This window comes from Triticum dicoccoides, chromosome 3B (genome assembly GCF_002162155.2).
Source record: "Triticum dicoccoides isolate Atlit2015 ecotype Zavitan chromosome 3B, WEW_v2.0, whole genome shotgun sequence".
In the NCBI taxonomy this organism is placed as follows: domain Eukaryota; kingdom Viridiplantae; phylum Streptophyta; class Magnoliopsida; order Poales; family Poaceae; genus Triticum; species Triticum dicoccoides.
Genome location: NC_041385.1, coordinates 254,873,242 through 254,945,330, shown reverse-complemented (window position 1 = coordinate 254,945,330; position 72,089 = coordinate 254,873,242). Strand labels below are relative to the sequence as shown.

General features: G+C 46.4%; 1 protein-coding gene across 2 annotated transcripts; it reads left to right on the top strand.

The window, feature by feature from the left end:
- Positions 1–48,056: 48,056 nt before the first annotated feature.
- Positions 48,057–53,564, top strand: LOC119275791 (phosphatidylinositol transfer protein 3-like). 2 transcript variants are annotated; one of them, XM_037556709.1, is made up of 6 exons: positions 48,057–48,173; positions 49,203–49,326; positions 49,418–49,597; positions 49,930–50,028; positions 52,184–52,426; positions 52,957–53,564. In XM_037556709.1, exons 2-6 carry the CDS (start codon positions 49,252–49,254, stop codon positions 53,266–53,268), a joined length of 909 nt encoding a protein of 302 aa, XP_037412606.1. In that variant the 5' UTR covers positions 48,057–48,173; positions 49,203–49,251; the 3' UTR covers positions 53,269–53,564. The 2 variants fall into 2 exon arrangements, with proteins under 2 accessions (XP_037412606.1, XP_037412605.1); XM_037556708.1 differs by having other exon boundaries at positions 48,071–48,387.
- The last annotated feature ends 18,525 nt before the right edge of the window (positions 53,565–72,089 follow it).

Below are 72,089 nucleotides of genomic sequence, written 5' to 3'. Positions count from 1 at the left end.
CCGTGTAATTGCTACCATCATCTTTCAACTTTGCTTTCTCAAGGAACGCATTAAAGTTCAACGGAACAACAGCACGAGCCATCTATCTACAAACAAACATAGACAAGAAAGATACTATCATGTACTAAGTTCATGATAAATTTAAGTTCAATTAATCATATTACTTAAGAACTCCCACTTAGACAGACATCTCTCTAGTCATCTAAGTGATCACGTGATCCAAATCAACTAAACCATAACCAATCATCACGTGAGATGGAGTAGTTTTCAATGGTGAACATCATTATGTTGATCATATCTACTATATGATTCATGCTCGACCTTTCGGTCTCCGTGTTCCGAGGCCATATCTGCATATGCTAGGCTCGTCAAGTTTAACCTGAGTATTCTGCGTGTGCAAAACTGGCTTGCACCCATTGTAGATGGACGTAGAGCTTATCACACCCGATCATCACGTGGTGTCTCGACACGATGAACTTTGGCAACGGTGCATACTCAGGGAGAACACTTCTTGATAATTTTAGTGAGAGATCATCTTAAAATGCTACCGTCAATCAAAGCAAGATAAGATGCATAAAGGATAAACATCACATGCAATCAATATAAGTGATATGATATGGCCATCATCATCTTGTGCTTGTGATCTCCATCTTCGAAGCACCGTCATGACCACCATCATCACCGGCGTGACACCTTGATCTCCATCGTAGCATCGTTGTCGTTTACGCCATCTATTGCTTCTACGACTATTGCTACCGCTTAGTGATAAAGTAAAGCAATTACAGGGCGTTTGCATTTCATACAATAAAGCGATAACCATATGGCTCCAGCCAGTTGCCGATAACTTCGGTTACAAAACATGATCATCTCATACAATAAAATATAGCATCACGTCTTGACCATATCACATCACAACATGCCCTGCAAAAACAAGTTAGACGTCCTCTACTTTGTTGTTGCAAATTTTACGTGGCTGCTACGGGCTTAGCAAGAACCGTTCTTACCTACGCATCAAAACCACAACGATAGTTTGTCAAATAGACTCCGTTTTAACCTTCACAAGGACCGGGCGTAGCCATACTCGGTTCAACTAAAGTGAGAGAGACAGACACCCGCCAGCCACCTTTAAGCACGAGTGCTCATAACGGTGAAACCAGTCTCGCGTAAGCGTACGCGTAATGTCGGTACGGGCCGCTTCATCTCACAATACCGCTGAACCAAAGTATGACCTGCTGGTAGGCAGTATGACTTATATCGTCCACAACTCACTTGTGTTCTACTCGTGCATATAACATCAACGCATAAAACCTAGGCTCGGATGCCACTGTTCGGGAACGTAGTAATTTCTAAAAATTTCCTACGCACACGCAAGATCATGGTGATGTATAGCAACGAGAGGGGAGAGTGTTGTCTACGTACCCTCGTAGACCGAAGCGGAAGCGTTGACGCAACGTAGAGGAAGTAGTCGTACGTCCTCCCGGTCCAACCGATCCAAGCACCGTTACTCCGGCACCTCCGAGTTCTGGACACACGTACAGCTCGATGACGCACCCCCGATCTCCGATCCAGCAGAGGCGCGGGGGGAGTTCCGTCAGCACGACGGCGTGGTGACGATCTTGATGTTCTCCTGTTGCTGGGCTTCGCCTAAGCACCGCTACAATATGACCGAGGTGTAATATCGTGGAGGGGGGCACCGCACACGGCTAAGGAACGATCTCAATGATCAACTTGTGTGTCTAGGGTGCCCCCCTACCCCCGTATATAAAGGAGGGAGGGAGGAGGTGGCCGGCCCAAGGGGGAGGCGCGCCATAGGGGGGCAAACCTACTCCAAGTAGGTTTCGCCCCCCCTTTCCTATTCGGAGTAGGAGAAGGAAGGAAGAGGGGGGAGGAGAGAAGGAAAGGGGGGGCCGGCCCCCCTCCCAATTCGGATTGGGCTTGGGGGGGCGCGCCCCCTCCCTTGCTCCTTCTCCCTCCCTTCCACTAGGGCCCAATAAGGCCCATATACTTACCGGGGGGTTCCGGTAACCTCCCGGAGCTCCGGTATATTCCCAAACTCTCCCGGAACCTTTCCGGTGTCCAAATATATCCGTCCAATATATCAATCTTTATGTCTCGACCATTTCGAGACTCCTCGTCATGTCCGTGATCATATCCGGGACTCCGAACAACCTTCGGTACATCAAAATACATAAACTCATAATATAATTGTCATCGAAACCTTAAGCGTGCGGACCCTACGGTTCGAGAACAATGTAGACATGACCGAAACACGTCTTCGGTCAATAACCAATAGCGGGACCCGGATGCCCATATTGGTTCCTACATATTCTACGAAGATCTTTATCGGTCAAACCGCACAACAACATACGTTGTTCCCTTTGTCATCGGTATGTTACTTGTCCGAGATTCGATCGTCGGTATCCAATACCTAGTTCAATCTCGTTACCGGCAAGTCTCTTTACTCGTTCCGTAATATGTCATCTCAAAACTAGCTCATTAGTCACATGCTTGCAAGGCTTAGGTGATGAGTATTACCGAGAGGGCCCAGAGATACCTCTCCGACAATCGGAGTGACAAATCCTAATCTCGAATTATGCCAACCCAACATGTACCTTCGGAAACACCTGTAGAGCACCTTTATAATCACCCAGTTAAGTTGTGACGTTTGGTAGAACACAAAGTGTTCTTCCGGTAAACGGGAGTTGCACAATCTCATAGTTGCAGGAACTTTGTATAAGTCATGAAGAAAGCAATAGCAGTATACTAAACGATCAAGTGCTAGGCTAACAGAATGGGTCATGTCAATCACATCATTCTCCTAATGATGTGATCCCACTAATCAAATGACAACACATGTCTATGGTCAAGAAACATAACCATCTTTGATTAATGAGCTAGTCAAGTAGAGGCATACTAGTGACTATAGTTTTGTCTATGTATCCACACATGTATCATGTTTTCGGATAATACAATTCTAGCATGAATAATAAACATTTATCATTATATGAGGAAATAATATATAACTTTATTATTGCCTCTAGGGCATATTTCCTTCACTCATATAGTTCTATGTTGCCTCTATAAAGAAAATCAGGGGGAGGCATCGTATATCGTTTCGCACACAAAGGTGACACGTTCCCTCTCGGAACCACGAGGCTTGTTGAGAGAATCTCCGGTTTTGCAAGAAGCTTATACCAAAACTTGTCCCAATTCAGCCAAAAATTATACATATGAAGACTGGGTTTAGATTATCCCGAACATCTCTCTACCTAGACCAATAATGTACTATGATCTGAATTCAACATAAAATGGATACACGTATTTGAATTGGAGATCATATGGTACATGTAGTTCATAGTGAAATATGATTACTGCTATATGCATGTTTTTTGTTATCAAGATAAAATTTTATTATTGTATAACTTGACAACAGTTGTATTCAAATAAGGAAAATTGATTCAAATTTAGTCCATATGGTAGACGACAATATATATGTTCACATGGTGGAGTAAAATGTTCAAATATGATGGAAGATCAAAATGTACGACTACATCAATTATAAACCGCAAGATCACCTAACGATATATTCGAATTCAACATAACATGGATTCAAAAATTGAAATTCAAGATCCTAGCATTTGTAATCATATAAAAAGGGACATTACTCTTTCTTTTGGTGGGAATTGATTTGTTTTTGTTGTTGTTGAGGGAAGTGCGAATTGATTTGGTACTGTACAGGGTAATCTTGTTGTCCCGATTTTTTTTACATTTTTCTTGTAGTTTTCTCAATGGCATCTATAGCAATATAGTAAAAGGGGACATGACTCTCTTGTGTCTTGTATGAATTGTTTTTTTACACGTTAAGTTTGTTCTGCCGAACAAGGAATCCACACCTTGTTATCCCGAAATTTTCAAGCTCGAGTATCTTTTGTCTCACCTGCTTTGAAACTCCCGCATCTTCAACCCGCGCCGCCCCTTGTTATCCTGAAATTTCGACGCGCGCGAAAACTCCCTCCTCATCCGAAATCGGTCCTGCAACCTAGACACGTGAAATTCCCCTTCTACCCCTCAGCCAGAAATGAAGCACCACGTCGCGGTGTCAAAACCGGTGGGGGTACGCTGGTAACTTACCCTACATTTCGGACAAGCACATCCCTAAGCCATGGCTCCCCCCTCCCTTCCCCTTCGTCCCCCCCATTCGTACATCGAGGCCGCCAAAACCTGCGAAACCCCACTGTCGGTGTCAAAACCGGCGGATCTCGGGTAGGGGGTCCCGAACTGTGCGTCTAGGCGGATGCTAACAGGAGACAAGGGACACGATGTTTTACCCAGGTTCGGGACCTCTTGATGGAGGTAAAACCCTACGTCCTGCTTGATTAATATTGATGATATGGGTAGTACAAGAGTGGATCTACCACGAGATCAAGGAGGCTAAACCCTAAAGCTAGCCTATGGTATGATTGTTATGATGTATGTTGTGTCCTACGGACTAAAGCCCTCCGGTTTATATAGACACCGGAGGAGGCTAGGGTTACATAGAGTCGGTTACAATGGTAGGAGATCTACATATCCGTATTGCCAAACTTGCCTTCCACGCCAAGGAAAGTCCCATCCGGACACGGGACAGAGTCTTCAATCTTGTATCTTCGTAGTCTTGGAGTCCGGCGGACGATGATAGTCCGGCTGTCCGGACACCCCCTAGTCCAGGACTCCCTCAGTAGCCCCTGAACCAGGCTTCAATGACGATAAGTCCGGCGCGCATAATGTTCGGCATTGCAAGGCGGGTTCCTCCCTTGAATAATCCAGAGAAGATCATGAACCCCAGGATAGTGTCCGGCTCTGCAAAATAAATTCCACATTCCACCTTAGAGAGAATAATGCACATAAATCCAATCTGCTGACGTATTTTGCGGCATGACATCACACCGCTACCAGGCCTTTACTTGAATCGTTTTTTATTATACCACCTCAGCACGTTTAGCAAAGCGATTTCCTTGGCATGTCTTGTCGAAGCAGAGATCGTGTTCCCCTTATTCCGGGATTCTCATTAATACGGACGTGGGTAACCCAACCGCGCCATTGATGGTGGCGCTTGGGAGATAAGCGAGTTTTACCAGGCCGGTGGGGGACGCATAGTCTTCGTCCGCCTATATATAAGGGATAAGGATTTACCTTATCACCTACGCCTTCTTCCTCCTTTGCTTATCCGTCTCCACGCACTCAAGCTCCAACGCCCAAGCTAGCGCATCTCGCCTCGACCTTCTCCGATCATGTCCGGAGCAGGAGGCAAATGGTTGGCCTCCACCGTCAAGGAGGAGCACATCACCAAGCTGCGCAGCACCACATACCTTTCCGGCGATATCGCGCATCGGCTGCCCGACGAGGGGCAGCTCATCCCTACCCCTGGGCCCCATGAGAGGGTCGTCTTCCTTCCCCACTTCCTCCGCAGACTGGGCTTTCCACTGCACCCTTTCGTCCGGGGGCTCATGTTCTATTACGGCCTGGATTTCCACGATCTGGCGCCGAACTTCATCCTCAACATCTCGGCGTTTATCGTCGTGTGCGAGGCCTTCCTCTGCATCCGATCCCACTTCGGCCTATGGCTCAAGACTTTCAACGTCAAGCCGAAGGTTGTAAAGGGCACGCAAGCGGAATGCGGAGGCGCCATGTTGGGCAAGTTGCCCAACGTCCTTTGGCTCGAAGGGGCCTTCGTGGACTCCGTTAAGGGGTGGCAATCGAGGTGGTTCTACATCATCGAGCCACGCGAACCCACGTGGGCGGCGGCCCCCGAGTTCAGATCTGGCATCCCCACGCAGCTCACCTCCTGGAAAGAGAAGGGCTTGTTGTGGGGCAATCCGAAGGAGCTGACGGGACTCCGAGCCTGTATCCAGAAGCTGGTGAGCAATAAGCTCAGGCTCGTCGACGTGGTCCAAGTCATGCTCATCCGCCGGATTCTCCCATGCCAAGAACGGGCATTCAATCTGTGGGAGTTCAATCCGGAACAGCACCAGGCGCTAAGCGGGCTCTTCGACACGGCGTACGAAGGCGCCTGGAGGGTGCTATTTAAGGGCGCCGAAGCCCCCGCGTCCGCGACAGAAGATCGCAGATTTCGCTCGCAGCATCCAGCTGACGAGGTAAGTGATTCAACCCCTTTACGGGACACTTGTGGTAAACAGATTGATTCTAAGAGGGTTACAATCTTTCTTTTCCTTTGGCAGGAATGGACGGAGAAGGCCGAGCAGCTCATTTGTCCGGCTCCCATGCCAGAAGACCTAGTGAACGCCCGTCTAGCAGGGCTACTGGTTCCGGCACCGCACGTGGTGCCGGAGAAGAAGGCCAAGAAGGTGGCCAGATCAAGCGTCCGACGATGAGGCGGACTCCTCCCCCGAAGACGAGGAGGAGGAAGAAGACTCTCTCCCAGAGGAGGGAGAGAGGAAGAGGAAGGCTTCCCCATCAGGGGAGGCCGAAGGGCCCAAGAGGGGGAGAACTATCCCCCCGGACAGCTCCGCCAACGCCAACGTTGGCGAGGAGGAGTGGCCCTCAAGGGCAAGGCCTCCAGCGAGATCGTAAGTATCCGGATCCCTGATATGCAATTTCTTTCGTGTACATAGTGTCCTACTAATACCGCATACTATCCGCAGTCCGGCCGATGATGATCTCCCCGCTTAATCGAGCGGGTCGTTGGCCCCGTCGGATGTGGATTCACTTCCGACTGCCTCTACCCCCCGTGCCGATGAGGACGCCGAGGTGGGATCCCAGAGAGGGACCCATCAGGAGGAGGCTCCGGAGGCGCCGCCAGGTAGCCTCCCGGACTTCACGCTGGACTCTACATCGGAACCTGCAGCGGTTCCAGAGTCCGGCAGGCGGCCCCTTTGAAAGAAGGGCAAGACTGTGACACCGGCGGCCTCCGTACAACCGGAGGCGCCGGACAACTTGTTGGAGGCGCTTAAAGGCGCTTCCATCGAGGAAGAACACCGCACTATCATGAGTGCGGTGATTCAGAAGGTTCAGCTCGCCAAGAGCGGGCTGACCGAAGCCTGCAGCAGCCTTCTAACAGGCTTTGAGGTAAGAAGTTATGATTATGTAATGTAATACCGCCTAGACAGTAGCCCCTGATGCTTAGTTCGGTGTTCGGAAAGAAAAGTTGGACTGAGGATCTAAGAAGATATACGCAGGGTTGCTTAAAATATGTCAATATGGGTTTGCAGGCTGCGCTGCTGACCTCTGCCGCACTGCCTGCGGAGGTCGGTGCGTTGAAGCAGGATCTTGAGCGGTCCGAGCAAGAGCTCGGCCATGCCAAGAAGCAGCTCGAGGACAAAGAAGGTGAGTAACACCACTTTGAATAGTTACCTTACAGAAAAGGATTTTGGTTGCAATAAAATTAACAAGGATAATATGGGTATTGCAGGGGCCACGAACGAGGTGGCAGCCCTGAAGGAGGCTGTGTCCATGGCCGAACGCAGTGCGGCCGCAGAACGGGCAGAGCGAGAAAAGCAGGAGGCACAAGTGGCGGAAGTACGGCAAGAGCTCCAGGCTCTCATGGAGAAGCATGAGAGCTTGGAGTGTGACTCCAAGACTCGAGAGTCCGAGCTTGCCTTGGCTCTCGAAAGTGCCAAGTCCGCCAAGGCCGAGGCCCGTAAGGCCCTTCAGGAGGTTGAAGATGTAAAGAAGATAGCGGCGGGTAAGGCATTTTTCATGCAAAGCAAGCATGTTAATGTAAACTACCTGACACTTACCCGCATTCGGAGCTCTCCAGGGGCGTTTGCAGATCTGCCTCATAGTGTGTCCGATGCCGCCGCATTCTACGTGCGGCAGCTGGTGGATGCGTGCCCCTGGGTGGAGGTCATCAAGCGCTCTGCCTGTATTGAAGGTGCTCGTCAGGCCCTTGCCCGCACAAAGGTGCACTGGGGCAGGCTGGATGCGGAGAAGCTTCTCACTGACCCGCCGCCACCGGGCAAGGAGTATCGTACGCCCGAAATGTATTATAAAACTGTCCTGAAGGGAGCCCGCAATATTGCGGATGAATGCCCCAGAGATGTAATTTTTGAGTAAACTCGCTATGTATTATCCTGTGCGCTGAAAACTTTGTTCATATGCGCATTAAGCAACGCTTGTTTAATTTAAAATATTACCTTCTGTGCGGCCGTTTATAAAATCTGAGAGATGGCAAGTCGTTGGCTTCAGCCCCCGAGCCGCGAGTGCTGGGGTGTTCGGGATAAACTTGAGCACTCTTGTTCCCATTTTTGGGTCCATCTAGGGAGGCGCTCAACACAACGAACAAGGCAACCGGACTTATAATGCTTGAACACTCTCACTTAGCCATAGAATTCTATAATTTTAAATTTCGGCGAAGCCCCTGGTATTCGGAAGACCGAATCCAGGGCGCTATCCACGCCTTCGTCGGACGTGTATCCGGAACTTCGCTCGAAGCGGCGTGAGTCTTTAAGGACTCGAAAAGACCTCTCGAACAGCGACCAGTCTCTCGCCTTATCATGCCGGTCAGTTTTAGCTTTCTCCACTGAGGCGCTCGCCCAGCTCAACTGGGGCACAATCGCAGTGGTTCTCCCAGTGCCACCTTAGCCGACAGAACGGAATGTAAGGCACCAAAACGTGGGAGCCGGGCAAACCCAACTATTGACCCAAGACATGATTCGGAGCCGATTCATATAATGCTATAAGTTCGGGGTGCCGCACTTATGAAAGTGTTCGGACTTATCACACCATAATGTGGGGAACATAAGCCCCTGGTGTATTAGACCGTACCAAAATATACGGGTGCAAGATGTCTTGTAATGAACATATATATATAAAGAGTAATGTAATTGCAGTCGAAAAGTGATGCATTATTTATTAAAGGAAGTCTGCTATGAGTGCGGACTGATACAAATAGTGCGGTAAGCAAGGGATTTGGACTGATACAAATATGTCGTATGACGAGGTGGTCTTCCAGTGCCCTGTAGGCGCTGGTTCCTGTTCGTCTCCGGCATCGTCGTCCATAGCGTCGATGTCTTCGGAGTCGTAGTCTAGCATGTCGGTAAGATCGTCGACAGTGGCTACAAAGTGGGTGGTGGGTGGGCTCTGAATTTCTTCGTCGTCCGTATCCCAACCATCCTGGCCATAGTCCGGCCAGGACTCTCCCGATAGCGAGAGATGCTTTAGCGAATTTAGGATGTCGCCAAAGGGCGAGTATTGGAAGATGTCCGCGGTGGTGAATTCCATAACCGGCGCCCAATCCGATTCGATTGGCAGGGGCGCGGGAGGTCCGGAGTCCGGCAAGGAGTCCGGTACCTCGGAATCACGAGTTTCGCGAGGGACAAGTTTAGTGTTTGGCTCCATCGCCGTGGAAGTTGAAGCCCCCGAGGTGGTGTCCATCCACCGGTCCTCGACCTGGGCGATCGGCTCCGGACTAAGGGCCGAAGCGGATCCGTGTGCGGCCACCAAGGCACTGTTCGGCGGCAGAGCTAGATCATGCCCATCACAACAGTGCGGCGCGCTTGCCTTTGGCTCGAGCCCGTCGAAGATCAAGTCCCCGCGGATGTCGGATGTGAAGTTTAGGCTTCTGAATCTGACCTGATGGCCAGGGGCGTAGCTTTCGATCTGCTCCAGATGGCCAAGTGAATTAGCCCGCAGTGCGAAGCCGCCGAATACGAAGATCTTTCCGGGGAGAAAAGTCTCACCCTGGACAGCGTTGTTGATTGAAGATGCCATCGAGCCTATCGGTGACGACACAGAGGAACTCTCAATGAAAGCACCAATGTCGGTGTCAAAATCGGCGGATCTCGGGTAGGGGGTCCCAAACTGTGCGTCTAGGCGGATGGTAACAGGAGACAAGGGACACGATGTTTTACCCAGGTTCGGGCCCTCTTGATGGAGGTAAAACCCTACGTCCTGCTTGATTAATATTGATGATACGGGTAGTACAAGAGTGGATCTACCACGAGATCAAGGAGGCTAAACCCTAAAGCTAGCCTATGGTATGATTGTTATGATGTATGTTGTGTCCTACGGACTAAAGCCCTCCGGTTTATATAGACACCGGAGGAGGCTAGGGTTACATAGAGTCGGTTACAATGGTAGGATATCTACATATCCGTATTGCCAAACTTGCCTTCCACGCCAAGGAAAGTCCCATCCGGACACGGGCGGAGTCTTCAATCTTGTATCTTCGTAGTCTTGGAGTCCGGCGGACGATGATAGTCCGGCTGTCCGGACACCCCCTAGTCCAGGACTCCCTCACCCACGCTCCTCCGTCGGCCTCCCGACCGCCGCCCAGCCGGAGACTCTTCCCCGACTACGTCGTCCACCGCAACAGCTCACCGTTCCTCATCCACCGCACCGGATGAGGATCCATCATCGGTCTTGTCGTCCACCGGGTCAGCCGCGCCATCCTCCACCTCCAAGGAGCTGCCCCGATGTTCGCCTCGTCTATCGCGCCACTTAAATCCCCACATTGTCGTCTTGACCTGCCCCACCGGAACCGCAGCACCCTCACCAATTCCTCCGATGAAGCCAAGGCCAACTCGGCGCCACCAAGGAGGTTCTGCACTCACCGCTGCATTTTATCTTTTATTCGATCTCACGGGGCTGCCGGTGCTCGATACCGAGCAGCCATGGTGGGTCTCCATCGAAAACACCGTCGCCGGCCACATCATCCACGGCGTCTCTCCCCCATGTCGTTGCTTCCTCGACGGCGACTTCCACACCGGCACTAGCTGCAACTGCTCCGGCTCTCGCTCGCGCTGCGGCTCTGTTCTTGCTGTCAGTCGCGCTGCTGCACTGCTCTTCCTTTCTCTCGTGCTGCTGCTCTGCTCTGCTATTGCTGTCGGTCGCGCTGCTGCTCCGCTCTTGCTCTAGTTCGTGTTGCTGCTCTGCTCTTGCTCTCACTCACGCTATTGCTGTTGCTGCACTACCTTCGGCAACTAGAGGAGTTGCTACTTTAGACTGCTTCTCTGCTACTGGTGCTCGAACGCCCTAAACATCTATTGCAATGCTCTGCTGCCAGTTCAATCAGTTTTGACAGTAAAATTCAGTTTTGACTGTAAAGTTCAGTTTCTTCAGTTAAGTCCAGAGTGAACAGTACTTACGGCATCTGTCGGAGCGGCCGTGGCGCGGCTGATGCGTTTTACATCTAGCACTTTTTTGGTGATGTATTTTACATCATCTATTGCAGATGATATTAGAGTCCCACTTCAGATTAACGTTGTATGTCTTGTCCTGCTTCAGCCTTGCCGCCGTACACCTCACCGGAGCTACTCCGACGACGGAACCGTCCATCACAGTGGAGCAGTACCCTCGGCGCCGTTTCCAGAGGCCTCAGATCTTCTTCCCCGCCTCCGACAGTCACACCAGCATCACCATCCTCCACGTCCATCCCAATGATGCTGAGGTCAACAAGGCTATGTCAAAGCGGTTGTACACTCGTCGCATCACTTTGTTACTCTGCATTCATATCGATCCCTCGGGGATCCTTTGCTATGGTACTACTATTCATGCATTTGGTTAGAAGGAGTGGAGCAAAGCAAAACTGGAGGATTTTTTTCCTTTGGTGTCTCTTTCGAAGAAAAAATGTAGGAATTTTAATATTCACTTGGAAGTCCTTTTCAAATTAATATGCATGAAGAATAGAACTAATTGCATTACTGGCATAATAGGATTCTTATTTTTTTCATTTTCACGTGGTTTGACTTTAATTTGACCATGTTTCTCCATTCTTGTGTTCTTCCAATTCATGTGAACCAAACACCCAGGTTGACTGAAATCCTATGCTTCCAAATGTTCTGTTTTGCACGTGCATTCCTATCCTATTCCTATGTTTTTCCTGTCCCTGCGTTTATAGAACCTCCAATTCTAAGGAGCCCTCAAAGATTTACTTCATTTTCAGATAGGCGTCAAAGAAAACTCTGTGTGTTATGTCCTCCTCCTCCTGCCGTGCTGTCATCCACCCCACCTGAGGTGCACCATCGACAGAAGCATTCACTGCAACAGAGATCCCCCCCTGCAAACTTTCTTTCGCCGCCTCAGATCATCTTCCCCGTTGCCGGCAGCCATGCCAACTGCATTACCATCATCGACTGAGCAGATGAACCTGATGACTACACAGTTCCGGAAGAGAGGTCACGGTCTTTCGTGTTTTCTTACGTTATACATCGGTTATTATTACCTGCTACTTTATCATTCAAACTTGAGTTTTAAAATGCCCGTGGGTCTCATATCGAGGCAGCAACAAATAGTATATGTCTACTATCTGGTTCATCTGGGGTCTTCTATGTGGTTCATGTTGGGTGGGCAACAAACAATAGATGATCCATTGTCTATCTTTTTAAACTGAAGCTATAATCTACCTGCTATCATTAGTTTTGGATCCATCCACTCGTTTGCTACCATCAGTCTTGATTTTCGCATGCACCCCTTAGGCCTTATGAAATCTAACTATTTTTTTATTATGCATGTCAGATATTGTACACAATCGTACTGAACATGTAGAGAAAAAGAGAAGACCATTGCATGGGAATATAATGTCATGCAGACGCCGATCCATGGTGGGCGAAGTGGGGCCCCCCTCCCGCGTTTCCAGATTGTATTCCAGAGGAAGATAACTGTTCAGATGGGGATTCAGAAGGAGCCGATCACGCCTGTTTACCACCTGAGGTTTTTGCTCTAACCTGGCATGCTGATGTTGGTCATATCATGCATATGGCGCCTCGCATTGCTTACATTATACATCTTATATGTCATCAGCTTAGATTAGATTTGCTTTGTGTGAATTCCACTTGTTTGGTTTCTATATGATACTCCCACCATTTCTAAATATTTTTCTTTTTAGAGATTTCAATAAGTGACTACATACGGAACAAAATGAGTGAATCTACACTCTAAAATATGTGTATATACATCCGTATGTGGTAGTCCATTTGAAATCTCTAAAAAGACAAATATTTAGGAACGGAGGGAGTATATGGGAATTATGCAATGCCATCTTCTTTAGCTAGGCATCATATACGTGAATCATGCAATGCCATCCTATTTAGCCAGTCATCGTATATGTGAATTGTATCGTGCCATATTTTTTTCGTAATGTATTCCATTTGTCAACAATGTTTATACATTCATCTACTCTTCCTGTGCATCAGCCATTTGAGTCGGTCATGGGAAAATCTGGAGTGAAAACAAGGTCTTCTGAGCAGTCAGTGATACCTATCAATGCAGATTTCTTGCTGGTTACAGATAGCTCCTCAGAGGAGGATTCAGAGACAGATAACCAGTCGTATCCCCCCCCCCCGAGGTGCATGCTCTAACTTGGCAGGGTTATATTGCTCATATCATGCATATGGTGTCTTGCATTGCCATGCCATTTGCTTAGATTAGACATGCTTTGTGTGAATGCCTCCTGTTTGCTTTCTATATCAGATATGTGAATTGTGCAATGCCATGTTTTTTAGCCAGTTATCATATGTGTGAATTATGCACCGCCATGTAGCCAGGCATCATATATGAGAATTATCTCATGCCATCTTTTTTTCATTACGTATCCCATTTGTCGACAATCTGTGTATATTGAACTACTCTTCATGTGTATCAGCCATTTGAGTCGGTTATGGAAAAATATGGAGTGAAAACAAGGTCTTCAGAGCAGGTAATGGTACCTGTTGAAGCATATATCTGGATGGTTACAGGGAGCTCCTCAGAGGAGGATTCAGAGACAGATGACCAGTCCTATATCCCGCCTGAGGTGTATGCTCTAAGTTGCAATGTTTATATTTCTCATATCATGCATATGGTGTCTTGCATTGCTTAGTTTAGACATCATATGCACAATATTGAATTCCATGTGCTTAGTTTAGAGATCATACATGCGAGTCCCAGCTGCTTAGTATATGAATCAATTATGTCAATTATATCATGCCATCCTGTATACTTAGACAACATGTATGTGAATTATTTCATCCCAACCTATTTTAGAAAGACATCATATAGTTTTGTCATGTCATCCTGTTTAGATACTCATCATATGTTGAATTATGCCATTATATCCTGCTAAGTTATCCATCATATATCTGATACTGTGTCATGCTATCATGTTTAGTTAGGCATCAAATTGTGTCATGCTGTCCTATTTGGTTAGACAACATATATGTGAATTACCACATCTGTCTATCATACAATGTCTGTACGTTCAATTTCTTTTCTTGTTTATTAGCAGTTTGAATTGGAGGGGGTGATGGCAGTATCTAAGGGAGCAAAAACCCGTTCTTCATAAAAGACAGGGCTACCCGTCGATGCAGATAGAACCATGGTTGTACTGGCCTACAAACTAGCCCCACCACACATAATCGAGACTCTTCCAGATTGCACATGTACACTGTTGGGCAGAGAACCAGCTACAACCATCTAACCGCAACCCCAGCGGATAGTAACCCACTTCTAGTTGACAAAGCACCATGTCCACCACAGAGTACCCCCACATGAGCAATTTGTAAAGCAACTATAGTGCCCAAAGCACGAAGACCACCACAGCTAACCCAAACTCCACCTTTAAAGCAGAAGAGCAACTGTTCTTAGGTCAGATTCCGTAGCTATGGTCCATAATCCTTTGCTGTTGCATCACTGTATTTACTCATACCAACTAATTTCGAATTTGAAGGATCCAATTGAAACTCCAATGGTGCAACAGGTATGTTTTAAACCTATTTCTTTAACTGGATTGATGTTCTAACTTCTTGCTCTATGTTGATTTTAGTTTAAGTTGTATAAACAGTTATGTTCTCATGTGATGCACATTACAAGTGTTGCCAATGCTGTGTAGTTTCTCACACTTATATTCTGTCTATGCTGTTGTGTCTTAAAAATATATGAGTTGAACTGTGTCTCTATCTTGATAAGGCAACATAAACTAGAATGATATGGACAATACAGTGACCATAGTACGTAGATATATGTTTGTTTCATGTTGTTATCCTGTCCACCTTACTACTGAACCGGTTTACCAAAATGAGTTTCGTATACTACATGCTAAACATGTGATGTGTCTGCTTGTTTCTTTTGTAGTATGCAAACAAAATATTGGAGAAGAGCACCCCACTATGCAATGGTAGAGAAAGTAATGCAGATAAGGTTCAAGATAGTGAGACAACCTTGTTGGTCTCCAAGAAAGGTGATAAAAATGATCTTGTAGACAGTGAGAAAACCCCACAGTCCTGCATTGATGTAGTGTTCGAGTTACTGGCCAGTACCTCTAGCACAAGCTCTTCGAACTCGCTACCTGAATCACTTCGACTTCTTTAGTCTTAGCTACAAGCTGAAAGGCATCAGTCAGCTATGCGACGGCAAGAAATCGAAGGACTGAGGAAGTCCCTGCAGAATTCGGATGCGTACTTGTCGGCGGACGGGGGTCCCCAGACTTGCGTGCCTGCGGCCTGCAGCATGGCTCGAGGGGTGGCCCAGTATGGCCCGTCTTCATCAACCCAAGTTCAAGACCCTCGTGAGGGGCCAAGCCTCGTGGGGCGGACGACAAAGGCTTCCTCAGGGGCGGCCTCACCAGGCAGGCTCGCGAGGAGGCGGAGAGATCAAGGCAAGGAGTACCTCGCGAGGTGCTCGTGACGCAAGCCATGACGATCAAGACCAGGCGGGCGCCAGCCTGCACAGTATCCTTGTTTCCAATTTGGTGCAAAGGGGGAAAGCTCAGGCACGGAGTACCAAGGCATCAGGCAAAGGTTTCCATATCGGTGCAATGAGACCAAGACCAGCAGAGCGGCAGGACGTAGATCACCGTGGAGCCCAAGACAGCGTCATCACCAGTGCCTTTGGCAGTCGAAGACCAACTTTAGTCAGGATAGCTTGTACTAGCTGTCCCCCTTCAAAATGGCCGTTGTTGGCTCCCTTCACGCTCAATATTTGGGAAGAGGACCAGGGGCCTCTATATATAGAGATAGCCACCACAGTAGAGATCATCTCATCGAGATCCGATCGAATCCTTCCCTGGTAGAACACCGCGCCAGCTCAAGAACACCCCTCGCGAGGTTGTTCTTCCTCTGTACTGTTCATCATCAGCCCCAGAGGCAATCCACCACACCACACACAGGATTTGGGTATTACACCACAACGGTGACCCTAACCAGTATAAACCTCATGTCCCTTGTGTTGTTCATCGTGCTTGCTTCGAATCGGGGCGAGGTTTTGGGGCGTGGATCGGTAGGGAGAAGATCTTCGTGAGCACCCCAGAGTTTGAACCTTAAGGGTTTTGCCGGAACCCGATATCCGACATTTGGCGCGCCAGGTAGGGGTGCGTCGGAATCTTCTTTCCGCTATTCTGCGTTCCATTGCTTCTTCGCATCCATGGCAGACACTCGCCGAGCTCGCGCTGAGCGCAGGGCTGCTCTCGCTGCCCGCGTCGCCCAGACGGCTCCCGTCGGTGGGCCTCCTTGTCATTCTCCGTCGCCTGCCTCCAACGCCGCCACCGGCCCGGCGGGGAACGAGCAACAAGTATCTTCGCTGCATCCCTCGGTGCGGCGGGAAGGCCGCACCGCCACTCCATCGCTAACTCCAGCCTGTTCGTCGTCTCACGCTCATCGCGCTCCCACGGACGCGCAGGCCGCATTGCTCCTGGCACGTGAGCTCCTACACTACCGCCCTATCGACGACCTCTATGAGGAGTGGCTCGCGCGCATCACCGAGCTCGTCAGCGCCGCAGGGGGCTCTCCTGCGCCGTTCCTCTCACTGCCTCACCCGCCGTCCTGCATGGGCGATGCGGCTCAGGGGGTGCCTCTGCCACCTCCTCCCCAAGAAGGCACCCTGGCCCCAAGGCGCGTGACCCCTAGACGAGACCCATCGTGTCCAGCGCCTGTGCGACAAGAAAGGAGCTGCCAAGAAATCCCACGGCCCCAAGAAGGCGCTCGCATTCTCCCTGCTCCAGCACGGCAAGACTGCATCCCTGCACCGGCACGTCAAGACCCCGTGCTGCCCCTGGCGGCGGCACGCGGGAACCATTAGGAGCAAGCCCCGCATCTGCAAAAGGCTCCGGTGGCCACGGCAGGCTGACATGCCTTCACCACCGAGCTGCGTAGCGTCGCCTGGCTAGGCAAGTTCAAGTCGGACCAGCCTCCTCGCTACGACGGCACTGCCGACCCCGCGGAGTTCCTGCAGCTCTACGAGCTGGGCATTGAGGTGGCCAATGGAGACGAAAATGTCATGGCGAACTAGTTTCCCATGGCGCTCAAGGATGGTGCCCGCACCTGGCTCCTGAACCTACCTCCCGGCTCGATCTCCTCTTGGGACGAGATGCGCAGCCGTTTCATCGCCAACTTCTAGGGCACTCGCGACTGTCCTCCGGTCGTGGGTGACCTGCGCCGCATCAAACATCAGCCTGGAGAGACCCTGCAGAAGTACATCCAGCACTTCAACAGCGCTCGCCTTGAGATTCCCAAGGTGACTGAGGAGGCCATCATCTCAGCGTTCTTTTACGGCGTCCGCGATGTCAAGATGAAGGAGGAGCTTGCCATCCACGAGGATCAGTGCACATCTCTGGAGCTGTTCAACCTGACAGCCAAGTGCGCAAGAGCTGAGGAGGGGCGCCTCTCCCTCCTCGAGCTTCCAGCCGCTGACCAGGAAGAGAAGAAAGCCAAGGCCAAGGACGTGAAGCGCAAAGGAGCAGTTGTGCTCGCAGCGGAACCAGACACAAAAAGCGGCAGGGACCAGCCAGAGTCGTCCAAGGGCAACCGATTTCTGCGCCTACCACAACCTCTACATCCACAACACCAACAAATGCCAAGAGCTCAGAGCCGTTCGAGAAGGACGCATCGGTCGACGCCCCGAGCGCAATGACCGGGCCTATGGCCGAGGAGGAAGAGGTGGAGGACGATGGGACAACCGAGGCCCTCGCCAGGAGTGGTGTGACCGCCCTCGCGAGGATCGCTGGCAGGACCAGCCTCATGAGGGGGCTTGGACGGATCAGCCTCGCGAGGATCGCCCGCAGGGCAACCCATGCCTTCCTCCTCTGCCACCACCACCAAGAAGGAAATATGACCACCACCAGGACGAGGGGGCTGGGGGGGCTCCAGGAGCCACGTGCTATCGCTTGCATCTTGGGCGGAGCCCAGGCCCCAGCCTCTCAGCGTATCTTCAAGCAGTTTGCTCGCGAGGTGAATGCAGTCCTCCCCAAGCTCGAGGCCACGCGCCCTCTCAGGTGGTCCACGTGCGCCATCACTTTCAGCTAGGCAGATCAACTCAAGTGTGCGGCCACAGCCGGCATCCTCCCAATGCTCTGCTCCCCAGTCATCAGCAACGTGCAAGTTACCAGGACCCTCATTGATGGCGTAGCAGGACTCAACGTCCTTTCCGTCGAGATGTTCAACAACCTTCAAGTGCCTTAAGACCAACTTCAGCCAACCAAGCCTTTCTCAGGAGTTACTGATGCCTCCACTACTTCGATAGGGCAGGTTCGCCTTCCTGTCACTTTCAGGCAGCGCAAGAACTACCGCACCGAGCTCATTGACTTCGAAGTTGCCCACATTCGCCTTGCCATATAACGCCATCCTCGGGTATCCAGCCCTGGCCAAGTTCATGGCAGTGACCCACCCTGGTTACAATGTCCTCAAGATGCCGGGAAGTGGCGGAATCATCACAGTCCCCTGCAAAGAGAAGGATGAGGTGTGCTCTCTTGAGCGCACCTTCCAAGCTGCATCGATCGAGGACCCAGACAGCAAGAGCGAGAACCCTCCTGAGGCAGTTCCTAAGAAGAAGATAACATCGCCCAGCTCAAGGCCTCAGGAGGTTGGCATCTCCGGAGGTGCTGCATTAGGATCCGTGCCCGTGCAAGGGGCACCTCCCTCCATCGCATAGGAAGGCGCACTCGGCGCCCTCCTCGGGCAGGGCTCGAGGGCTCTCTTCTGGAGGGCCTCAGACTTTGCCAAGATCACGGGGGAGGCGCTCGGGTACCACTTGGAGGCGTACTTTGTGGCACGTTTCCCTCAGGAAGGCACGGGGCAAGGAGGGCCCAACCCTCAGGAGTTCATCACCAAGGCCACTCAGGAACTTCAAGAATCAAGAGTCATACGCGGCGATCGCCACCTACCTGGCGTAGCTCCCCATCCAGGCAAGGATGGCGGGCTGCGCCTCTGCATCGACTACCCAGGGCTCAGCCAAGTCGCGTCTCAGGAGCACTTCCGGCCTTCGCGCGTGGGATGCTGCGAGGGTCTGCCGCACAACTATGTTCGCATGCCTTTCGGTTTGCCGAACACGGCTGCCACTCACCAGCGTCATCTGCGGAGCATTCTGGCAGCTCAGGAGGCCTAATAGCACGCGATCCTGGCGGAGATGGAGATGGTCCTCGAGGAACCGCCTGGACCCCCAGAGCCTCCCGAGGCTCAGGGCCCCGGTGGCTCGTGAGGGTCGGCCTCATCACCACGCGTCTTCAGCTACTTCAAACCCCCTCTACAACGGTACCAGGTGACATCTTTCGAGTTCATTTCAGCTGGGAGCGCCCTCAGGGCTGCATTATTCCCAGGTCGCGTGGGTTTGTCCTGCGGCATGTATCCCTTTTGCTTATATCTTTAGTTTACCTTGCTGGGGGCGCCCCTTGGGTTGCATCATCCCCAAGATGCTCGGGCCTAACCCGGTGGCATGAATCCTTCCTGCATCTATCTAAGCTGAATTTCCTTTCATGCTTAACCTGCCTGTGATAATCGCCTACTCGATTGACACCTACCTTTGGAGCCGCTCGCGCTGGCACGGCGCTTGTGCATGGGTCCGTCCCTGCAACGTCGATAAATCTGAATGGTCGAGCTCTGGCCCGCGGTAGCCCCGCAAGCGTCACCTCACCAGGCCCTCAGTGCCCTCACCACTCTCTTGGAGCGACCAATGGCCGGCCGGCAATCGTAATGGCAACCCGTGCTCTTTTCGTGTTGGTTTACAGGGACTTCCAGAGGACTAAAACGGGAGGCATCGCGAGCTCTCTTTCTCTCTTGCTCGTGTGATCTGCTTGCGCGTTAAAAGGGGGGCTCCTGAGCATTGCGACTCAGGAGCTCTTACTGGCTCTCCAGCCCTCACCCCCTGGCCTTGTCCACGGCATCACGACCTGGCATACCAGCGGCGGCTGAGCTTGCTCGAGGGCCGGGACCTGAGGACGTAGAGCACGAAGGACAGTTTAGGGAGGAGAGGGGAAGCTCGCGAAGGCATAACCCAGTTCCATCCCAGCTGCGGACGCGCAAGTCCGGCGCCTCGCGAATGAACAACTCCCTACTTTCGAGATAAGTCTCACCCCTAGAATAGCTAATTGATGCGACACAGAACCTCCATTTGAAGCGGCTTTGTAACGGCGACGTTGCCTTCCTTTCTCACCTTTTGGCGGCTGCTTGAGCGCTAAAGGGGACCTCCTGAGCATGGCGCCTCAGTGGCTCTTACTGGACCTCGGGCCGCTCACCTCCTGGTCTTGACCACGGCATCGCGACCTGGCATACTAGCGACGGTTGAAGCCTGCCTGGGGACCGGGACCTGTCAACGTAGAGCACCAAGTTGTCGCGAGGTTAGAAAGGGGGAGCCAAGACGGAACAGGACATGCATTTGCACCGCTTCATAATAAGGATAACATCAACAAACGACATTGCGGACCCTTTACATGCCCCCACGGGGTATTTTCTCAATTCCTCGTAGGGAACAAAAGGTGCGAATCCTAAGGAGCCCTAACTACACGCGCCCCCATAGTTGACGCCATCGTCAACAGTGGGCCATGGGAGGCTGGCGCCAACCCCGTCCAGATCAGCCGCGCCGGCGGCCTAATGCAGCCGCCTTGCTCCGGGCACGACGCGAGCTCGGGGGCACGTAGCTGTCGTTGCTCGTCTCCGGAGTCACGAGGAGCTCGGGAGAGTCACTGGACTCCCAAGCATCGCCACTACTGCAAGAGGAGCCATCGGGGAAGCGGGTGGCAGGCCTAGCCCTTGCCACATCGATGTCCTGGCTGCCTCCTCTGGGGCAGCACTCCAGCCGGTGGCCTTCTGCATCGAAGACCTTGAAGAGCATCAAAGAGGCGCCATCGTATTCAAAATGAATCACGAGGGCACCCTCTGTTCGGCAGATCTTGGCGATCTCGCCCCGGCCTCGGGTCATGTAGATCTTGCCCGGAGCGACGACTTCTACCTCCGCTCCGGTCGCCGGAGTACCGCAGTCGGCGTGCTGCAACCAAAGCTTGAGAGGCCCCCTCGGCGGCATCTCGAAGGCGAAGAATGGAGCGAAGCGAATCCAAGAGCTTGGAGGCACGGCGGCGTGGAGCACAAGTTCGTGAGAGGAGTCCGCGGCGCGTGGACTCCAGGAGAAATGACGCGTATCGCCATGGCTCGTCGGCCTCGCTGACGGTGCGGGCGGCATCGCCCGGCGTCTCCTTCTCCAGGGCCCTCGGCCCGGGCGTACAGGGGTATCGAGAACACGGGAGGTGGCCGCTCGCACCAAGGCGTCATCATCTCCGACCACGCAACTTCGTCACGGCGGCTGGGGACCGGCCGTTTCTTCGGTGGGAGCGGGTCAGGCCCCTCCCGGGGGCCTTTCCTTTCTCCTCGGCTGAGAACCGGTGGATCGGTGCTATTGGCGTCGAGAGTAGAGGAGAAGCAAGGGAGAAGAAGCAGGCGGAACAAGAAGAGATGGGCAACGGGGGCTCACGCCTCTTCGTACTTATAGTCCAGAGGAGGCCAACCGTCGACCTCCACGATTGCAGGTAATCATGAATCTTTTGCATGCAGCAGGGACTCATCAAATCGGGCAATTATCGAGGCAGCATGGGGAAGCGGAGACGCCCACGTCCAATCAACCGCCACGCGGCGACCATGGCCGCAGGCTGTTGGGGCCCACGGCGCTCCGCACTTGCCCTTTGGCTTCGCTGCTAAGCCAAGTCCGAGTGCGCCTTGGGCCCGGGGGCTACTGTCGGCGTTCTGGGAACGGGGGTCCCTAGAGTTGCCTGCCTGCGGCCTCCAGAGCAGGGACTCATCAAATCAGGCAATTGCCGACGCAGCATGGGGAAGCGGAGACGCCCACGTCCAATCAACCGCCACGCGGCGACCAAGGTCGCAGGCTGTTGGGGCCCACGGCGCTCCGCACTTGCCCTTTGGCTTTGCTGCTAAGCCAAGTCCGAGTGCGCCTTGGGCCCGGGGGCTACTGTCGGCGTTCTGGGAACGGGGGTCCCCAGAGTTGCCTGCCTGCGGCCTGCAGCGTGGCTCGAGGGGTGGCCCAGTACGGCCCGTCTTCATCAACCCAAGTTCAAGACCCTCGCGAGGGGCAAAGCCTCGTGGGGCGGACGACACAAGGCTTCCTCAAGGGCAGCCTCACCAGGCAGGCTCGCGAGGAGGCGGAGAGATCAAGACAAGGAGTACCTTGTGAGGTGCTCATGACGCAAGCCATGATGATCAAGACCAGGCGGGCGCCAGCCTGCGCAGTGTCCTCGTTTCCTCTTTGGTGCAAAGGGGGCAAGCGCAGGCGCGGAGTACCGAGGCATCAGGCAAAGGTTTCCATATCGGTGCAACGAGACCAAGGCCAGCAGAGCGGCAGGATGGAGATCACCGTGGAGCCCAAGACAGCGTCATCTCCAGTGCCTTTGGCAGTCGAAGACCAACTTTAGTCAGGATAGCTTGTACTAGCTGTCCCCCTTCAAAATGGCCGTTGTTGGCTCCTTTCCCGCTCAATTTTTGGGAAGAGGACCAGGGCCTCTATATATAGAGATAGCCACCATAGTAGAGATCATCTCATCGAGATCCGATCGAATCCTCCCCTGGTAGAACACCGCGCCAGCTCAAGAACACCCCTCGCACGGCTGTTCTTCCTCTGTACTGTTCCTCATCGGCCCCAGAGGTAATCCACCACACCACACACTGGATTAGGGTATTACACCACAACGGTGGCCCAAACCAGTATAAACCTCGTGTCCCTTGTGTTGTTCATCGTGCTTGCTTAGAATCGTGGCAAGGTTTTGAGGCGTGGATCGGTAGGGAGAAGATCTTCGTGAGCACCCCAGAGTTCGAACCTTAAGGGTTTTGCCGGAACCCGATATCCGACAGTACTTTCTTGTGCAACAGCAAGCGCTGGAGGATTTAAGCGCCAAACAAGAGAAATTTAATAAGCTTGCTAAGCATCTTGCCAGCATTATGGGTACCCAGGATATTGTTTCTTGAGCTCTTGTGAAGTGGTTTCAGTTCTTGACTTGTTTTGTTGCAGCGTTTATATGCTGCTTTGTTCCCTATATTTGCACTGGTGGTGAACTTTGATGCCCAGTGGATGTAATATGTGTAATAGCCGTTATAGCCTAGCGTAAGTTGCTTGCTTATTTATTTCCTTGTTGTCTTGTTTATTTTTTTGCTTGTAGTCAGTGCAGTTCTTTTTCCGCGGTTTGCTAGTGGCCGCAATAACCTATTTTTTAAAACTAGGCCACAATAACCATGGGCTACATATTTACAATAGTGAGACTGGGCCTCCTACCGGCCGTAGAAACAATGGGCCTTCTACGGGCCGTAGACACAATGGGCCTTCTACGGGCCGTATCATCAATGGGCCTTATATGGGCCGTATGATCGATGGGCCAAACATGGGCCAATAATAGACCACATTATGGCCGTAAACGGGGTAGAATTGGAATTGTCCGTTCATGGGCCGACCATAACGGGTCGTCGTTAATAGGCCGTATTTGACAATGCTATGAAAACGGCCCAACGTATTAACGGGCCACAAACGGGCCGACTGTAACAACATGCCGAATTTGGCCCACAAGCAGAAAATGACAGTAACGGGCCATAAGTAATCGAATTCTGGAAATGAGCCCAAGAATAAATGGGCCCTGAGAAGGCCGAAAGATAACATGGGCTGGAAACGGCCTAATGGAATAATGGTCCGTTAATGGGTCTGAAGTGATACATTGTTCATTATGGGCCAGTTTCCCCACGGGTCGTTAATGGGCCAAGAGTTACAAAGGGCCTCATATGGGCCGAAAGCCGTCATGGGCCATACATGGGCCAGAAGTTAAAACGGGCTAGAATCATATTGGACGGCCCAGATGACGCTACTGGGCCTAATTCGGATAGGCCGTAATGAGCCCTGTGTTAGCGGGCTGTAAATGGGCTATATGCTAACAGGCCGTTGACAGGCTTTTCGTGGGCAGGCCCGCCACCTTTTGACCAAGTCAAACGGGCCGGCCTTTTCACAGGAATGGGCCTCGGGTCGTGCCACGTGTCGATGTATCATAGGCGCCTTCGGTCCAATGAGTGGATGACATCTATCCCAACGGTGAGACGACACGTGTTTCCTCCAGCCAATAATGATTTTGCACGTGGAAAATCCCCATTGGTCGGGGCTGTTAACGGGTTATCGGATCCAAAACCGGACCCGATAGCTTAACGGCGTTCCGTTACGGTGGATGTTGCTAAGTCTTGAGCTTGCGTTGGTTTTCCTCGAAGAGGAGAGGGTGATGCAACAATAGTAGCGTAAGTATTTCCCTCAGTTTTTGAGAACCAAGGTATCAATCCAGTAGGAGGCTCCCCAAAAGTCCCTCGCACCTACACAAACAAACTGAGAACTTGCAACCAACGCGATAAAGGGGTTGTCAATCCCTTCACAGCCACTTGCGAAAGTGAGATCTAATAAAGATAGTAAGAGAAGATAAATATATTTTTGATATTTTATAATATAGATGCAAAAAGTAAAGATGCAAATAAAAGTAGATTGGAAGAAAATATGATAAGAGATAGACCCGGGGGCCATAGGTTTCACTAGTGGCTTCTCTCAAGATAGCATAAGTATTACGGCGGGTGAACAAATTACTGTTGAGCAATTGATAGAAAAGCAAATAGTTATGAGATTATCTAGGGATGATCATGTATATAGGCATCACGTCCGCAACAAGTAGACTAAGTCCTGCCTGCATCTACTACTATTACTCCACACATCGACCGACTCCTGCCTGCATCTAGAGTATTAAGTTCATAAGAACAGAGTAACGCATTAAGCAAGATGACATGATGTAGAGGGATAAACTCAAGAAATATGATATAAATCCCATCTTGTTATCCTCGATGGCAACAATACAATACGTGCCTTGCAACCCTTTCTGTCACTGGGTAAGGACACCGCAAGATTGAACCCAAAGCTAAGCACTTCTCCCATGGCAAGAAAGATCAATCTAGTAGGCCAAACCAAACTGATAATTCGAAGAGACTTGCAAAGATAACTCAATCATACATTAAAGAATTCAGAGAAGATTCAAATATTATTCATAGATAAACTTGATCATAAACCCACAATTCATCGGATCTCGACAAACACACCGCAAAAAGAGTTTACATCAAATAGATCTCCACAAGAGAGGGGGAGAACATTGTATTGAGATCCAAAAAGAGAGAAGAAGCCAACTAGCTAATAACTATGGACCCGTAGGTCTATGGTAAACTACTCACAACTCATGGAGGGGCAAGGATGTTGATGTAGAGGCCCTCCGTGGTCGATTCCCCCTCCGGTAGAACGCCGACAAAGGCTCCAAGATGAGATCTTGCAGATACAGAAGGTTACGGTGGTGGAAATTGTGTTTCGTTTGCCCCCCGGATGTTTTCGGGGTACGTAGGTATATATAGGAGGAAGAAGTACGTCGGTGGCTGCCTGGGGGGCCCACGAGACAGGGGCGCGCCCTACAGGGGGGCGCCCTCCTATCTCGTGGGAGCCTCGGTTGCTTCTTGACTTGCACTCCAAGTCCTCTGGACCATGTTCGTTCCAAAAATCACGCTGCCGAAGGTTTCATTCCGTTTGGACTCCGTTTGATATTCCTTTTCTTCGAAATACTGAAATAGGCAAAAACAGCAATATGGGTTGGGCCTCCGGTTAGTAGGTTAGTCCCAAAAATGATATAAATGTGTAAAATAAAGCCCATAAACATCCAAAAGAGGTAATATAATAGCATAGAACAATAAAAAATTATAGATATGTTGGAGACGTACCAAGCATCCCCAAGCTTAATTCCTTCTCGTCCTCGAGTAGGTAAATGATAAAAAAGAATTTTTTTATGTGGAATGCTACCTAGCATAATTCTCAATGTAATTTTCTTTATTGTGGCATGAATGTTCAGATCCAAATGATTCAAAATAAAAGTTCATATTGATAAAAGAAATAGTAATACTTGAAGCATACTAATCAAAGTAATCATGTCTTCTCAAAATAACATGGCAAAAGAAAGTTCATCCCTACAAAATCATATGGTTAGGCTATGCTTCATTTTCGTCACACAAAGATGTTCCCAACTTCTATACCCCCGATGACAAGCCAAGCAATTGTTTCATACTTAAATAATCTCAAACTTTTTCAACCTTCACGCAATACATGAGCGTGAGCCATGGATATAGCACTATGGGTGGAATAGAATATGATGATGGGGATTGTGTGGAGAAGACAAAAAAGGAGAAAGTCTCACATTGACGAGGATAGTCAACGGGCTATGGAGATGCCCATCAATTGATGTCAACATGAGGAGTAGGGATTGCCATGCAACGGATGCACTAGAGCTATAAATGAATGCTCAACAAAAGAAAACTAGTGGGTGTGCATCCAACTTGCTTGCTCACGAAGACCTAGGGCAGTTGAGGAAGCCCATCGTAGGAATATACAAGCCAAGTTCTATAATGAAAAATTCCCACTAGTATGAAAAAGACAACTTATGAGACTCACTATATGAAAAACATGGTGCTACTTTGAAGCACAATATATGAGACTCACTACATGAAGAACAAGGTGCTACTTTAAGCACAAGTGTGGAAAAAGAGATAGTAACATTGCCCTTTTTATTTTATTTTCTTTTTTTGGGCCTTTCTTTTTTTCTTTTGGCCTTTCTTCTTTTTTTTTCTTTGGGCAATGCTCTAATAATGATGATCATCACACTTCTATTGATTACAACATATGAATTACAACTCGAAACTAGAACAAGATATGACTCTGTATGAATGCCTCCGGCGGTGTACCGGGATGGTGCAATGAATCAAGAGTGACATGTATGAAACATAATGCATGGTGGCTTTGCCACAAATACGATGTCAACTACATGATCATGCAATGGCAATATGACAAAAGTAATGTATGTCATGATGATGGTGAACGGAACGGTGGAAAGTTGCATGGCAATATATCTCGGAATGGCTATGGAAATACCATAATAGGTAGGTATGGTGGCTGTTTTGAGGAAGATATAAGGAGGTTTATGTGTGATAGAGCGTATCGTATCATGGGGTTTGGATGCACCGGCGAAGTTTGCACCAACTCTCAAGGTGAGAAAGGGCAATGCACGGTACCGGAGAGGCTAGCAATGGCGGAAAGGTAAAAGTGCGTATAATCCATGGACTCAACATTAGTCAAAAGAACTCATATACTTATTGCAAAAATTTAGAAGTCATCAAAAATCAAGTACTACGCACATGCTCCTAGGGGGATAGATTGGTAGGAAAAGACCATCGCTCGTCCCCGACCGTCACTCATAAGGATGCACAAGCCAGGTACACTTCATGTTTCAAATTTGTTACACAACTTCAACCATACGTGCATGCTACGGGACTTGCTAACTTCAACACAAGCATTCTTTGAGTTCATAATCACCCAACTATCATGACTTTAATATCACTACCTCCCTATCTCAAAACAATTATCAAGTAAAAAATTGATCATAGCATCCAATTCACTTCCTATGATAGTTTTTATTATACCCAACTTGGATGCCTACCATTCTAGGACCAATTTTATAACCATAGAAAATACCATGCTGTTCTAAAAGACTCTCAAAATAATATAAGTGAAGCATGAGAGACTAGTAATTTCTTCAAAATTAAGACACCATCGTGCTCTAAAAGATATAACTGAAGCACTAGAGCAAAAAATATCAAGCTCAAAAGATATAAGTGAAGCACATAGAGTAGCAAATTCTAATCAAATAGGCTTCTCCCAAAAGGTGTTTACAGCAAGGATGATTGTGGTAAACTAAAAAGCAAAGAATAATATAATACACGACGCTCCAAGCAAAACATATCATGTGGCAAATAAAAATATAGCTCCAAGTAAAGTTACCAATGAACGAAGACGAAAGAGGGGATGCCTTCCCGGGGCATCCCCAAGCTTAGGCTTTTGGCTATTCTTGAATATCTTGGGGTTCCTTGGGCATCCCCAAGCTTAGGCTCTTGCCACCCTTTATTCCATAGTCCATAAAAGCTTTACCCAAAACTTGAAAACTTCACAACACAAAACTCAACAGGAAATCTTATAAGCTCCGTTAGTGAAAGAAAACCAAACCACCACATAAGGTACTGTAATTAACTCATTCTTTATTTATTTTGGTGTTAAAACTACTGTATTCCAACTTCTCCATGGTTTATAAACTATTTTACTAGCCATAGATGCATCAAAATAAGCAATCAACACACGAAAAACAGAATCTGTGAAAAACAGAACAGTCTGTAGCAATCTGTAACTAACGCAAACTTCTGGAACTCTAAAAATCCTACCAAAATAGGAAGTCCTGGAAATTTTGTTTATTGAACAGAAGCAAAAAGAATCAATGCAAAAGGACGTTCGTGTGATTTAACAAAATTATATTCGTGCGTGCAAAGTTTCTGTTTTTTCAGCAGAATCAAATCAACTATCATCATAGGTTATCCTATAGGTTCTACTTGGCACAAACACTAATTAAAAGATAAAAACACATCTAAACAGAAGGTAGATGCAAGATTTATTACTAAACAGGAGCAAAAACAAAAAACATAAAGAAAATTGGGTTGCCTCCCAACTAGCGCTATCGTTTAACGCCCCTAGCTAGGCATAGATAGATCTAACGAGTGCCCTTTTTGGCACTAAATTCATAAGTAGCACGCATGATAGATTCATAAGGTAATTTGACTTTCTTTCTTGGAAAGTGCTCCATGCCTTTATTTAATGGAAATTGGAATCTAATATTCCCTTCCTTCATATCAATAATCGCACCAGTCGTTCTAAGGAAAGGTCTACCAAGAATAATAGGGCAAGAAAGATTGCAATCTATATCAAGAACGATAAAATCTATGGGCACCAAATTTCTATTTGCAACAATAAGAACATCATTGATCCTTCCCATAGGCTTTTTAATGGTGGAATCCGCAAGTTGCAAATTTAAAGAGCAATCATCAAGATCATGGAAACCTAGAATATCGCATAAAGTTTTCGGAATCGTGGAAACACTAGCACCCAAATCACACAAAGAAAAACACTAATGATATTTAATTCTAATATTTATAGTAAGTTCCCACTCATCATTAAGTTTTCTAGGTATAGAAACTTCCAAATTAAGTTTTTCATCATAAGGTTGCATCAAGGCATCAACGATATGTTTGGTAAAAGCTTTATTTTGACTATAAGCATGAGGAGAATTAACAACGGATTGCAACAAGGAAATGCAACCTTTTAAAGAACAATTATCATAATAAAATTCCTTGAAATCCGAGATAGTGGGTTCAATACTATTTGAAATTGAGGACTCTCCAATCCCTCTTTTACCAAATGTAGCATCAAGATCAAAAGACTACGAATTTTTGGGACGCCTTCTAGGCAAAGTTGATTCATCATCAGTCCCATAATCATAAAAATTCATATTGCAAAACATAGATCTAATAGGAAACGCATCAATAACTTTAAGATCCTCATCATTATTTTCATGGAAACTAGAAGAACACGCTTTTTATAAAGCTATCTTTTTTAGCACGCAATCTAGCGGTTCTTTCCTTGCACTCGTCAATGGAAATTCTCATTACTTTGAGAGACTCATTGATATCATGCTTGGGAGAAGAAGATCTAAGTTTAAGAGAATCAACATCAAGCGAAAGTCTATCAACGTTCCTAGCCAAATCATCAACTTTAAGCAATTTTTCTTCAAGCAAAGCATTAAAATTCTTTTGAGAAATCATAAATTCTTTCACACTATTCTCAAAATCAGAGGGCATCTTATTAAAATTACCATAAGCATTATTGTAGGAATTTCCATAATTATTAGAGGAATTACTAGGGAATGGTCTATCATTAAAGTTTCCTCTATAAGTTGTTTCCAAAACTATTCCTACCAACAAAATTCACATCCATAGATTCATTATTATTCTCAATCAAGGAAGACAAAGGCATATCACTGGGATCAAGAGGAGTATTTTTAGTAGCAAACAATTTCATAAGTTCATCCATCTTTCCACTCAAAACATTGATTTCTTCTATTCATGCACTTTTTTACTAGAAGATCTTTCGGTGTGCCATTGAGAATAATTAGCCATAATATTATCAAGAAGTTTTGTAGCATCTCCTAACGTGATTTCCATAAACGTGCCTCCCGCGGCCGAATCTAAGAGGTTTCTAGAAGCAAAGTTCAAACTGGCATAAAAATTTTGTATGATCATCCATAAATTCAAACCATGAGTATGGCAATTGTGAAGCATCAATTTCATTCTTTCCCAAGATTGGGCAACATGCTCATGATCAAGTTGTTTAAAATTCATGATATCGTTCCTAAGAGTGATAATCTTAGCGGGAGGAAAATACTTAGAGATAAAAGCATCTTTGCACTTGTTCCAAGAATCAATACTATTTTTAGGCAAAGACGAAAACCAAACTTTAGCACGATCTCTAAGAGAAAACAGAAATAACTTCAATTTGACAATATTGTTATCTATATATTTCTTCTTTTGCATATCACACAAATCAACAAAGTTGTTTAGATGAGTAGCAGCATCTTCACTAGGAAGGCCGGCGAATTGATCTTTCATAACAAGATTCAGCAAAGCAGTATTGATTTCACAAGACTCAACATCATTAAGAGGAGCAATCGGAGTACTAAGGAAATCAATATTATTGGTATTCGAGAAATCACACAATTTGGTATTATCTTGCGCCATGGCAACAAGTAATCCAACACACAAGCAAACAGAAAAAGACAAGCGAAAAGAGAGGAGGAGATTGGAAAAAAGAGGGCGAATAAAACGGCAAAGGTGAAGTGGGGGAGAGGAAAATGAGAGGCAAATGGCAAATAATGTAAATGCGAGGAAGATGGGTTTGTGATAGGTACTTGGTATGTCTTGACTTGAGCGAAGACCTCCCCGGTAACGGTGATAGAAATCCTTCTTGCTACGTCTTGAGCTTGCGTTGGTTTTCCTCAAAGAGGAGAGGGTGATGCAGCAATAGTAGCGTAAGTATTTCCCTCAGTTTTTGAGAAGCAAGGTATCAATCCAGTAGGAGGCTCCTCAAAAGTCCCACCCACCTACACAAACAAACTGAGAACTCGCAACCAACGCGATAAAGGGGTTGTCAATCCCTTCACGGCCACTTGCGAAAGTGAGATCTAATAAAGATAGTAAGAGAAGATAAATATATTTTTGATATTTTATAATATAGATGCAAAAAGTAAAGATGAAAATAAAAGTAGATTGGAAGCAAATATGATAAGAGATAGACCCGGGGGCCATAGGTTTCACTAGTGGCTTCTCTCAAGATAGCATAAGTATTACGGTGGGTGAACAAATTACTGTCGAGCAATTGATAGAAAAGCGAATAGTTATGAGATTATATAGGCATGATCATGTATATAGGCATCATGTCCGCAACAAGTAGACCGACTCCTGCCTGCATCTACTACTATTACTCCACAGATCGACCGACTCCTACCTGCATCTAGAGTATTAAGTTCATAAGAACAGAGTAACGCATTAAGCAAGATGACATGATGTAGAGGGATAAACTCAAGCAATATGATATAAACCCCATCTTGTTATCCTCGATGGCAACAATACAATACGTGCCTTGCAACCCTTTCTGTCACTGGGTAAGGACACCGCAAGATTGAACCCAAAGCTAAGCACTTCTCCCATGGCGAGAAAGATCAATCTAGTAGGCCAAACCAAACTGATAATTCGAAGAGACTTGCAAAGATAACTCAATCATACATAAAAGAATTCAGAGAAGATTCAAATATTATTCATAGATAAACTTGATCATAAACCCACAATTCATCGGATCTCGACAAACACACCGCAAAAAGAGCTTACATCGAATAGATCTCCACAAGAGAGGGGGAGAACATTGTATTGAGATCCAAAAAGAGAGAAGAAGCCAACTAGCTAATAACTATGGACCCGTAGGTCTGTGGTAAACTACTCACAACTCATGGAGGGGCAAGGATGTTGATGTAGAGGCCCTCCGTGGTCGATTCCCCCTCCGGCAGAACGCCGGCAAAGGCTCAAAGATGAGATCTCGCGGATACAGAAGGTTACAGTGGTGGAAATTGTGTTTCGTTTCCCCCCGGATGTTTTTGGGGTATGTAGGTATATATAGGAGGAAGAAGTACGTCGGTGGCCGCCCGAGGGGCCCATGAGGCAGGGGGCGTGCCCTATAGGGGGGCGCCCTCCTATCTCGTGCGAGCCTCGGCTGCTTCTTGACTTGCACTCCAAGTCCTCTGGATCACGTTCGTTCCAAAAATCACGCTCCAGAAGGTTTCATTCCGTTTGGACTCTGTTTGATATTCCTTTTCTTCGAAATACTGAAATAGGCAAAAAAACAGCAATATGGGCTAGGCCTCCGGTTAGTAGGTTAGTCCCAAAAATGATATAAATGTGTAAAATAAAGCCCATAAACATCCAAAAGAGGTAATATAATAGCATGGAACAATAAAAAATTATAGATACGTTGGAGACGTTTCAGATGCCACATGTCAGTCGCCCTTGACGAAAGCACTTCTATGACGCGTGATTTATTGTCATGGAAGTGGACGCATCTGTGATGATAATTTTGGTAATGTCATGGAACACTTCTACGACAGCACAAGTATGACTATCTTGATTTTTTCATAAAGTCGTCATGGATGTACATGCATGACAGAAAATGTGACCTACTGTGACAAACACGTATCATCACAGAAGTGTATTTTTTTTGTAGTGCCACTAAAGGAAGAAACAACATACATATCATCAAAATATCGAACGATACAAACTTCACATGATTACTTATAACAAGACTTCTCCCATGTCCTCAAGAACAAAAGTACTACTCACAAATCATACTCATGTTCAAGATCAGAGGGGTATTGAATATCATTAAGGATCTGAACATATAATCTTCCACCAAATAAACCAACTTGCATCAACTACCAGATGTAATCAACACTACTAGCAACCCACATGTACCAATCTGAGGTTTAGGGACAAATATTGAATACAAGATATGAACTAGGGTTTGAGATGAGGTGGTGCTGGTAAAGAAGTCGATGAAGATTGGTCCTCGCACGATGAGAGGATCACTAGTGATGTCGATGGCTTCGATTTCCCCCTCCTGGAGGGAAGTATCCCCGGCGGAATCGCTCAGCCGAAGAGCAGAAGTGCTCCTGCCCAGGTTCCGTCTCGAGACGGTGGTGCTTCACCCCCAAAGTCTTCTCCCTATTTTTCTAGGGAAAATGGCTTCATCTAGCAGAAGATGGGCACCGGAGGCCTGCCAAGGGCCCCACAAGCTTGGGGGAGGGGGCAGGCTTGTGGCTTTCTAGTGGGTCCCCTCCTGGTGCTTCTTTCGCCAATATTTTTTATACATAAAACAATTCTCTATAAATTTTTAGGTCATTTGGAATTGTGCAGAATGGCTTCTCTATTGTAGCCCTTTTCGGTCCAGAATTCCACCTGCCGGCAATCTCCCTCTTCATGTGAAACTTGCAAAATAAGAGAGAAAATGCATAAGAATTGCATCATAAAGTGCAATAAAATTCCAAAATACAATAAATAACGGTACAAAAACATGATGCAAAATGGACATATTAGTAGCACAGTAGCAATAGTAATAGGAACAGGAACATTGGCAATTTGTAGTGATTGTAACAGCAGTAGCAACGAAAATAACTTAGTAAAGACTAATATGAGAAAAGTGTAGCCATTGGATTAGCGATGTATATTTGTGTTGGATGGCATTCATCATATAACATTCACAACCTAAATCAATATGCAATAGCTCCAATTCATCAATGTAATGTAGGCGTGTATTCCCTATATAGTCATATGTGCTTATAATAAGAACTTGCATGACATCTTTTTTCCTACCCTCCTGTGGCAGCGTGGCCCATAAGGAAATCTAAGGGATATTAAGGCCTCCTTTTAATAGAGAACCGCATTAGCACTTATTGAATACATGAACTTCTCATACTACGGTAATCACTTGAAAGAATCCCAATTATTTTCACCTTGGGGTATGCGGATCATAACACGTAATAGGTGCCTAGCTACAACTTGCAAGATAGGATAAAGAACTCAATTATGTTCATGAAAACATAAAAGGGTTCAGATCTGAAATCATGGCACTTGGTCCCTAATGACAAGCATTAAGCATAGCAAAGTCATAGCAACATAAATCTCAGAACATAGTGGATACTAGGGATCAAGCCCTAACAAATTGACTCGATTACATGACAAATCTCATCTAACTCCATCACCGTGCAGCAAACCTACGAAGGAACTATTCACTCCCAGCGGTGAGCATAATGGAATTGTCGATGGAGAAGGGTTTATGATGACGATGGCGACGATTTCCACCCTCCGGAGCCCCAGACGGTCTCCAGATCAGCCCTCGCGATGAAGAACAGGAGGTTGCGGCGGCTCTGTATCGTAAAACACGATGATTACTTCTCTCTTATTTTTTTCTCTATGTGAAATGGTACTTATAGAGTTGAACTTAGGGAAACGGGGGCTCCAAGGACCCACAAGCTCACTAGGCACGCCCCCCGAGCTTGTGGCTCCTGGGTGGACCCCTCCAGTAGCTCTCTTCGCCAATATTTTTTATATATTTTGGAAATATTCTTCGTAAATTTTTAGCCCAATCCGAGAACTTTTATTTCTGCACAAAAATAACACCACGGCAATTCTGCTCAATACAACGTCTGTCCGGGTTAGTTCCATTCAAATCATGCAATTAGGGACCAAAACAAGAGCAAAAGTGTTTGGAAAAGTATATACGGTTGGGACATATCAAAGATGGCAAGGAATCCCCCTCTCTAGAGCCCCGAGCAGACTCCAGATCAGCCCTCCTGATGAAGAACAGGAGGTGGCGGCGGCTCCTTACAGTAAAACGCGATGAAACTTATTCTCTTATTATTCATGGAGAGACGGTATTTATATACTTGAGATTAGGGTTAGCGGAGCCACGTGGGCCCCACAAGGTAACATGGCGTGCCCTGTTGCCTTGTGGGAAACTGGTGGCCCCCCTCCGGTGGATCTTCGCTCCAGTATTTTTTATATATTCAATAAAAAATCTACAAAAAGTTCCGTCCAATTCCAAGAACTTTTATTTCTACACAAAAAACAACACCATGGTAGTTCTGCTGAAAACGACGTCAGTCCGGGTTAGCTTCATTCAAATCATGCAAATTAGATTCCAAAACAAGAGCAAAAGTGTTTGGAAAAGTAGATACGATGGATACGTATCAATAGTCTTCAAAGGTAACAGACGTCAGATCACACATATTAAACTCTTTAGTGCTGCTCAATTATTTTGGCTCTGGTTGGGTTTTTCCTCACTTGGGTTTCTCGCAGTCATCGGAGGAAGAGTGGCTCTCAAATGACAAGTGTCAATCTCTCTCTAGAGCAACCAACCAACAAGTAGTTATGGGGGGCGGCTATTTATAGCCAGGGCCCAGGGGCCACCAATATCGATGCTAAACCCGGCATTACTAAACAATATAACTCAGTGACCTACGAGCCTCCACAGTGATTCGGAGCCCCCCATCGTCGGATCATTGTATGAACATCCAAGAGTTGAGCTCGGTCATTGCCAGGTTTGTTACACTAAGCCATTCAACATCGTTGATCTTGAGTAACCATTTTGTGGGCCGCTGCTCCGCGGAATGAGCTGTGCTTTGTGTGGGTAATCGGGCCATGTAGGTTAAAGGCTCAGGAGGTCCAGTGGAACGTGCAAAGTCTTCCCTCCTTCATTCCTTTGTTTCTCGTCAGCCCTATCCTGAGTTGCTCCTCTGTTCCTCCACGTTGTGCCGCCGCCATCGTGCATCCTTGCGCTGAGATTATACTGCACATCTCTGGGTCGGTGCCTTCTACTGTTCCTCCGCAGCCCCCACATGGTGGATCCCTTCTTTCCGATGTCATGTCTTGCTCCATGGAGGCTCTAGCGGCAGCATGCGCCGTCGACGTCCATTCCCTGTTGTCCTCCGCTGGTGTTCTCCTCCATGGCCTTTGGTGTTATTTGTTCATTGAGAGTTTCCTCTCAACAAAGTAGCTAACTGATTTCTTGTATCTGCGTTGGCTTTTCCTCGAAGAGGAGAGGATAATGCAACACAACAACAGTAAGTTTTCCCACAGTTATGAAACCAAGGTTATAATACAGTAGGGGAACCAAGCAACACTGTGTAAATAGCACCCGCCACAAACAACAAAAACTAGCAACCCAACGCATAAGAGGGGTTGTCAATCCCTCCTCAGTATTGGTAGCTAGATTAAATTGTATGAGATTGGATAAATAGATCTAGCAAAAACACAAAATAAAATAAAGAAAGAAAAATTGCAGCAAGGTATTTTTGGTTTAAATATGATAGGAAATAGACCTAGGGGCCGTAGATTTCTCTAGAGGCTTCTCTCAAGAAAATAACATATGGTGGGTAAACAAATTACTGTTGGGCAATTGACAAAGAAGCAAATAATTATGATGATATCCAGGAAATGATCATGTATATAGGCATAATGTCCAAGATTAGTAGACCAACTCCTGTCTGAGTCTACTACTATAACTCCACACAATGACCTCTATCCAGCATGTATCTAGTGTATTAAGTTCATGGGAAAACGGAGTAATGCAATAAGAACTATGACATGATGTAGACACGATCTATTCATGTAGGAATAGACCCCATCTTTTTATCCTTAATGGCAATGATACATGCGTGCCATATCTCCTTCTGTCACTGAGATTGAGCACTGCAAGATCGAACCCATCACAAAGCACCTCTTCCCATGGAAAGAAAAATCAATCTAGTTGGCCAGACCAAACCAAAGTTTTGGAGAAGAAACACGAGGATATAACAATCATGCATAAAAGAGTTCAACAAAGACTCAAATAATATTCATGGATAGATCTGATCATAAACTCACAATTCATCGGATCCCAACAAACACATCATAAAAAAAAGAGTTACATCAAATAGATCTCCAAGAACATCGAGGAGAACATTGTATTGAAGATCAAAAAGAGAGAATAAGCCATCTAGCTACTACCTACGGACCCATAGGTCTATGGTAAACTACTCACACATCATCGGAGGGGCAAGAGTGATGATGAAGAACCCCTCCGTGATTGTTGACTGTAGGATCAAAAGTATGTCTAGAGGGGGGGTGATTAGACAACTTGACCAAATAAAAACTTAACCTTTTCCCAATTTTAGTTCTTGGCAGATTTTAGCAACTTAGCACAAGTCAAGCAATCTCATTACAATTCAAGCAAGCATGCAAAGAGTATACGAGCAGTGAAAAGTAAAGCATGCAACTTGCGAGAAAAAAGATGGGAGGAGTTTGGAGGGAGCAAACGCAATGTTGACACGGAGATTTTTGGCGTGGTTCCGACAGGTGGTGCTATCGTACATCCACGTTGATGGAGACTTCAACCCACGAAGCGTAATGGTTGCACGAGTCCACGGAGGGCCCCACTCACGAAGGGTCCACGAAGAAGCAACCTTCTCTATCCCACCATGGCCATCGCCCATGAATGACTTGCCTCACTAGGGTAGATCTTCACGAAGTAGGCGATCTCCTTGCCCTTACAAACTCCCTGGTTCAACTCCACAATCTTGACGGAGGCTCCCAAGTGACACCTAGCCAATCTAGGAGACACCACTCTCCAAGAAGTAACAAATGGTGTGTTGATGATGAACTCCTTGCTCTTGTGCTTCAAATGATAGTCTCCCCAACACTCAACTCTCTCTCACAGATTTGGCTATGGTGGAAAGATGATTTGAGTGGAAAGCAACTTGTGGAAGGCCAGAGATCAAGACTCTCTTGTGGTTGGATTGGTATATCTTGTTCTCAACACATGAGTAGGTGGTTCTCTCTCAGAAAATGAATGTTGGAAGTGTAGGCACGTTCTGATGGCTCTCTTCATGAATGAAGACTGGCTGGAGGGGTATATATAGCCTCCACACAAAATCTAACCGTTACACACAGATTCCCAAACTCGGTGAGACCAAATGGTAAAACTCGGTCAGACCGATTCAGGTCAAAATATGAACGTTATGCTTTTTGGTGGGACCGACACAGTCATCTCGGTGGGACCGATATGCTAGGGTTAGGGCATAACGTAATCTCGATGTGACCGATTACATAAAGTCGGTGGGACCGATTTCAGTAATAGGCACATAGAGAGTTGGTCAGGCAAACTCGATGGGACCAATTCGCTCTCTTCGGTGGGACCGAAGTGTTACGAAGAGGAAACAGTGAATTTGCATTGCAGACTCGGTGGGACTGATTCGCTCATTTTGGTGGGACCAAAATGTTACAAAAAGGAAACAATGAGTTTGCAATCCCATCTTGGTGAGACCGAGATCCCTATCGGTGAGACCGAAGTGACTAGGGTTTGTGGTAGTGGCTATGTCAAATGAAACTCGGTGGCACTGGATGGATCAAATCGGTGGGGCCGAATTTGACTTTTAGGTTTAGGACATATGTGGAAATGAGAAAGTGGTTGAGGGTTTTGGAGCATGTCACTAAGCATTTTGAGCAAGTAAGCCATTAAGCAACACCTCATCCCCATTTAATAGTATTGAGTTTCCTGTGGACTCAATGTGATCTTGGATCACTTAAATCAAAATGTAGAGTCTTGAGCTTGTTGCCAATATGTGTCCTTAGCATTTTGAGGGGTCCACATCTCTAGTCCATGCCATGCCAATCATTGAACTTTCTGAAATAATCATCTTGAAAGAGCATTAGTTCAATGAACTGTATGTTGTTAAGAATTACCAAAACCACCCAGGTATTAGTTGCACTTTCAATCTCCCCCTTTTTGGTAATTGATGACAACATATAGATCAAAGCTTCGACAAATGATAATAAGAGTGAAATACATCGTCGCTTTGAGAAGTATGTGATAAGTAAGAGCTCCCCCTAAATTTGTGCATTATTTAAAATTTGCTTTTGAATGCAAATCACAAATAAATAGGATCATGGGTTACTCTTTCATGTCACATACATCTTGGTGGAGCTCTCAAAATGATAAGTAATAAGAACAAGCACTCATCACCAAGGCAAAGTGAATGATCATATAAGAGATAGATAATGTCATCATCCAAGCACAAGTATTAAGCATAATATGATGAAGCACATGATCATATAAAGTATCTCACACAAGCAAACAAGGCAAATGAGTAGCAAAAAGAAGCAAATCTCTCTCTCATTGAAGCCTATGATCTATACACTTTCTCCCCCTTTGGCAACAAGTTACCAAAAAGCTTGAAAATGCATAGTGCTATGCGTATCTCTAGGCTTGATCTTCAGGAGGAGGTGTTGAGATGAATCCAAGGACAAAAGCATCAGTGGGAGATGTTGGAGCTTGTGGAGTTGCCACTGGAGGGGCAACTGGAGTTGTGGGAGCTGTGCCTGCAGGTGCTGAAGCTGTTGCTCTTGTGTCTCGCACTAGCACTGCTGCAGACCTCTATCCTCTAGGCACTCCGTGGAACACATGTGTAGTTGCTTTGCCCTTCCTCTCCTCTGCTTCTTCCCGGAGCTCTTCAACTGCTGTCTGAATCTCAGTCACCTTCAAGTCAAGATCATAGAATTTGGTTTCAATGATCTTCTCCAAGCTCTCTTGGTTGTGAGTCAGGGTGGCTAGTCCTTTCTCAATTCTCAAGGTTGCTTGAATCAGAAATCCAAGCTGGTCTTGCTTTGACTTGAGGAACACTTCTGAAGCTTTTGCTGCACTGGGCATCTTTGTTGCTTTCTCTACTTTGGCTTTCTGTCTCTTTTCTTGTGCCTCTAGGGAAGTTGGATCCTCAGCTATCATGACAACAGTGTTTTCCTCGAAGTCTGGCTGCAAAGGCAGATGCTCTTTGTCCAACAAGTACACTCCCTTGGGCATCTTGAAGTTGATCAGCATTTGAATGTGTGGAGCATACCCACATGACCTTTTCTGGTCAGCAGCTGTCCTCTTGATTGTCTCTACAATCAGACTCATGACCTTGAACTTTTGTGGAAAATCAAACATCTGAAGAAGATTGATGGAATGGCCTCTGATCATCCTGTGATCTCCTGATTCGGGAAACAAAGTGTGCCCGTACCCTTTGTTGTAGTAGCATTTGCTGTGCGGTGCTATAACTGTGTCGTGTTTACTTATTTCAATTATGCAAAAATGTATTGTTCAATAGGGCTATGTGATGTTTAAGTACGAATTGTCCACTTCAGTTTCATGAATGGCTATATTTGGTTGTTTATAGTGAGTAGATGCCTTGTTTATCTGTGTTAGGTTGTTAGGTTAGTTGCAGTGAGCATTTTTCCAGTTATCGAGCTGATGCCTTGTTTATATGTACTTTGTCTTAGTCTGGCTGCAGTGAGCATTTGTCCAGTTATCAAGCAGATGCCTTGTTTATCTGTATTTGGTTCTTAGGTTGCTTTTTTAGCATTTGTCCAGTTTTCAAGCAGATGCCTTATTTATCCGTATTTTCTTGTTAGGTTAGTTGCAGTGAGCATTTGTCCAATTCTCAAGCATATGCCTTGTTTATCTATATTTGCTTGTTAGGTTGGTTCGAGTGAGACTCTGTCCAGTTTTCAATGGCTATATTTGGTTGTTATACTGATCATTTATGCCTTGTTTATTTCAGCCATTCACAATGTGTTGTTCATTATGTGCAAGTCGGAACTGTGCCACTCGATTGCATCAATACCAGTTTGAATGGCTATATTTGGTTCCAGTTATGCCTGGTGTAGTTAACACACGCCCTTTATTTCAGTTTTACACATTTATCCAGTGATGTTTAAGCATTACCTACGTTCTATTCATTTTCAACAATACTAGTTTGAATTGCAATATTTGATGGCTGTTAAGCCTGCTGTCGGTAACATTGCCTTCCATTTTATATATGCTTTAACAGCATGCTGAAAACCAACACATTCAAGCTATCATTTGGAGATGATATTGTTTATCTTTGCTATATTTGTTTGATGTTAAGGTTGCCGTACTTATCATGCCTTTCCACTACTTATGCAGGACAACAACGGGAGTGGCCACCATTTTCCGCCGAGGTTAGCTTCATAACTCGGCTTGTACTCCCCCGTCGTTCCATAATGTAGTGCATATAGATCCAGGCCTGGCACTTGTTAGCTTCTAATATTGACTTGTTGCTTGTAGGTACATATGCCCTTGGCAAGGATCCACGCATCGACCCTTTTTGCGTAATGGGGCAATGAGATATTCATGATCAAGCATCAAGTGAGGAAACTAACAAGGATTATTAGCAAAAAGATACGAATGGTGGCAAGCAAATTATTTATTTATGCTCTATCCAACACAACAGTGAGCTGTGGGATGGTAACTACAAACTCTGCAGCCTTCTTTTTTTACTGCCCATAATGAGTTGTTACACAACAATGTCTGAATCTTTTTCGTTCGCAGTGGTTTCCGAAGCAGTTCACTCAAGATTACCTCGCAAAGTACATGATTGGTGGACACGCAATGAAGGTTAAATTATTTTATCCAGACTACAATGAGCATCGAGAAGTCGTAATGAAGACAGTGAAGGATGGACGGGCAACCATCACAAGGGGTTGGCCTAGAGTCATGTGTGCATTACACATGGAGGAGGGCACAATATGGGCATTCCGCTTCAGCTTCTCCAGCAACTAGAATGTCTTTCGCCTCTCTTTTTACAGTCTTTAGTACAACTGTGGTTCATCATTCTTTACTTGGTGCTTCTGTAGTTCTTCAGTATATGTATCTCTGCATCGAATTATGCATTCGTGGTTGAACCTATATTTGTAATAAACCTGGTTGGATATGAAATAAGTGATTGCCTACTTTCAAATTCAAAAGGTGATTTTTAAATTAGGGATTAATTAGGGATTACACTCCACACAATTTGCAAAAGCGAAACGTCTACGATAAACATGGAGATAGGACACGTTTCTAGGATCCACTATGTGTGCGATCAATCTCTACTGCACACACGATCAGCCAGCAAAAATGTATGCGATCAATCTCCACTGCACACACGATCAGTCAAGAAAAAATGTGTGCGATTAACAACAGCATCGCACACAATTCTTTCTTATTAAATGTTTGCGATAGTCACCTTATCACACACTCTTCAAAATTATTGACTGTTTGTGATGTTGTGTGCATCGCAAACGTTTGGTACTTCTTGGATTAACTGTTTGGGCTATACATACTAACGGAAACGTATTCCTTGATGGACTGTGTGGAATGTACATACGAATGAAAACGTTTAGCGGGGGCTGACTGTGTGGGATGTACTTACGACCGGAAACGACTTCGCCTGTATAATTATTTTTTAGCACTAATATACGTATAACCGTATTTGCTCGTTCGCCGGTCGCACACGACCTCGTTTTGCCGAGCGTGTGTGTGCCAGGAGGGCATATCCCAGACGGTTTCTGGGTCGTGTGGGAAGGGCCCCCTATCACCCACACTCACTTGGCAACGGTTCCAAATGCCGTCACGGAAAGGGGTTTAAAACCGTTTGTTAACACCGACGCGTACCAGTGTACATCCAATGCACAAGTATGATAATAGAGCTCCTCAGTTGGTGCTTTATAAGAGAATATGGAGACTCAAATAAAAAAATAAAATTTGCATAAAAGTAAATAGATACGCCCTTCATAGAGGGAAGCAGAGATTTGTAGAGGTGCCAGAGCTCAAATCTTAAATTGAGAGATAAAATTGTTTTGAGGCATTCTTTTCCCGTCAATGAAAACGACCGAGAATTTCCAATACTTTCCTTGCTAGATACATCATAGGCGGTTCCCAAACATAAAATAAAGTTTATTTCCTTTTCCACCATCCTTTCACAATCCATGACTAGCTGTATCCATGGGTGTCTTTCATACCAACACTTTTCAAGAAATTTATTATTGACAACATAAAGTAAATTTCTTTTTCAATTCGGGATTGGGCATCCCTATTACCTGCCACACTCTCGTGCAATGACAAGTGAATAAACACTCACCTTGAGAATAATAGATCTTGCATGGAGAATAGCAACCACCCCCTGCCGCTTCATGAGCCGTACAACACACAAAAAGGAAATTCATTTTGATAAATAGAGTTGGCACATACAAATTTACTTGGAACGGCATGGAAATACTGCATATAGGTAGGTTTGGTGGACTCATTTGACACAACTTGGTTTAAGGAGGTTGGATGCACAAGCAGTATTCCCACTTAATACAAGGGAATGCTAGCAAATAGATTGAGAAGCAACCAACCAAGAAACAAAAATGATCATAAACGAGCATTAAGCATAACTAACACTAAATAATGCATCACAAGTAGGATGTAACTTCATCGCATAACTATTGACTTTCGTGCTTGCATAGGGAATCACAAACCTTAACACCAATATTCTCACCGAAGCATAACTACTCACCAATATAACTCACATATTACTATCTCCATATCGCAAAACTATTGCAAGGAATCAAATTTTAATATCCAATGAACTTCATGATAGTTTTTATTATCCATCTAGAATATCTATCACTTTGGGACTATTTTCATGTATTACGATTGCTTATAATAGGCTCTCAAACAAATTTAAGTGGAGAACAAGAGCACAAATATTTCTTCAAAATTTTCATCTCTCAAAATAATATAAGTGAAGCATGAGAGGACATTTCTTCAAAATTGTACTAACTCTCAAAATAATCTAACTGAAGCATGAGAGCTTTTCTTCAAAAATTAAACAACCACTGTGCTAAAAAAGATATAAGTGAAGCACTAGAGAAATTCCATAGCTCAAAAAATTCAAGTTAAGCACATAGAGCAATTCTAACAAATCATGGCATCATTATGGCTCTCTCAAATAGGTGTGTCCAGCAAGGATGATTGTGACAAACTAAAAATCAAAACAAGCAAAGACTCATATAATACAAGACACTCCAAGCAAAACTCATGATATGTGACGAATAAAAATATAGCTCCAAGAAAAATTACCGATGGTCGTTAGAAGAAAGAGGGGATACCTTCCGGGGCATCCCCAAGCTTAGTTGCTTGGTTATCCTTGAATATTACCTTGCGTGCCATGGGCATCCCCAAGCTTAGGCTCTTTTCACTCCTTATTCCTTCATCCATCGTGATCTCACCCAAAACTTGAAAAATTCAATCACACAAAACTTAACAAAAACCTTGTATTGAAGATCAAAAAGAGAGAAGAAGCCACCTAGATACTGCCTACGGACATGTAGGTTTGTGGTAAACTGCTCACGCATCGTCGAAGGGGCAAGGGTAATGATGAAGAACCCCTCCATGATCGTTGACCCCTCTAGCAGAGTGCCGGAGAAGGCCTCTAGATTGGATCTCGTGGTTCTGGAACTTGTGGCGGCTGGAATTGTGTTTCCTCGACTCCCCTATGGTTTTTGGGATTTTAGAGTATTTGTAGAGGCGAAGGTCGGTGGATAAGCCTCCTGTGGTCCCCACAACCCACCAGGGCACACCTGGGCCTTCTGGCGCGCCCTGGTGTCTAGTGGGCTCCACGAGCCTCCTCTGGTGCACTTCCTTAGCTCCCTAGGTGTCTTCTGTCCAAAAAAAATCTCCAAAAATTTTCGTGGCATTTGAACTTCATTTGATATTGATATTCCGCAAAGTAAAAAACAAGTAGAAAAACAACAAATGGCGCTGGGCACTATGTCAATAGGTTAGTCCCAAAAAATGATATAAAGTTGCTAGTAAATGAGTATAAAACATCCAAAAATGATACTTCAATAACATGGAACAATAAAAAAATTATTGATACGTTGGAGATGTATCACTAGCGTTCTTGGCTGCCCTATGAGATCAATGAACAAAAACAACAAAGATCAAGAGCTCCAAGATTATAAGACAATCTCCATCTTCTCTACTAGATTCTGGTTGCCGATGTTTCTATCATGCATGATAAGGCAAGATTTGCTTACCAGTTCTGATGCATGTTTTATGTACCAGTTTTGGTGTTAGGAAGCGAAATCATAACTTTACCTAAATCCAAAAGGACCGACTATTTATTTCGTGCTCTACGGGAAAGATTTCGGTTGTGATTAGTCCATTATTTCAAGGTTGCATCGGTTGAGGTAAAATCTCCGTATGCAGAAACAATTGTGCAAATATTCCTCTACTATGCTTCTAGATGATGTAGCTTTGAAGGACGTGTTTCTTTTGGTCCTTAAGCTTTGCCAACTGTGGTAATTATAACTCGTGTTTACTCGTGAGAGCTTATTAGTTATTACCGGCCTTATAAGGGTGTGTTTTTCATTGCCGATTTAATTCAGCAACCTTGAAACTTGAAAGGATCTTTTCTTGGTATCGTGCTCTAATTTTTGTTTAAAACAACCATGGGAGGAATGGCAATAGAGGCTTCTTAGCTTCATGCTAAGCACTATGATTTTAATATAACTGAGTTCCTCTAAGTTATCTCTCTACCAGCTTTTTCTTATCTTCACATTTGGAGGCTATATGAACATTTCTGTTTTGCTGTATAGATTTCGTATCCTAATTGCAATCTGCAGGAACTAACATGAACAGACGATAGTGAGGAGTTTTCGGTTCCATAGAGCGTACGGACAAAGTCATGGCAAGTGATCTGAAGTCACATGTGCACATGTACAAACTGGAGCCCTTTAATTCAGAACACATTGCAAACCGAGAAAATTCTCAAAGCCTGGATTGTCTACGATCTTATTATTTTTTAATTTGTCATTCATACAAACTCGCTATAGAAACTTATCTCGCATAAGTCTGGAGAGGCGGTAGATCCGGAGTCATGGTATGCTCAGTTTTGAACAGAAACATTTTAAACACCACGATAATATGTATGTATCATTAGTGTAACCCATTTGAACTGACAGTTTTGTAAAATCGGAATATCCTCTAGCTTGAACAAAACATATATTTCTTTCCTTAATCTACATCACTGACGCAAGCAATTTCGGAAGATATTTTCTGAAATCTAATGTCTACGTATTTTCAGGTAATTGCATTATTTAAATCTTCTAGTTTTCTTTTGTTCTACCTTATAATGGACGGGCGCGACAACACACGCTTTTTATGTTCTTATCTCGAGGTAGGAGTCCTAAGTTAGGTGTATTAGAGCGATGGTAACATGGACAGATGATTTTTATCCAGGTTCGGGCTCTCTTGAAGAGATAATTCCCCATATCCTGCTTTTGATTGTATTGATATGGGGGTACAATACATAGTACATGTATCTACCACGGGATTGTTGATCTAAGCTGTAATCTCATAATGTGTTGACTAGTCTAGCCCATTAGTGAACCGCCATAGGGGTCTTCGGCCCGACCCACTTGGTCGAGAGACGACGTGATGAGTACACTCTAGTCCAGTACACCGTTATATAAGAATATGGTGTGCATATGTGCATTCATATGGATGAATATATGTGCCTGTACGTGGGCATCTGTGATTGCTTAGTGTTAAAAAAAGAATCCATCGTGTGAAATACAACAGTGGGCATGCTCTTTAATTAGATTTTGTGAATATTTAATGTACATCCTTCCCCGCAAAAAGAATGTACATTCATTTACCTTAAAATTTGCTTTGGATTTTTATTGTTTTATTTTATTGTTGAGAAATACACTGTAGATGCAGACGTTCACAAACACTCATGGACACTCATCTGATGAAGGCACACATGCACAACCTACCTCTACAGGTACCTCTGAGACTAAGCCAGCATATCTTTAGAGCAACGAAGTTGCCAAAGACGCTTCGCAGTTGACAGGCATATTATCTACTCCCATCGCTGAAATAGTAGCATAAGAAAAACCAAAATAAAATCATGAAAATTCAACTACCCATGTCAGATTTTATCACAAAGAATCTAGCGATCTAAGCTTAGTTATCTTTTCCAAAATTGTTTATAAGCACACGGTTCTGAATATTGACCGCACATTGATTTAGCCATGTTTGTATTGGGCACCAGGTGAAACCTTAGGCCCGGTTCGCTGGCCAGGTGGTAGTGTCGTCCCCACCTTGAAGGTGATGCCTGGGTGCCCATGATAGCTACCAGGGTTGAAGCCGGAGGTGGTGGTCACATTGGTATCTACGAGAAGGATTTTAGCAATGTGTCTATGGTTATAGATTTTCACGGTGCAATTACTCCGTCGTTAGTATCTGTTGGATGACGTCTTCTTCGAGTCTGATTGATTTCTACTGTTCACTCGTCGACTTTTAGGTGCTAAGGATGGATGGCGCGTTGACCCAGCCTGGCTGAAGTCGAGGCGTGCTTTCAAGGTGTTCTGTTTTGGTCGCGATGCGGTCTTTAAGGTTCGAGTCTTGTTTGTTTTTAAGTTGCTCACCGAAGGGGTCATGTGGTTTTGAGCTTAGAATCTTGCCTCCTCGCCATATATTGCTTGAGGTTCGACTAGGCGAGTTATTTTGTTGTTGTAAGTATGGTGTTGTGCACGCCAAAAGACGTTGTATGAGTCGCCTTACTTTTTTTATATGATATTGATCTCTCTCTTTAATATATCCTTGAAAATAAATATCAGACGGTCTTTAAAATCCCTTTGTCGAACGATCAAGGGCATATGCTTCTTTTCCATATGATAGGCATAGACCTTGCGAAAGAAACGTCAAGCGGATCCTTATAGGTATAGGTGTGCATAGGTGTGCGTGCGTGCGTTCATAAGTGAGTATATGTGCTTATGTGAGCATCCGAATATGTACTAGTGTGTTAAGAATAGAGAAATGTTTCTTGACTTTTTTTTGGACTTTTATACCTTGCAAGTCCTTGTGGCACATCTCTCGCTAAAAGAAAAATCTGGAGGAGCATCCCCTGGCGAGTGGCGACCACCTCCTACTGAAACCGACGCGCGGCGCCCCCACGGCCGCTGCGGCAGACACCTGACGGCTGACGCGCCAACGCCTGGCTGGTGCTCCTTCCGCACGGTGGCGAGGCGACTTTCCGCCCCTCCGCCCGGTCTCGCACGCCCCGCGTACGCCGCTTCCCCCTCCCCCGCTCCGCTTTATCCCTCCTCCGCCTACCCCACTAGGCCACTACTGCTCGGCTCTCTCAGCTGCTCCACATTTCCTCCACGGCTGCTCCTCACGGGGGATCCTTCCGAGAACTTGCGGTGCCTAGCGAGCGATCTCGCCGTGTGGTGGCGCCCGTCCTCGCCGGCGCCGAGAAGCGGGATCCTGATTCCCGAGGTGCGTGGCCGCCGCCTGCATCCCGGTCCCTCCTGTTTTACTGGTTCAGGCAGACACGCCAACTGTTGCTATGTGCTCTTTGGTTTTTTATAGAGGCCGGTTCGATCGATTGTAGTTTTCTCGAGTTCTAGATCCCTCGTCGGCGCTTGTCTGGTGTTGTTTTGGGCGACTGGATGTGAGGAAATTTGGTAGATTTCGATCTGCCCCCCCTGGAATTCTAGCGATTTTCCCGCTGGTTACCCTCCTGGAAGATGGGAACCGCAGGTAGTTTGTTCGCCTTGGCTTGATCTCGACCTGTTTGTTCTTCAGCCCACGTAAAGCTGCGTGTAGCATCAGTAGATCCAGTTCTGCAGGGTGAAAGGGACAACTGATCGTATCTAAATATTCCAGTGTTAGCGCGTCTTGATCGTTAGGTGTTCCATCAGGCACCAGTATTATAATCGACGCTACAGTGGAATTAGTGCCTTGCGCTTATAGGTTCCTCTCCTCCCATTTCCTTTCGCCAAAAAAAAGGTTCCTCCCATTTCAGAGGTTCCCATGGTTTGCGGCTCATCCTGTTAATTTCCTCTCTTTTTTTCAGCGGCTCTTGGAGCTGTGCGTTTTTTTATTATGAATTTCTTAGTTTTTCTTGTTCTAGCTACAAACCAAATTTTGTTAGTTTTGTACTACGTTGTTACCTGAATTTTTAGTTATGTCACACTCCTTCCATCACACTGGCTTACTGAGTTGTCATTCTGTTCCTTCGCCAGTTTTCTTCCCATATGAAGATGGAGATAATTTATGGGCATTCATCCGTGTGATAATATTTTTTGCAGGTGTTTCAGTTACATATCTGACAAGAGTCGTTCCCCTTTAGTTAGCAAAATGTCATTTCTATGGAAGTCAAGCAATGGTGGTACAACGGAGAAAACCTTGACCTTGGAAGAACAGCAAGAGAAAGTAAGATGCTACTCTTCAACTTTAGAGCTCTATTTGTCTCAACTGAAGTACTTAATCTTAAGGCCATTTGGCTGTTCTATTTACCGAGCAGATAAATGAGGTACGAAAGCAACTTGAAGAACCCTCGTCGCTAGCAATACAGGGTTTCCTTTCGGATGCCTCGATACTGAGATTCCTTCGAGCTAGAAACTGGAATGTGCAGAAATCGAGTAAAATGCTGAAATCAGCTGTGAAGTGGCGAGCAGCATACAAGCCAGAAATGATTTCCTGGGTATGTCTGGTTTAACCAATTCTTATGTTCATGTTCGATTGTAGATTCATGCGTTTATTGGCAAAACAAAAAAGCAGTGTAATTAAGACATCGACGAGAAATTGGAAGAGCAGGTAGTACTCGAAGAAGCATGCAGAGTAAGTTTACTGTAGGAGGAATAAGCTTGTCAGTGACAGTAACACACCACTGTGCTGATTGGATGATATCGGTATTAATGAACTGTTGGCTGAAAACATTATAATGCAAAAGAAGATTGTTCTTAATACTTCAGAAGCTACTTGTATTTCCTGGTTTTCAAGGTAATATAAGCTTTTCATCCTTTCAATATCCAGGAAGAAATTGCACATGAAGCAGACACTGGAAAGATATATAGGGCTGACTACAAGGACAAACTTGGAAGAACTGTTCTTGTTCTGAGGCCAGGCTTAGAGGTTAGCTCATTCACTGCAGCGCAAATATCTGGAAATAATTTCATCATAAGATTCTTAAGATGTATATTCTATATTTGCATAAAGAAACATGATTATATATATTCATATGCATATACCTCTCGCATAATAATCTTTGGAATCATATTGGAGTTGCTTGATCTGAATAAATCGTAATAGTGTGAAAGCGACATAGCAACTGCGAACCACAATTAGAGCAACTCTAGCAGATCCACTATATCCTCGCCGGCCTGTATAATTCTGGCGGTTTTACAGTTTTTCGCATTTTTCGGCCCGAACACGCCTGCTAAAAGTCCACCAGCCCATAATTTTTTTACAGGCGGCCCGCAAATCTGCCCATCCGCTCTTTATGTACGGGGTCGGGGGCTTTTTAGGGTTTGTGTCCTGGATAAGCTCCTCCGCCTTTGTCGTCTCCTTTCCTTTCTCCGGTGAGCAATTAGCCGCGCGTTTCTTTTCCTTTCTCACCGATCCATGGTCGGTGGTGCTTGCGCGCGTGGCGTCCATGTGGGATTGCCGCCGCGCAAGCTCGCCTGGCACAGCGCGGAGGCTGGCAGCTCTAGCCGGTCCACCGTCAAGCTGTGGTGTTCCAAGCAGGTGGCGAACGCGACCACCTCTCCCGCAGCGGCGGGCGGAGCGCGTGGGCCGGTTTCAACGAGCTCCACGAGGTGCTTTTTCCGCACACCATGAGGTGCCGGGAGGCGGATGCGGAGCTCCTCGCCGCGGAGCGCGCGGTGGCAGCTGGAGAAGAAGGCACCGCCGACAGGCTTGCGCCACAAAGGAGGACCACGCCTACGCCCACGCTTGCCGCAAGTCGGTAGAGAAGTTCTACCTCGGCCTTGACGACTGAGCCGGCCTTCCCTAGGTTTAATTTGTAGTTTGATCTATGTTTTAAGCTATGTATGAACTCCGGTTGTGTTGTGAAATTTGTAGCGCGAACTAGTTTTTAAATTTGCAGTACGGACTATAGCGGATCTATTCTGCCGGGACCTTCTAGTTCCCGCAAAATCGTTTTAGGGGGGACCCTAAAACTATTTTGCAGTACCGATAGGGATGAAAATGGAGTGGAAAGTTTCCGCTTTTCCGGGCCAAAAATGGAAACAGAGAGGAAATATGAAAACGAAAATGGAAATTTGCAAAACGGAAATGGAAATGGATTTTTTTATGCAGAAACGGAAACAAAAACAGAACGGTGTTTTCCGGTGGAACAGACGTGGAAACGGAACTCTCCGTTTTCGTAAATATGGAATTTCCGTTTCTACTATAGGTAGCCCAACTACCAAAGAACACACAATGACACAATGGGTAGAATGAGCAGAATTGATCATCTAAGGACCATCTTTTACTACCATACACGTACTCAACTAGACCCTATACGGGATTGTCATGTACTCCTACAATACTATCCTATGTTGCTAACATAACCATATTATTTTGTAGTCATGTTAACAATTCCATAAATTTATTTGTTTTTTGTTTATATTTCTCTACGATTCAAGGAGATTTTAAGTTCTGGTCAACAAACTGTTTTGTTTCCGTGTCCGCTCTGTATTCGCTCTGTGTCTGTTTCCGGTAGTATTTGTTTTCGTATTTGTTTCCGGGGTTTCTGTATTCGTTTCCGCTTCTGCAAAAAAAAAAATGAAAACAAATATGGTAGCACCCAGTTCCGTCCGTTTCCGCGCCGTTTTCATCCCTAAGTACCGATTTATACAGGATTTGCTAGAGTTGCTCTTGTGGAGCTATCATGTTAAGTTGTTAACCCTGCTGATATGAGCTCCAGATTGATCTATCAACCTTTAAGATTTCAAAATTCATACTCAAATACCCGACCATTTTGAGGAGATACAAAGATAGCTTCACGTTTGTTTGTGAATCATACATGTTTTCATTCTTCGCAATATGCATGAATCTTGGGAAGCAATTTTTGTTTACCTTTTTTGTTTTTGTTTTATGCCTATTTTACTTTATTGTGTAAATTATGGGGATGCCTCTGTATGTTCGTTTTCTAGTTTTGTGTTGACTCTCAATCGACATCACTCTGGAAGTCTGGAGTCTGGACTACACAAGTCTCTGGTTCAAATGTGAAGTACTGTAGCTTCGTTTGTTCTAACTGTGCTTGCTTAATGTTGAAATATAACAGAACACTACCTCGGGGAAGGAACAAATTAAGTATCTTGTTTACTCTCTGGAGAAAGCGATTATGAATCTGACGGATGATCAGGAGAAGATGGTGTGGATGATAGACTTCCAGGGCTGGACCATGGGAAGCACACCGCTCAAGGTGACCCGGGAGACCGTGAGTGTCTTGCAAGACTGTTATCCCGAGAGATTGGGACTTGCAATCCTTTACAATCCTCCTAGATTATTTGAGTCTTTCTATAAGGTGAGCAGTTGCACAACCTCAATCATTACTCTGTGAACAACATTTCTGCCTTTTGTTTTCCACACTCAAGAAAAAAAGGTGCTATTGTGCCAGTATTCGACAATTCTTTGCTGTATTGCTAATTCTCTAGTCAGATCACAGCTCTTTAGCTATCCCACCAATTTGTCTTTTTTTTTGAGAAATACAAATTTGTCTTTTCTAATTTATGTTAGCTGTATTGCTTCCTGATATTTGGCGGTCTCCTCTAATATATCTGTTTTAGCGTGAATCAACCGTTAAAAAACCCATTGTGGTGTGCTATGTTCCCTGATACAAAACCCAAACTCTGGAAGCACTTATAAACCCAAACATGGGCACGTTGGAAATATCATTACTGAGTCAGATTTGTCGGTCTCATTTTCTCTTGGATAGTAGATTGCAGTGGTTATTCCAGGTAAAAAAGAATGACTGCACTGGTAATTGTTAGTCTTTATTGAGCTACTATATTTGTTGTAAGATCAAACTGCCTAACTTACAAAAACCAATGGCAGATAGTGAAGCCATTCTTGGACCATGAGACTAGCAAGAAGGTGAAGTTTGTGTATTCCAATGATAAGGAGAGCCAGAAGATAATGGCAGAGGTCTTCGACATGGACAAGCTCGACTCGGCATTCGGAGGAAGGAATCTAGCCACCTTTGAATACAGCAGCTACGCAGAACAAATGAAAGAGGATGACAAGAAGATGCAATCTAATGATGCGGGCTCTGACGCTTCAAGCGAGGCTTCCTTCTACAGCGGAACAGATTCCCCGAAGCACGAAGATGGAGAGCACGGCGCGATGAAGAAGGCCTGCGCCACTTAACTGCTAATAGTTGCTCTATTTGAGAGATCTGTAGTAAGAATATACACAATCATCTAGCTAGACCTTTTGCGCCAGTGTTTATCCTTTTGTCGGTCACATTTTCGGGTCCAAGACTTGGAATGTTCTCTGTCCGTGGTATCATAGAAGATCAGGAAGAGAAGCTTGGGCCAGAACGTGTGATGCATTGACATCTAGCAAGTAACATAAATGAGAAATATTACCAGGGCTGTCCTGTTGCAGGCGCTTCTATACGAAATAATTTGATGTTCAGCTCATGTGTTCCATGAGCAGACTAACCGATGCACTTTACTACTTGAGTGTTGTTCTGGTTTAGACTACCCACAGTGGGAGTAACATAGTTGATAACATAACACATATTTAGACAAAATAGATGATGTGGCAAGTAATTAATGAACAAAAAAGGTCATGTGATAACATAGCTAATTACTAGTAGTGTGAGTAACAATCACACATATCAAGGCAAGATGAGTCTACAACCTAATAAATGAAGTGTTGCATGACACCGCATATATGTTACTTTCCACTAGAGCGATGCTATGCAATGATGGTGTGCGAACGATAATGTGTATCAATCCGTCCATGCACATGAATAAAGTGCAGTTGACGGCTGGTTTCATCATCGTTCGGTTGTCGTGCATGGTTTATCGTCTGCACAGCACTTTTCTTCCCACTATGAAGATAGTAATATAGACTACTCCCTCCGTCTCAATTTACAAGTCCTACGCATATACCTAGGTTGTTAATTTTATCACCCTAATATAAACTATATAACATAAAAATTATATCTTTTAAAAATAGAACATATGAAGTTTATATTGGTATATTTTTTGTAATATATGACTTGTATTAGGTTGGTCAAATTGACGACCTAAGGGTACGCGCACGCCCTGTAAATTGAGAGAGAAGAAGTAGTAACGTATGCATGTTACTAGTTTAAGTTATTGCCTATTGTGATGGATGTTACTTTGTGCGGCTGATGACAAGTACTCCCTCCGTCATGGTTTAAAAGGCGCGTTTGGAAATTCTCTGGGACCTAAGTGGTTATCTATTGATTGTTAGATGGGCTAAAAAATAGCATTCATACTACGCATGCATATAGAAATAGTATTCCGAAGTACTAATTAGCTACTAGAAATAAATGCAATGCGCCCTAAATCTTGTCTATTGTGGAAACACACGCAAATTTAACTGTGCCTTTTAAACCGTGACGGAGGGAGTATTGAAATTAGCTACTCTGAATTAATTGATGCCGCTGCGGTCAATTAATTAATTGGTATAGGAGGGAGTAGTATTTTCATGAACCAGGATATCTGGCATTCTGGCTGGCTTCTTCCAAAGAGTAGGAACAGGTTGCCCAATACCTTAATTTTTTTTTTGAAACAAGTCCCAATACCTTAAATTGACCAGTAGGCCATCTTAACACGCGTGGATATTTGTAGCGGCAGCTATTTTTGATGATTTCTACGATCTGGCTTGCGAGTTCTCTCGAACTTATTTTAATCATTGTAACAGATTAGCAAATACAGTAGCTCATGAGCTAGCTAGTATGGCTATGAGAGGATGGCTATGAGAGCACATTCTTCTCTGTGGGTGGATGATGCCCCGCCAGAGATTGTCCCTCTCTTGTTGAATGATGTAACAATTATCAAAAGCTAATAAAGGAAGGGAAGTATTTAAAAAAAACATGCGTTGATATTTTCGATTTCTTTTTATAGGGGTGGGTGGATATTTTAGATGCATTTTCTCATATGATGGACTCTGAAAAGTCGCATACCTAGTGGGCTGAGGCCATTGAGTTTTCAGTGAGATTAATTGACTTATCTATAAACAATGTTAACAAAATTAAGAGGGCCTTTCTTTGGACCGGCAAAAAATATCATGGGTGGGAAATGCAGAGCAACTAACTAAAGGTTAGCCTAAGTAAAACAAAGGTTAGCCTTCGATTCAAAAAGAAAGAAACCACAAGTTAGCTCCCCAAGGGTTACTTTTGTCGTCTGGGAGCGCGTCAAATGGTGCGTCCAGCCATCGTCATGTGTCGCGTGTTGGGTGCTTCCTCTGTACCTTTTTTTTCTACACGCGTTTTTGAGTTTTAGATGTTTTTTTTGGAGGGGGGGGGGGTTATGTTTTTGGCTGTTTCTTTTCAGGTTTTGGAGGGGGGAAATGCTTTTTTTTAACACATTTGTGCTTTCATGAGTAGCATGGTTGTGTTTCTCATGGAAGCACAAATTTGTTTTCCCGAGAAGCGTAACCTGTGCCTTCACAAGAGGCAAATCTTCTACGAAAAGTACATATTTGCTTCCACGAACTGTGCTTCTACTCGAAAAGGAAAAAAGCACAACATTGCTTTCACGAGAAGCAAAAAACCCAGAAAAAAAGGGACTGCTGTACCTAGAAACAAGGACACCTTCAAACGACAACATGGACTTACTAAAGGTAACACGGACGTGGATTTTTGTTCATTAGCATACACTTTCTCTTCATAATGAGAAACCGACAACCCTAGGGCTTAGAGCATTAAATTCAATATGATTGCATAGGAAGTCCTCACGACCGTAATGAGCGCTGCTATACACACGACGGTGTGCAGCCGATGTCTGGACGATGCTACTGATCTGACCGTACATGCATGTCACAAAGAGGAGGCCGACCGCTGGATCAAAGCATCGTCCAATGTTCGGCCAGTGGGTGTCGGCTGCTCAGTAGTTCCGGACCGTAATAACGCTCCGCCGATTTCAACAACATACAAAGAGATGTTAAAGAAAATTGTTAAGACAGCCCACAGGCAAAACCATATAAACCGTGCCTGGGCAGAAAGAAAACAACAAAGCATTCAACGACGATGAAAAATTATGTGCATGAAACAACAACGGTGAAAACGTAAAACTAACGTCGGGTAGCCTGGTAAAGGAGGACTTAGACCACGAAGATCGATCGTAGATGCCTCAACCATCAACCACCTCAATGCCCACAAAACCTAACCCTAATCCTAGATACAACATGAAATCTACGCCGGAGCGCCACACGGAGAAGATGGGAATCCACGGCCTCACCGGCGGAGGGAGGGAGCAGGACATTAGGCCTCCAATATCGCCTACCCCACTAGCAGTAGGGAACGAAAGCGGTTCCTTGGGAGTCTCATCAATGCTAAGGTTGCCCTAAAGCCAGAATTTTTGTCTAAAAAGACCACTTATCCAATGTAATTGACAAAAAAGACCATCTCTCAGACGAATTGGCAAAAAAGACCGGCTGCTCTATGGCGGCAGGCGCGCCAGCCGACACGTGGCGCCTGCCGCCACGAGGGGAGGCGGCAGCACCTGCCGCCACAGGCCCAGGCGGCAGCTGCCGCGAAACAGAAATTGGTGCCCAGCGGCGAGCGCAACAGAACGGAATGGGCCATGGGGCCTGGCTCGCAGCCCACGTGGAGGCTGCCGCCAGTCCACCAGGCGGCCTGTACTGTTTCCCTTAAATATTTTGACCCTGCTGGGCCGCTGGATCCCTCTACATAATTTCATCTCTTATCATGTCATGCTTTTCACGTACTTCCTCCGTCCGGAAATACTTGTCATCAAAATGAATAAAAGGGGATGTATCTAGATGTATTTTAGTTCTGGATACATCCATTTTTGTCCGTTTTGATGACAAATATTTTCGGACGAAGGGAGTACGTGCAGGCTTCAGCTCAAAAATAAAAAAAAACATATCTGCAGGTTTTTTTCAGCAACAAATCTCATCAGCTATGCTCACGTTCCTGAACAGCGCAGCTCCAACTATGCCTGCGCTGGACCGTTGTGCACTCCAGCCGCCTCGTATAGAATTCAAACATATGGAAAAATAGTGCATGCCGCCTGGTGGAGTGGCGGCAGCTTCCACGTGGGCTGAGAGCCGGGTTCCACGGCCAACTCCGTTCCGTCGCTGGGCGTTGTTTTCTATTTCGCGGCAGTTGCCGCCTGGGCTTGTGGCGGCAGGGGCTGCCGCCTCCGCATGTGGCGGCAGGCGCCACGTGTCGGCTGGCGCGCCTGCCGCCACGATCTAGCTGGTCTCTTCTGCCAATCTGATTCAAGGGTGGTCTTTTCTGTCAATTGCATTGGGCAGGTGGTCTTTTTGAACAAAAATTCGTGCACTCCAGCCGCCTCGTATAGAATTCAAACATATGGAAAAATAGTGCATGCCGCCTGGTGGAGTGGCGGCAGCTTCCACGTGGGCTGAGAGCCGGGTCCCACGGCCAACTCCGTTCCGTCGCTGGGCGTTGTTTTCTGTTTCGCGGCAGTTGCCGCCTGGGCTTGTGGCGGCAGGGGCTGCCGCCTCCGCATGTGACGGCAGGCGCCACGTGTCGGCTGGCGCGCCTGCCGCCACGATCTAGCTGGTCTCTTCTGCCAATCTGATTCAAGGGTGGTCTTTTCTGTCAATTGCATTGGGCAGGTGGTCTTTTTGAACAAAAATTCCTAAAGCCAAACATTCCTTTAACTGGCATCAATGCCAGAAATGTACATACTCCTGGTCGGTCTCAGGCAGCACCAGATTTCCCTTTTAATTCATCTTCTTTTAGAACAGACTCCCCATTTAATTCGCGCCGACTGGAATTGGAACGCCGAAGTCCGAAGAACAACCACCATTCCCGCGGGTTCCAGGTAGACGATCACAGGGTATGGAGGCGCAGCATTTCTCAGCAACTCCGGCAATCAACTCCCGGCGCGGCTCGCGTGGCACATGGGCGACCCATCCCTAGTGCTGCCTTTCAAGGAACAGCAACCGGCTGGAAGTGGAACGCCCCGGAGAAGACAAGAGAGATCGGATCCGTTCGCGTCGCCGGGATTTGGATTTGGGAGGAGGTGCTGCTGACCGCTGAGGCGCCTGTGCGTGGCGGCCGCGCGGCCACGTTGGTTGCAACTGTGCGCAAGCTTCGGCGTATGCTTGTGTTTTTGGTGCCATCCGGCGGGAGCAGCAGCAACTGGGATTGATAGATTGTTTCTCGTTGTTGTCGTGCGGCTCCTCCATACCTGGTACACGCTGGTCGTGACACTTGGTCACCTTATCCTGTGCTGGAAGCCTGGAACACATTTGTCCTGATCTAGGCAGGCCATGTACAATGCAATGCACTGCCTAGGACGAAGCACTGGGGAATCCATTTTCTAGGACGAGCACGCATTGAGTATTTTATTTTTTATTTTTGAGGGGAAGGGCCGGGGTATTTAGTTGTATAGTTTTGCTAATTCATACTTGGCTGGAATTTTTGCATATACAGGTCATCTGAAATTGCACATTTTTTTACCCGTGACACCCAACCTTTGCAACGATACAATATCAAGAACTAGTCGAAACATCGAGGATATGCGCACAACCAAAAAAGATTAAAGAAGAAGAAGAAGAGGTAGAAGCAAAGAAGACGCACAACGAACAACTTGCAAAAGACCGGCAGTAATTTAGTGGTCACATATGAGGAGAGGTGTTAGTTGTTAGATTTTGAAAACCACATGCAAATTATAATAGACAATCACCTGATTATATTGGCCATGTGTCTCTTTTCGAGTCGTCAGGCAGTGCCTGTCACCGGCAGGTGAAGCCTCCGGCAAATGCTGCGCACTACGTCTCATGCGGGGACATCAAGCCATGCCTGCTACTGGCACGTGCTGCACAATGGCTCTGACAGAGGTCTCATGTCTAGCCTGTTGCTGCTGGATCGAAGGTGGTGCGACAGTGGCGGGAGGCAGGCGGTATGGGACGTCTGTCTCTGGTGTCTTCTCCAGAGTATCCAGTTATCGAGGCGTCGGTACCAGGATAAGGGATGATGGTACACACGGCTTCAACGACGACTTTATGCACTCCGGTGGAAACACAAGATCTATGATCAGACTATGTCGACGCGCGTCTGCTTTGTGTCCTTGCTGAAGGTGGTGGATTGAAGCTTGGCTTTGAGGATGAGAATCCATAGTTCAACCTTGTGTTAGACTCGCCATCATCGGCGCACGTGCGGCAATTCCTGTTGAAGATGTGGCCTAAGAATTGTGTATTTTTCGTTTTGCTGTCATCTTGTAACATAGGGTTAGTGGTTATCTGATGAAGTTACTGTAGCTAGAGGTTATCTAATGGAGTTACTATCGCGAGAGGCATGCGGCCTCGGGTTTTTGATGTTGTTTGGCTGCTCGATTTTGCATTCTAATATATGGCTATATGCATCGTTCTGATGTAGAGGCCGAGGGTTATCCTCATTTTTGTAAAAAAAACTGGTTATATTGGCCATTTGGTGTGATGCACAAATATTTTTAATTTTCATTTCCCAAAAAGTGTCACTGCCTTTGTTAACTTTGTCGTATTCCTCCTCATTGTGAGGAATTCACTGTGGCAAGACCTAGCTTGCCACAAACTAGAGCCTAAGATTGTGACCATGTACATTGGTGGTTGTCGGGAAGGATGTGAAATAAAGAGAATTAATATTGATGTGATCTAACCTACTACGGGGGTGAAGGAGCGAGGGACCCGCCTGGATTGAAAGGTGCGCTCCCCCTCCTGCACGCGCCGTCGGCCACTCCGGCCACGGCGGCCACCAATCTCCGTCGCCTGACCGCCCGGTCAGCGGCGCCACCTCACCTGCGGCATGGGTCGCGCCCGCTCCCCGCGCCCCCCTCTTCAACCCGCTCCAGCTCGCGGGACAGCGTGGGATGGGGCCACTCCGCGCCCATCCCAGATCCCGTTCTGCCCAACGGTCCGTCGGCAGATCCGGGCACTCCGGCGTCCCCCGGCTCTCCCGCGCCTCTCCATGCCCCTCTGCCGCGAATCCTGCTGCGGGGCGAGAGCTCCAACGCCGCGGCCGCCTCCGCTCCTCCGGATAATGAAGCGCATCGCCATTTTGGGCAGCCCCGCCTCAAGTCCATTGTTGTTAGGCCGCCCCCTCCCTCTTCGGGCCAGGCTGATGGCTGGACACAGGTCCAGTCCCGCAACGCGTGCCGGGCCAGTGCGCGCGCCCATGCCGGTGGACGACCGCGCCGACGTCAATGCCACCGGCCTGCCTTCATTGCTGCCGCTGGTGCCGGGCGAGAGGTCTTCTTAAGGCGTTTCAAGGGGCTCTGCTTCCGGTGTCTAAGCTCTGAACATCGCCGCGTAGATTGCCGCGATCCTATCCACTGCATTGGGTGCAAGCTCCCCGGCACATCGCCCGCGACTGCCCAAAAAATCCATGCAACTCCCAGAGCAGTAGGTCATCTGAAGTAGTGCGCGGGGCCGTCGCCCGCGGCCCAGTCCGCTCCTGCCTCCGCTTCCCTTCGCCTCCGGCACCCGAGCCGACCATGGACAGCTGCCACCACACCGACCCCTCCAGGCGCCCGAGGAACAGCCACAAGGTCGTCATCGAGACGCCGACAATGGAGCACCAGACCGCTTTCCTCCGTCGCCACACCGTTCTCCTGACCGCTCAGGGGGAGCGGCACGCGGCGAATCCCATGTCGGTGGGGCGCGCGTTCGACGCCGCGCTCCGCACGCCGGTGCACCTGCTGCGTGTCACGAGCCACGATCCGAAGGACTTCCTAGTGCTATTCGAGCTGCCCGCCCACCACGACAACGCCGTCCGCCTCGGTTCCCTCTCCGTCGACGGCGTCACCTTCACCATCAAGCCGTGGCACGAGGATGACCACGTCGTGCACCAGGACTTCATGTTGCACGTGTGCGTGGTCAGAGAGAAGATGTCGCTGCAGATGTGGTCGCTGGAGGGCACAGTGGAGGTGCTCGGTGTAAACTGCATCATCGACTGCCTCGACACCCGCACGCACGAGCGCGGACACACCCGGACGTCCGCGTGCTGGGTGTGGGTGTGGGATGTCGCCTTCATCTCCACCAAGCACACATCTGGCGGGCCGCGTGTGACAGCCTGATTTTTGGCCCTTTCTTTTTCTTTTGTTTTTCCGAGGTTTTTGCCTGAGTTTTTCTTTTTCGTGGCTTTGTGGCCTGGAAACTGAAGAAGATGACCTCTTCTTTGCTTCCAGAGTGGCTTGTCATTCCCAAATACTTCCCTAGACCCTGTCATTTTCATCCTAGCCCATATCCCAATATTCTTTTTATAGGGAATATTCCTTTTCTATTAAAGGAATAACTCAAATTGCCCTAGGTTGTGAAGCAACCTATAATTCCATCACTCCAAAATTTCCCAAATAATTTTCATAAATTTTTGGGTCATATCTTGATCAAATATGGCAAAACTTTTCATTGCCATGTTCAAAAATAATTCCCCAATATTCCTTTTTCTATTCTGCCCTGAATGGCACTTTGTGAAGGAAGTGTCATTTATATTTTTCCTAGTGACTCCCAACCTTTTTGGTCATGTATATATGACCAAATAGTTGCCCCATGCACAATTCAAATTTATTTGCCTAGCCAATCTTCCTCTATGATTTTTCAAAGTTTCTGTCAAACAGAAGGCTTTGTGAAGGAAGTACTAGCTAGGGGTACCAAAATGAGCTGAACTTTTGCACACTCCTTAATGTGCTCATTTTAACCCCTTCCACCCATTTGCAGCCCCATCCAATTATCTATGTGAGCACAGAAGCAAATCTTTGTTTCTGGCAATATTTTCAGGTTGTGAAGCAAGTATATTTTATATTGCTTCAAAAATCCTGATAAATTACCAGATCATTATTATACCCATAAAACCTATCTCAACTCAATTTGGCATCATTTCATTGAGCCATTTGATCACCAATATTATTTCAAGTTTCTGGTCAGTAGAGATGTTTGTGAAGCAAGTACCATTTTGGCTTTGCCAAATGGTATGATACTTGGTGAGCATATTCATATGACCAAATGATCAAGCCTTGCCCAATTTGAGCTCAAGTGAACACTCCATGTGAGTGCATCTTGTTGATCTAGTTTCTGGACCATTTTGGTCAGTTGTGAAGCAACTGCAGTAAATATGGGTCCATCTACCCTCAAAACCTCCAGGATCATAGTCCCTCCATAGCTGAACACTCCAGACAACATATTTGGCCCATAGCATATCCCTGTTGATCACATTGAGCTGATAAAGTTTACTGCAGTAACTTTAGAGCTCACTAACCTTTTAACCACAGACGTTTTCACCAAACTACCACCTCAGTTGAAACCCACCTTCGACGGACTTACCACTAGACAACATTTGCCAGCCATTTGGCCCCTCTTGATGCCAGTGCACGTGGTGACCACGACAATGGCGTGCCTGTGCACGCGCTCTGTGTGTAGTGGCCGCGTCCAGTGGCTGTTTGTGCTGGACCCCCTCCCCCTCTCGATGTCTTTGCACTCGCGAGCATGTCCCTTGGCTTCCTCTCATCGTCGCCGTTCCCCTGGACCCCTCTCCCCCTCCGTCCTCTTCCTCACAGACGCTTGTCACCGAACGCCCACGAGAGCACAGTGGCGTTTTGGCTCTGTTCGTCGCCGTCGTCTTCCTCCCTGCGTCCCTCGACCTCTTCTACCCCGTGAGTTCCTCCCTGTGCGTCGCCTTCGCCTTCGCCCGAGCCCATGCATGAGCACACGCGTCCCTGGCGCCGTCCACGCGTCCGCGGCGGTGCCAGCTCAGCCACCTCGCCCCGCGGCTATAAATAGCCATCCCCCGAGCCTCCCGAGCTCACCTCTGGCCTCGCCTGTCTCCCAGCTCCCTCCCCGTCCACTCGCTCGAGCTCCAAGAGCTCCTGAGCCCGTCCTTGCCGCCATGGCTGCAGCCTCTGCCCCTCTTCAATTTGGGCAAGCCGAGCCCTTCCCCTCCGCTCTGCCCCCACCAGTAGCCCCCCCGGAGTCCAGCTACTCGCCCCAACTCCTTTCCCCTCGCCGGAGTGCCCCGCAGCCCCGTAGCCAAATCCCACCCGAAGCCATCTCCGTCGGAGTCTGCTCCCTCATCGCTCCGGTCCTCCTTGGCATCCGTGCCCAGGCGGGATGGATGCGGCGCCTCTCCCCGATCTCTCCGGTGCCCGTAGCCTCGCCGGAGGCGGTCTGTGGCACCGGAGCTCGTCGCCGGAGCACGCCGGTCCTCCTCTGCCTCGCAGGGAGGCTTGAGGTGGACAACGACCTCGGGCCAGGCGGGCCCCATCTCCACGCAGCCCCACCCGTCGGCGAGCGGGCATTGACCTGGGCTGCCCACGTGGATAAGTGATGGGCCCCATAGCCCGTGGGACCCGCCCGTCATCCTCCCAGCCCGCCGGCCCCGCGTTGACCCAGGTACGCTGACGTGGATAAGTGGATACGTAATCCACTGATTACGTCTTTGCTTTCCGAAATCGTATTTCTGAAAACCCATTTCTGCCTTATCCACTTAGGGACTTGGTTGTGATGTTATTTTTGCAGAAAAGTCCTTGAACTTCAACCCCTCATAACTTTTTATCCGTAACTCCAAATGAGGTGATTCCAAAGCCCACTTCTTCGTTTCGTCGAGCCCGTTCTATTGGTTTCATTTTCACTATGGTTTGACACTATGGAAATGACCATTATGCCCTTGCCCTTATTCAGCCCCCTCCGAGAGAGAACATTTTCCGGCGATTCGTTCCGCGAGTTTCTCGCACTTCTCCCCGGTGATTTCTTCCACCCAAGCAAGCCACAATACCCACTTTCATGATAGTCATGCAGTAGCCATGGTTTTCAACTTAAATCTTTATTAAATGTTTGCTTGTTGAAAAGATGGTTATCGTTGTTCCGGTGATGTTTAGATTTGCATGTTCACTTTTGTGCTATGTTGTTTTGTACTCTGTTATCATGTCCTACCTGCTAGTATTTCCTTTCATATGTTTATGCTTGCTCGTAGTACATGTTGATGTTGGTGATGGTCATGCTAGTCAGTATGCCATGCTCAGTGGATATGATTTATTGTTGATATGGTGGATAGTCATGTGATACCCTCATGATTATGTTGATATTATGTTCATGCATTTTATCATGGCTCAACATATTTGCATTCAAGTTAACCAAACTAATATGAACTTGAACAACTGTTGGCTGAGTCATGGTGCCGCTGAAACGATGCTGACCAGTGCAACCACGCTTACCGGTATGGGACGGTCCTAACTGGGTCTATTGTCGTGCCTCTCGCCGGTGCCTCCAACGAGGGAAGGTTATTGGCGCGCGCTACCCTGATCAGGTAGGCGGACATAAGCCTTGTGTGCCTGTTGATGAGTTTATGGATCCAGGTCCCCGTGTGGGATCGTTTATGTTTGGGCCACGACGGTGGTCGTTGAGGTGTCTTGAGGTAGACACGGGGCCACCCATGACTTAGCCCAGAGGGTAGTGAGTCGGCGTGGCCGGGAGAGTGTCATGGCAGTAGGACGGTTTTGTCGGAACGCCGTTGGTCCACCCAAATGGGAGTGCGAGGCCATGGATTCCGTAGTGTGGGTACAGTGTACTAACCTCTACAGAGTGTATATTAAATCTATCGATAGCCGCGCCGGCGGATAAGGGCCCAGGTCGAAAGTAGGTCACACCGTGAGTCAACAGTAATAAGAATAATGTGCTTAATAACAATGCGATAAGTTGGTTGTGATCGCCGTAAGGATCACGAGCCATTTAGTGGTCGGGTTGTGATAACCGTAAGGATCACGGGCCATTTATTGGTCGGGTTGTGATTGCTGTAAGGATCACGGGCCAAGTGTTGGTCAGGTTGTGATCGCCGTAAGGATCACGGGCCAAGTGTTGGTCGGGTTGTGATTGCCGTAAGGATCATGGGCCAAGTGTTGGTCGGGTTGTGATCGCCGTAAGGATCACGGTGGTATCGAGGATACCGAGCTGTGTATATTCATGATGTTGTGCGAGAATTGTGGGTAAAGATCAATCTCCTTGTGGTCATTTAATCATCTCTACGGTATTGTTCATACCAAGCTTGAGTTGATCCTGAGATGATCGTGTGATGTCCGAGGTTGGTAAGTGATGCCTATGTTGGTTACGAGGTAACCCGAGCAAAATAAGTGGTTCATATAGTGTCATCATGTTGCATGCTAGTATTGTTGGATTAATATGTTCATGATGGGTTAATTGTATCATATTCATGCTATATTATTCTGATGATATCATGTTAAATTATGCTTAACCTCTAATTGCCATGCTGTTGTTTGTCTTGAATGCTTTTGGTTATTCTGAGCTTGCAAGTACATTCAATGTACTGACCTGGCGTGTCATGCCAGTTTGCAGGTCATGCCGGATTTGATTGCTTGCTTGTCGTGGTTTCCGTTCGTGCGAGCTAGGATAAGTGTTCCAGCTAGAGTCCTTGCAGAGTGGAGTTCACCACCGTCGTCGTTGTTCCGCTGCTAGAGTTATTCCGCTGCTTCAAGTTGTTCTGCTGCTTGCATAGAGCAACTGAGGATGGCGTAGTGTTGCCGTACCGATGTTATTCATTGTAATATCGAAGACCTTGTATTCATATTCGTGTAATAATAGAAGGCTGGTTTGTTCTATGCTAAGCAGTGTCGTATTCCAGAAGACTTCTCCTCGATCTCTGGGCTGGAGTATGGGGTGTTCGGATTTTTTCTGAGCCGGGGTGCCACAGGCTTGGTATCAGAGCAGGTCTGGCTGTAGGACGCCCTTGACCGCACGAACGTTAGAAAGCGTTAGTATGGACCCCAGTTGGTTTGTTGCACTTGATTGCTGCATTTGTTTGTCGCATAGCATGCATGTAGATTATTATTTAGTCGCTAACAGTTTATCTGGTGAGTGTAGCTGGCATTGGTTCGGGTCCACTACAGCTCAACCTTTGCATTTCTCCCGTTCCTTTTTCTTTCGGTGATTGGTGTCATTTCTGTCCCAACAGAGTGATGCGAAGAGATCCCGACACCGTTTGCAAAAATGGTGCTCAGGTATCACGTCGATGTCTTTCTTTCAGTCCCGTCTATCATTTCGGTGATGGACATGTTTCTATCCCGGATCTTCCATTTTGTCATGTTGGCAACCCTTAATGATCTTAGTTATCAAGAAAAGGGCAATGTCCGCAGCCTCAGTTTTTCCCCGCAATCCTATTTCTTGTACGAGTACGGATCTTTTTCCGTCCGCTTGATAATAATGTGGTTGCGACTTTCGTGTCCCACTTCATGATTACCGAGTGCGTCCTCGCCTCCGAGCTAGTCCAGGTTGCTATCTGGCTAAGCTAGCACTTGGTGTAGCGCTGTTTACACCAATTCTTCCACACATGGATATAATTTTCGTGCACGCCGCCATAGCATATTAGACCGCAATACCGGAGTTTCCGCAAGATTAGTGTGCTTAGGTGTGCATGCATATTATTGTGTGAGTAGCAGTAATATGTGATGATTGCTTGATTAATTATATTAGTAGAATGCTTGTGTGCTTTTGTTTTAGTCTTTCTGTTGTTCCTTTTTTTGGCCTTCGGTGTTACAATTTTTCCCCTATTAAAGTTGCTCGTCAGCTGACACTGGACCCGAAGAGTCAGCACGAAATGCATATATTTGGAAACTCATCTAAACAGAATGGAATTATCAGTTGACTGTAGTGAAATTGGGAATATCTTGTCTAGATGCAAAAGAAATCCTGGATGAACCGTCAGTATCAAGTTTGCATTAGCGTGCACTCATCACAACAAAATGATTAAATCCGCAAGAAGATAAATTGTGTGCAAGGTTGGCAGAATATTATCAAAGGTATGGATCAGATACAAGTTTAATTTTTCGTTGAGGATGATTTTGGAACTCGATGTACCTGGAAGCAAGCAAAAATATGGCATGTACTCGGAAATGAGAATAGTCCTGCAAAACCCCGTTTCATGCAAGAAATCAATAGCAAAAATATACAGATGGTTATCACAATAAGAAGCTTCTGGTGTAAGCAACCCAATCTTCCCTCACAAGATACCCGAGAGGCTTCCAAGGCAAGATTCATCTATCTTCCTTAGTATGATACGTGGATGATTCCCCATGCAAGGTACCCTGTCTTCTTCAGTAAGCAACCGCAAAAGATTCTGGCATAAGGTACTGAGTCTTTCCCCAGCAAAGTCTTTAAGGGGGTAAGCTTCTGAAGCACGATACCCAGTCTTCTTCAACAAGCTGTCCGATGAAAGTTTCGAGCACAAGCCAGCAAATCTTCCTCAATAAGACACTGGTACAAGGTAGTACGCTGTGAATTGATAGCATATGGCAGTGAATCCCAAGAATCAGATCCACAACATTTAGGTCAGAATCAAGAATCAGCCAGAATACACGTCTGTCTCGGAATCAGGTCATCATATATATGAAGTGAGCATACCACCAAGATCTTACAAGTCACTCGGATGAGGATCTGACAACCACGTGAGGATGGTTACAAGAATAATGCCAGTATACACCACAGTGTGACAAAGGATTATGAGTATTGACGACATCAATGAGCTCAATACAAGTACCCGTGAACCTGGAAAATGATCCTGATGAGCCCTTGTCCCCTTTTATCCAATGACGGCACCACGCCTGTGATCTGAGCTGTTTCTAACTATCCGGGGTGGATGCCAATTTTTATTTCTCTCTTCAACGAATGTCACGAGTCTGAGCTGCTTTTCGGTCGTCTCATACAACTGTTGAATTTATTTTTGTGACAGTAGCCCTATAGCTGCTTTTTGGCTATTTTAGGGAGCTGCCACCTTATTCTTATCGACCCGGTCTCATGCTCTGAGCTGCTTTTCAGCCATCCTGAGCCATGGTTGAGTTATTTTAGTAATGTCCCAGATCTGAGTTGTAAAGACCGTTCTGGTGGCTACTGATTTATTTGCCGGTTTCTTGCAAGGGTTTCGGATGATCATTTCCCAATGATCAAAACTTGAGAGGTATTGAACCTGCCATTTAATGGTTATCCTGTCAGAAAAATGAGGACTACAATTGCTGAAAAATTGCACCGACAGTACCTATGGTCGTACAAAGAAACAATATGGCCCAGCTCTTTCAGCCAAGGATCCCGACCAAGAAAACAATAATGAAGAAGCAAGACCAGTGATGCAGGTATGAAAATTGTACACGACCCCCATGGTGCAGATCCCCCGGACAGTCTAAGTCAGCATTGATCCACATGGATATGCCTACAGCATGAGTAATCGGCATGAGGAATAACAGTCTGGAAGCATGAGTCCTCACTTATATGAATCATCATGAATAGCCTGTCGTGAACAAATTTTTTCCATCAGAACCACCGTCAGTCAAGTCTGCAGATATTATCATACATGCCAAACCCTTTATGCTGGCCGCGACAGGAGACAATCAAATATTTGGAACGAATCTGAGGCTCAAGAGAGTGAAGTCAGTCAGAATAATTTAGAAACTTCTACGATGAGTCAGAATCTACCAGGAAACGGTTATGTTTTAACTCACTGTTTGGAACCCAAAGGACCTGCATCTAGTGGAGAAACCCAATGCATGAGTCAGAGCTTGAGTTTTCATCAGAAAATTCTGATCATCATTACATGAAAGGTTGTCAGTGCCGGATGACACACCCAGCGGAAATCACTTTTGGATTGGTGAGACAGACATATATTTCAGTTGTGATAATTATATCACACTCAGCAAGTCAGCAGATCTAAAAAGAAATTGGAGCCTATATAAGAATGAGCAGGCCAGGTAAGATCTGTCAGAATGTGGATACAGTCAATAAAACTACCCCAGGGCCAGTCGGATAAAAATTTAGTGGGAACAACAATAAAGGAAAAAGGATACCCGTGTTGGAAACGGTTTCCTTAAGTTAGAATATTCATACATGTTCCCTGAGCAACCAAATCTCGAGGGCGAGATTTCTTTAAGGGGGTAAGGTTTGTGACAACCTGATTTTTGGCCCTTTCTTTTTCTTTTGTTTTTCCGAGGTTTTTGCCTGAGTTTTTCTTTTTCGTGGCTTTGTGGTCTGGAAACTGAAGAAGATGACCTCTTCTTTGCTTCTAGAGTGGCTTGTCATTCCCAAATCCTTCCCTAGACCCTGTCATTTTCATCCTAGCCCATATCCCAATATTCTTTTTATAGGGAATATTCCTTTTCTATTAAAGGAATAACTCAAATTGCCCTAGGTTGTGAAGCAACGTATATTTCCATCACTCCAAAAATTCCCAAATAATTCTCATAAATTGTTTGGGTCATATCTTGATCAAATATGGCAAAACTATTCATTGCCATGTTCAAAAATAATTCCCCAATATTCCTTTTTCTATTCTGCCCTAAATGGCACTTTGTGAAGGAAGTGTCATTTATATTTTTCCTAGTGGCTCCCAACCTTTTTGGTCATGTATATATGACCAAATAGTTGCCCCATGCACAATTCAAATATATTTGCCTAGCCAATCTTCCTCTGTGAATTTTCAAAGTTTCTGTCAAACAGAAGGCTTTGTGAAGGAATTACTAGCTAGGGGTACCCAAATGAGCTGAACTTTTGCACACTCCTTAATGTGCTCATTTTAACCCCTTCCACCCATTTGCAGCCCCATCCAATTATCTATGTGAGCACAGGAGCAAATCTTTGTTTCTGGCAATATTTCAGGTTGTGAAGCAAGTATATTTTATATTGCTTCAAAAATCCTGATAAATTACCAGATCATTCTATACCCATAAAACCTCTCTCAACCCAATTTGGCATCATTTCATTGAGCCATTTGATCACCAATATTATTTCAAGTTTTTGGTCAGCAGAGATGTTTGTGAAGCAAGTACCATTTTGGCTTTGCCAAATGGTATGATACTTGGTGAGCATATTCATATGACCAAATGATCAAGCCTTGCCCAATTTGAGCTCAAGTGAACACTCCATGTGAGTGCATCTTGTTGATCTAGTTTCTGGACCATTTTGGTCAGTTGTGAAGCAACTGCAGTAAATATGGGTCCATTTACCCTCAAAACCTCCAGGATCATAGTCCCTCCATAGCTAAACACCCCAGACAACTTATTTGGCCCATAGCATATCCCTGTTGATCACATTGAGCTGATAAAGTTTACTGCAGTAAATTTTAGAGCTCACTAACCTTTTAATCACAGACGTTTTCACCAAACTACCACCTCAGTTGAAACCCACCTTCGACGGACTTACCACTAAACAACATTTGCCAGCCATTTGGCCCCTCTTGATGCCAGTGCACGTGGTGACCATGACAATGGCGTGCCTGTGCTTGCGCTCTGTGTGCAGTGGCTGCGTCCAGTGGCTGTTTGTGCTGGACCCCCTCCCCCTCTCGCCCCCTCTCGCTGTCTTCGCGCTCGTGAGCATGTCCCTTGGCTTCCTCTCATCATCGCCGTTCCCCTGGACCCCTCTCCCCCTCCGTCCTCTTCCTCACCGATGCTCGCCGCCGAACGCCCACGAGAGCACAGTGGCATTTTGGCTCAGTTCGTCGCTGTCGTCTTCCTCCCTGCGTCCTGATAACCCACTAGTATAGGGGATCGCAACATTTTTTGAGGGTATAGTATTCAACCCAAATTTATTGATTCGACACAAGGGGAGCCAAAGAATATTCTCAAGTATTAGCAGTTGAGTTGTCAATTTAACCACACCTGGAAACTTAGTATCTGCAGCAAAGTGTTTAGTAGCAAAGTAATATGATAGTAGTGGTAACGGTAACAAAAGTAAAGACATCAAAAGTAATGTTTTTGGTATTTTGTAGTGATTGTAACAGTAGCTACGAAAAAGTAAATAAGCGAGAACCAGTATATGGAAAACTCGTAGGCACCGAATTAGCGATGGATAATTATGCCGGGTGCGGTTCGTCATGTAACAGTCATAACATAGGGTGACACAGAACTAGCTCCAGTTCATCAATGTAATGTAGGCATGTATTCCTTATATAGTCATACGTGCTTATGGAAAAGAACTTGCATGACACTGTCCTACCCTTCCGTGGCAGCGGGGTCCTATTGGAAACTAAGGGATATTAAGGCCTCCTTTTAATAGAGAACCGGAACAAAGCATTAGCACATAGTGAATACATGAACTCCTCAAACTATGGTCATCACCGGGAGTGGTCCCGATTATTGTCACTTCGGGGTTGCCGGATCATAACACATAGTAGGTGACTATAGACTTGCAAGATAGGATCAAGAACACACATATATTCATGAAAACATAATAGGTTCAGATCTGAAATCATGGCACTCGGGCCCTAGTGAAAAGCATTAAGCATAGCAAAGTCATAGCAACATCAATCTCAGAACATAATGGATACTAGGGATCAAACCCTAACAAAAGTAACTCGATTACATGATAAATCTCATCCAACCCATCACCGTCCAGCAAGCCTACGATGCAATTACTCACGCACGGCGGTGATCATCATGAAATTGGTGATGGAGGATGGTTGATGATGACGACGGCGACGAATCCCCCTCTCCGGAGCCTTGAACGGACTCTAGATCATCCCTCCCGAGAGATATTAGGGCTTGGCGGCGGCTCCGTATCGTAAAACGCGATGATTTCTTCTCTCTGATTTTTTTCTCCCTGAAAGCCAATATATGGAGTTGGAGTTGGCGTCGGAGGGCCACCAGGGGGCCCATGAGGTAGGGGGCGCGCCCAGGGGGGGCGCGCCCCCACCGTCGTGGACAGGGTGTGGGCCCCCTGGTCTTCATCTTTTGCGAGGATTTTTTATTGTTTTTTCTAAGGTGTTCCGTGGAGTTTCAGGTCATTCCGAGAACTTTTATTTTCTGCACATAAAACAACACCATGGCAATTCTGCTGAAAACAGCGTCAGTCCGGGTTAGTTCCATTCAAATTATACAAGTTAGAGTCCAAAACAAGGGCAAAAGTGTTTGGAAAAGTAGATACGACGGAGACGTATCACATCCCTCGACCTCTTCTACCCCGTGAGTTCCTCCCTGTCCATCGCCTCGCCTTCCCTCGAGCCCATGTGCGAGCACACGCGTCCCTGGCGTCGT

What these genes read in the sequence shown, in the direction of transcription:
- LOC119275791 (XM_037556709.1), top strand. Translation starts at nt 49,252, where the DNA reads ATGTCATTTCTATGGAAGTCAAGCAATGGTGGTACAACGGAGAAAACC. An exon ending in TTCTGAGGCCAGGCTTAGAG is followed by an intron (nt 50,029 to 52,183) that starts GTTAGCTCATTC and finishes GAAATATAACAG; the next exon opens with AACACTACCTCGGGGAAGGA. An exon ending in TATTTGAGTCTTTCTATAAG is followed by an intron (nt 52,427 to 52,956) that starts GTGAGCAGTTGC and finishes AACCAATGGCAG; the next exon opens with ATAGTGAAGCCATTCTTGGA.